This window comes from Topomyia yanbarensis, chromosome 3, assembly GCF_030247195.1.
Source record: "Topomyia yanbarensis strain Yona2022 chromosome 3, ASM3024719v1, whole genome shotgun sequence".
Taxonomy (NCBI): domain Eukaryota; kingdom Metazoa; phylum Arthropoda; class Insecta; order Diptera; family Culicidae; genus Topomyia; species Topomyia yanbarensis.
In genome coordinates, this window is record NC_080672.1 from 328,083,257 (window position 1) to 328,142,306 (window position 59,050).

General features: G+C 37.8%; 3 protein-coding genes across 15 annotated transcripts; 2 read left to right on the plus strand and 1 right to left on the minus strand.

The window, feature by feature from the left end:
* The first annotated feature begins 14,517 nt into the window (after positions 1-14,517).
* LOC131690035 (vitellogenin-1-like) lies at positions 14,518-26,734 on the plus strand. 13 transcript variants are annotated; one of them, XM_058975483.1, is made up of 5 exons: positions 14,602-14,643; positions 14,757-14,891; positions 25,419-25,664; positions 25,724-26,357; positions 26,422-26,734. In XM_058975483.1, the coding sequence occupies exons 3-5, from the start codon at positions 25,424-25,426 to the stop codon at positions 26,684-26,686; spliced, it is 1,140 nt and encodes a 379-aa protein (XP_058831466.1). In that variant the 5' UTR covers positions 14,602-14,643; positions 14,757-14,891; positions 25,419-25,423; the 3' UTR covers positions 26,687-26,734. The 13 variants fall into 13 exon arrangements, with proteins under 13 accessions (XP_058831474.1, XP_058831466.1, XP_058831472.1 ...); XM_058975489.1 differs by having other exon boundaries at positions 14,603-14,643; positions 14,757-14,871; XM_058975492.1 differs by having other exon boundaries at positions 14,615-14,646; positions 14,819-14,891.
* Positions 26,735-27,411: 677 nt separating this feature from the next.
* On the plus strand, positions 27,412-53,533 carry LOC131689996 (centrosomal protein cep290). The gene is made up of 13 exons (XM_058975427.1): positions 27,412-27,655; positions 27,729-27,792; positions 36,759-37,863; positions 37,921-38,076; positions 38,130-39,658; positions 39,720-39,873; positions 39,930-40,158; positions 40,212-40,428; positions 40,486-40,868; positions 40,929-41,594; positions 41,652-42,422; positions 52,511-52,683; positions 52,756-53,533. The coding sequence occupies exons 1-13, from the start codon at positions 27,485-27,487 to the stop codon at positions 53,387-53,389; spliced, it is 6,252 nt and encodes a 2,083-aa protein (XP_058831410.1). The 5' UTR covers positions 27,412-27,484; the 3' UTR covers positions 53,390-53,533.
* Positions 53,532-54,626, minus strand: LOC131689997 (charged multivesicular body protein 5). The gene is made up of 3 exons (XM_058975428.1): positions 54,473-54,626; positions 54,157-54,308; positions 53,532-54,101 (listed from the first exon to the last, which is right to left on the minus strand). The coding sequence occupies exons 1-3, from the start codon at positions 54,539-54,541 to the stop codon at positions 53,645-53,647; spliced, it is 678 nt and encodes a 225-aa protein (XP_058831411.1). The 5' UTR covers positions 54,542-54,626; the 3' UTR covers positions 53,532-53,644.
* Between the last annotated feature and the right edge of the window lie 4,424 nt (positions 54,627-59,050).

The window sequence follows — 59,050 nt, forward strand, 5'->3', positions numbered from 1 at the left end:
AACCAAGATATCTTATATGAATTATTAGAAATATCACATAGCTCAACTCTGATGGCAATCGTATTAATATTATGTGTACCCATTAAAAGTTATGTGCAAAACATATACACTTCATTATGACACACATATAATAATCTATCGTCAATACGATACATTGTATGTGAATGAAGGTTATTAGTGTTACCTGATTAATAACATATGATTTACAGATATGAAAATTTAAATTTCAAAATGGTGAAATTGAAATGTGATCAATTGCTAATCGACTTAGGTTACTTGGAGAAATACCTCAAACCAACAGAATGTAAGTTTGTCGTTTAATAATAAAATCATTCATTTAATATTAAAATTCCACTCATCTAGATTCACGATTACAAAAGTGGACTATTCTTCAAGCCTCTAACTTCTTCGACAAAAAGCAGTCTTTCCATATGACGTAGGGACTCCCTACTAGGGAGCACAGGATTGCATTTGTGGATACAGTTAAGTTAAGTAGACATTTTAAGTTTTGTTCCATGTTTGTTGTACCAATAAAGCTTTAACTTGTTCCATAAAACTAAAAGAAAAGCGTCTAAAAATATTGTAATATCACATGAAATCTATCATCACAATCAATAATTCTCATAAGAATTTCACTTAAAATGTATTACCTAAAGCCAATAGTTGTAAACGGCAATTCATATAAAATGTATGTGATTGTTCCAATGAATGTAATCAAAACCATCTCTCGAATATTTATGTGATTTGCATATAGAAGTTATGTGAAAAGCTGCATGGAAAATAATTATAAGTGTTTTCAGATAAATATTACAGGATTTTTGGGTTCAGTGTAAGTTGGCAAGGAATGTGTAGCTTGGAGGATTGCTACATCTCGAATGTCACCACAAGTTGGGTCTTGTACATAATCTCAGTTTTTTCAGTTTTAATCTCAGCTCTGTTGGAAACTACGATAGAGATTCTAACTAGCCTTTTTTAATATTATATGTGGAAGCTAGGGTTCGTCGCGGTTGCGGTAATTACCGCAACCGCGCGGTATTTTGCCGCATCCGCACCGCAAAATCTGCGGTGCGGTGAGACACTTTTTCCCGCAGATGCGGTGCGGGAAAGAGCTTTTACCGCGCGGTTTTACCGCACCGCAAAAAAAATTGATCATGTGATAATTTTGATTATTCTAAATTGATAAACAGACTGCTATTACGAAAGAAAATCTAGCTGTGTCCGAAATATTTTGACGCTATTATTTTTACGACATATTTTGGACTAGTTATTTTATACTTCTAAGTAAAACTTCACAAACTAACCAATTCAAATACATAAAATGCAAGATCCAAATTGAGACAAAATTATTAGATAAACAATAAATTCATACTCTTAAATCCAATTTAAAAGTGCATCACTTTTCCCGATTTCTGTTGGAAATCGTAGAATTATGAATCGTTTTCGATATCAATTTTTCAACTGTGAATTTTGACTAATTTAAAATAATTAGAGATGAACTAATTATGCTGAGACTTAAACATAACCCAAAGAATATAATTATCTTCATCAAGCATCCAAAATAAGGAGGGGTCCAAATTAGGATGATTATTCTATCATTCGTTCATCAACATCGTATTTCTATCTTCTTTGATTGCTGTGTAAATTCAATGTGAATTTTTCTGCAGTCAATTTTATTGGACTCTTTCTCAAAAATTATGTTAGATAACATTTTTTCGCGCACTTCCATTCAAATTTAATATAATTTTCTACCAAATTAAGTCCTAGTATTTTTCAGTTAAGACTATTTTGTAGCTTTTTTGAAGCTTTTTTACCAAATACCACATAGTTTGACTCCCGTTCACTTCAATTGAAGTTTTTGCCATTGGCTCTTTGGGAAAATATTAGAGGAAAATACATTAAATGCTAGAGCTTTCGAACTAGCCTTTAGAAAATTACACTTCATACATCTTTTAACGGAGCAATCTTAGTGTTTGAATGAGAATACATCTTTTTCTTGAAGAATGCGGAAGTTAGAGTTTTGGGATATTTTGTCCGTAAAACCCCCTATTTTAAAAATCATTTCTGCTGTATGCTACAAATCATACATTTTTTGCAGTTTTTCTAATGTTCAATAATTCTGTACCGGTTGAGACCGGACCCCTGATTAGATGTAATGTATAGAGCAATTTTTTTCCATCAAATATGGCGTCGTTCTTATTGATGAAATACAATATGTTTTTATTTCACTTTATTGGAATATATGCGCTACTATATAAAAGTACTGGTATTTCGACTATAATTTTTTTTTGGTGAAATTCCTTTAAGAATGAAAGGTCAATGTCCAAAACATTGAAAATATGAAAATTTAAAGAAAAAACTATGAAATTTCATTTCTTATTACATTTTTATTCCACTTGTTCAATTAACTGAAGGGTTGCTAAAATGAAAGATTTCCTATTACTGCAGTAGAACGTTTTTGAATGTATAATGTTTGCCTTAAAATGTACGGAATTTTAATAACAGAAAATGCAAAAGTTGATTTTTTCATAAACATTACATTCTGAGGAGTCTTTTAAAGTTAATTTTCGTGAGAATAAGAATAACATTTTATTATTTATGATTACACAAATGAACAATTTTTCAACACTGTTTTTAAAAATATAAAATTTTTACCGCATTACCGCGCGGTGCGGTGCGGTAAATAAAGTGCGGTTGCGGTAAGCGGTGCGTTTTTATTATTTTTTTGCGGTAGCGGTGCGGACAATCCATTTACCGCCCACATCCGCACCGCGACGAACCCTAGTGGAAGCTATTGTCTTGCGTCAGTTTAACTGATTTTGCTCATTATAAATGCAAACGAAAATAACATGTTTCGAATACAACGAAGAAGACTGAACCAAAGAGTGGAGTATCTTCAAACATGGTATAACAAAAAAGTGTCACATATTATGATTCATTTCATTCAGAAACAAAAATCCATATTGGCCGATGAGGGCGTGAGCTTGCCTTAATCCACGCCCGTGTAATGAATATCAAATTACAAATGCGCAGGGAATAATAAATGAGGCAAAGAATTTGTCGGCACGGTACCGGGTGCTTTTTCTTTTCCGATCATATTGCGATTTTTTCCGTAATCGATAACCTGATGTCTCATCAATGCGCAACTAGATTGTGCGCCTACATACGCGCTCATAAGATTTTCATCGATGTGAGTAGAACAGATTTTTTGCACGTACTTGAGTGTTTATAATAGATACATTAGGATTAAAAACATAATTGGTAGATAGTAGGTATGTCAAGTTTTAAAATACATGAAACTCCTACTGCGAATCTGAGTTGCTAGGAGTCCACAGAATACAGAATGATAGAAAACCTGGAGCATCAGCGCCATACATCAGTGTAACGCTTACTGAAACATTTTCTTCGGTAGAACGTTTGAATTATTTCAAATCAAAAACAAATTCGTTGGAGATCTCAAAACAGGGCTTCCTGCGTAATCAATACTGTTGTTTGGTAAATTATAATTTCTTCGGAAGCTTAACATACAATTTTTCAAGATACTGATCAACCTTTACATTTTCTTATTTATGCGTTTTTATCACAATGACGTCGATGAATGGAAACCTTCATGAATGCAAAAAATTTCCGCTATCCGTAACTCCTATGCTGAAAGGTGCTTCTCCGTAAGATTAAGTTATCAACCATTCTACGAGAAGATAATTCAAACTGGTTAACATTGGCGATCGCGACAAATTAAATGCTCGTGTGACAGCAAATGCATAACATGACAAACGTGGAACTGCTCCATTTGGAGACCTGTTTGTTTAATTGTAATCCCAGCACGTTGAGTTGCTGTATGGAAGTGACTTATGAATTCAATAGCAGTCGCTCTAAAATTCCTCTCTAGTGAGGCGTGCACATCGCAGTCTCATATGTTTATCGGGAACCGGATGCAGGGATGCTTCAGAATTCACAGAAACTTTGACATTAATATAAGAATGAAAACTTAGCGGGTATTAAAGCAAATTGACGGATATTTTCAAGAAAATAGAGAAACATCAAATCAATTATAGTTAATTCTACTTTCTGCTAGAGATTGCATCTCATGTTTCTCATCCAATTGTAAGCTCACAGTGTGGACATTAACTCAACATCACAAATTGCCAAGGTCGTTAGTCATTCCTCTTTAAAAACACTTTGGCAGATTAAAATTCCTTTGGGGACTTAAAACAACAATATTTATCGTGAATTATGGAAAATACAGCAATTTTTAGGTATATGCAACTTTGTCGAGTTTGGAAGAAAATTTGCATTTGAACACATTAACACATAATTGCTTTCGTTGACAATAATGATCTAGATTTGCTATAATCTAACAAATCTATGATTAAGAAAATTCAAGGATCCACATAGACCCTGGTAAAGTTTTTCAGAAATCCTATCACAACAACGCTCTTTGTGATCATACCCTTCATTAAGTGATGCCACAGTGCTTGGGAAGACCAACATTACGCAGCCCTATTAAGAAAACAAGCTCTACGGGTTCATCACCGACAAGAACGTCCATAGAATGACATCCAGGGATCCTTGCACCTTGCTCCAGTCGGGGAGGGAGATTGATCGGATCTGTACAGGTCTTGAACTACCGCCTTTGACCCGTCTGCACAGAGTCCACAATCGGGCCTGATTCAACAAATGTCTACATATTGACACTAGTCTCGTCTCGTGAACGGGAACACGCGCCCTCCCTAACGTAGTCCGAGTCAATTGTCAATAGTTAGTCATCGGCGACTATATGATTCACTTCCGTATCTACATGGATACCTCCAAACTAGATAACAGAGTGGTCGGCGGGGTGAACGGAATCGAGCTACGCCTCATACTTTCTCTCCCTCCAATATACTCGGTCTTTTCAACCGAAGCGACTAGAATCGCAGTTGCCATCTCTCACAAACCAGCCATTATGTTGTCCGACTCATCTGAAGTCACGGCCCTTGAAACTGGTGAATTCCGAATTAATTACACCAGTGTAATGGGTTCTCGGCCATTGTGCCGTCGAAGGAAACGAAAAGACCGATCAGTTTGCTGCACTCGGTCGGATTGATGATAATGATGCACTTATTAACAATTTCATTTGACTTCGTACATAGTATACAAGGATTACTCATTCCAATACGATCTCTCATACTGACCTTCCTGCCTATCAAACCCGCAATTCCCGCCTTACAGTGGAATACTTGTTCAGGAATCATATTTAGAAGATATCTCTAATCATTTTCAGTTTCATGCAACATGGTAATAAAATTTACATGAAATGTCCTGCTGCTAGCGACCAGTAATACAGTACAGTGAAGACTCAATTTTAGCGGCATCCGATTTTATCAGCCACCGATTTTGGCATCTTTTTGAGCCTCGTATGAAAATTGATAGTTGGTAGTTTGATGGACTCTAGCAGACGAATCAAGTTGAGTTCGAGTAAATCGTTTCTTGAGCATATTTTACTTATCCTAGAGATCCGAAATATGATCCGGCACTAGAAAGAATGTTTTAAGAGCTTCGGTTTATCAAAAAAAGAAAAGAAAAATATATGTCCAATATCACCGTTTTATCAGCTTAAAATTCACCAAGAGGCGGATAAGAACGGGTCTTCACTGTATTGGACAAAACATGTGCAACAAATACCGAATTTTATTAAAAAGCGTGTTTTGTCCAATATTGTAAATACGAGTAGTAGATATAAAAAAATATTGGGACCTCGAACATCGTTATCCATTTGATAAGATTCAGTGTGATGTCTGGACATAAAAACGAAAACTTCACTGAGTAAATATCAAATCATGTTCGTTATATAGTTCACAGAACAAGATACCGCAAATCAGTTTTTTATGATCCAGTTCATATTGTCACGTTACTCCGGGTAAAATAACTCATAGTAACCAAATAATAACAAATCGCGGTAAGGCAAAGAGATATTACGAATACCATCATAAAACAGCTGATATCATGAACATGAGTCACATTACTCCACGTGTTAAATTCTAATGTAAGCTCTAGAATAAAATAGCACGATAACGTGAACAGAAATTACGAAAATCGGTACTAAGATCCTGAAATCATGAACACAAATCACACTACTCTTGACAAAAATATCAAAAATCGTGGCTAAGATCCTGAAATCATGAACAGAAATCACTCTATTCGTGACTAAAATATGACGATAACGTGAATCGAAATTCCAAAAATCGTGACTGAGATCCTGAAATCATAAACATAAATCACACAACCCGTCAAAAAATTATCAAATATCGCGAAAAATCTCCTGAAATCATGAGCATCGTTTGACTGCCGGATGTGTATTCCCAGATTATGAACAAGAATCATAATAAAAACTAAACATGTTCAGGGAACAACAAAAATAACCCAACCAAGCATTCGAATGTAACGCCATGTATATAATCGGGGCGAACTAGTTTTTTGGAAACATAAATAGTTTCATGAATCACGGTTTTTGTAAATCGTTTAGTTCACGAAATTGTGATCATTTTTCACGAATTTATTAGTGGATTTTTTTTCGGTGTACTAAAGTGAATTATGTGAAAGGTTATTTAACGATGCACTGACGTATTAGTGAGAATGATTTCAATACCTCTCTGTAATGAAAGGAAGGAGCGTAATTTTTTTTTATCTCCAAGAGAATTACTCTCTGGACTCCCTAGAAATGGGTGGCATGTTTCTTCTCGCTCGGGTGCTGTCAGTTCAATCCAAGATGGCGTCGAAACAACAAGCACTCCGCGAGCGTGTTGTACGGTTTTACAAAAAGCATAGTATCGTGTAGAAAAGTTTACGGTAGACTACTTTCGAGACGAAAATGTGCCCGTGAGTACAGTTTACCGGATCATTTTGATTCACTTTAATACGTTGCAATTTGATTAACTGTACTCTTCAACGATATGAATTGATTGTATAAAATGCACAGATCTCTTCTATGCGAACAAAATTGGAGGCCATATACGTACAACAAATCGGTATAGTAGAACTATGTGATCTACGACGAATTTTGATCTCATCAGAAGCATTATACAATCATCTAGCTTATCATTTTGAGTTTATATCCCGATCAGAAAGACATAACAGAAAGCTATCAAATTTATATCTCATGTTGATATTTATTACTCACTGTGTTATCTTTGTGATATCCCAATCAGCAAGGCAAGCAAACATATATCAAGATTATATCTTCCGGTGATATCATTGGACTGCTAATATGATATTAAAGTACGCATATAACGATGATGTTATAATAAGTTATACATATGTTCTTTCACAATTATCTTTGAACGCTAACGGTAAACTGTAAAGCGGGCAAATGACCATATGGTTAAAGCTCCAATAAACAAATCAAACAATCAACTGTGAATGACTGTTACATTACACAAATAACCGTTCATTATTATAAGATTATGTACTTTCTGAGACACTCGTATGACACACAATTTCGAATATGGGGCTAATGATTTCAATGCCTTTATTCAATTTTTTTTGGAATCGTGAAGTTATCAACAAAATATTTTAAAGTTTATGATTTTCATACAAAGGTTATTTTGAAAAAGATGCAGGAAGTATCAAGCACTCCAGATGAAATAATAAAACGCGAATTGAAATAAAAAAGCATTTTAAAACTATTTGTTATGGTTTAGTCAAATGGTAATATGATTAATTTTCTTTTAATCGATTGTGCATATTACGAAAACGAATTTTCAGAGCTTAAAAACTTTCTGTATACTGATTTCTACAATATCGTTATGTATTTTGAGGATCTTCGAGGATCTTCAGTCCGATTTCTCCAAATTATGCGGGTTTTTCATGAACAATTAAAATTGACCAGTTTGTGCGTTCTCCGAACTACCAAAGCGTTTCATTTTTTTAAACTTCGCATAAAAATGTTTGAGTTATTTGATTGTTATATCTTTTCATTCCATGTAAGATAAGTTTGACATTTTACGGTTGAACTGACAATTGCTTTGAATGCGCAATGTTCTAATGTTTCTGCTGTATTCGATGGTTTTCGTTCGTCTTAAAAAAATCATCGAGCTAGCAAATTTTCGTAATAGTCAAGATACTTGATTCATTTTGTAGAAAGTTAAAACAAAATAAGGCGACCTGTTCAAATTGTTGAAATATTAATATTTGTTAGTATGCTGCATAAAGCTGGCCTAGAAATCTCTGATTATATACATATCCCAGCTAGTATTATCGTTCGCTGTTACAATTTAAATGAATTTTAAATAATGCTTGAAGTAGCTAAAAACTTTAATGTAAAATATTGAATAATTCCCCTTAAAATAAAATAAAATTTAGAATGGAAAATATATTTTAGAAAAACATGAAATATGCTAGAATTCGTCACACCGAAGAATCCTCAACAATTTCTCAAATTTTCTGATTATCTGTTATAATATCCGCAGTTGATAGATTGCATTTGTATTTCTGGGAATTATTAGGTTGCGATAATTGTACTGACTTCATCTTCCCCATATTAAAAGTGCTAATAACAAAACCTCTTGAAATTTCAAAAAGCAATCCTCAAAACTATGGTATTTGTTTATTTGAATCTATTCGGAATCATAAATAACATTTGCCGTATTCTCCGTTAAAAAATGTACGTAAATTATCCACTCAATGTTACCACATCGCGTCGACATTATTACTAGAAATCGTGTAAAACATGTTAACGTACAAGAGAAGCGCCGATGTGCACTATTCAGAATCTAAAAATAGCCACTTTCCTAATCTGCAAAGATACCATAAAGCTATTCAGTCTATCGTAATTTAGACAGCTGTAGTAGTGAGTAAAACTGCATGAAAACAAAGCGTATGACATAAGGAAAACAAACAGTCCTTAGGCTTTGGCAAAGTTCAATGTATGCGTTCTGGAAACAAGATGCATCTATAATCGTTTTGGTCTTGACGGATGCGAGGAATATTATGCTAAAATTAAACATCAGTCGAAAGCAACGTCTTTGGTTCATGCAGGAAACATCCACATAAAACTCAGAATACCCAGGTTCAAATCGCTATAATCCACAAATAACCATCAGCGTGTCATATATTTGTAATAACCAATCAGCCAGCAGGTATGCAATCATTTGACCAAACTATAAAAAGCTTTTGCTACATGAAGCTTTTTGCTGCCAAACGAAAACGCCTTAATGTATGCTGTATTTTTCTATTCTATTCTATTTTTAGATCTGCACGCTAAATTTGTTGATACTATATAATAGGTAATACAAGCCATATTGGCCGTGGGAGAACCTAACAAAATTTGTTATAATTCTGATAGAAGCCTATCACAGGTTGTCATATTTTTGATATAGACTAGAAGAATTTCTGTTATGTTTTCTGTTATTTTACCAACTAACGAGACCAGAGTTATTACACAACTTGTTATCATAACAAAGTAACACAGTCTGTAATAATTTTGCTATTTCTTTCTGATCGGGATATGATCAACTTTACAATCACACATGAAGGTTTATGCAGCTTAAGGTCCCAAATGTGGTAACAAGAAGTATTTAAAAAAAAATAATTTTATGAAAATAAAAAATCTGGATGAAATTTTCATAATTCTGTTATAAGACACAGTTATACGCCCACACTGGTAGATATGTTTTTCATGGGTGAGGTTGGAGTTACTGGAACATCAATTATTAAAATTACCTGCTACGATTTATCCAGTTTCGAACCTAAGATCGTCGTATTCATAGCATCGCCGCTATGTAGTCATCTATTTATACACTGTCAAGCAACGATTATATTTGGTCATTTTTATCGCTTTGTGATTACGATCTAAAATCTATAATCCAACCTAAATATGGCACTCCAATGATACCTTCTATACCTGTCAAATCATAACCTACATTCTGTACTCAAACCATTTTTTATTGCTGAAATTTTGAACTAGTCTGGCAGAGAATTTGCGAAGTGCTATAAGGAAGTGACTATTTACTTGAACGATTTTGCAGTTTAATCCAATTGCCAAATTAATTTCTATACAATGTTTCAAAATTGTCTTTATTATTCCGCATGTACGATTTTGTTTTAAGTTGTAGTGGACTAATAAATAACTTCAAGTCAACATTGTATTTCGATCACAGATTTGCATTTTATGAGAACTTTTTACAACAAAACATAATTTTTGCTTGCACTATCTGTAATTATGATTTAGTCTGTCATTATTTGTAATTTATTGTAAACTTTTATATACGATTGCTGGTTTGCTGGGGGCCGTCCGGTGAACATAATGCCGAAGAAGAAGGAAGCTGTTCGACGACAATGACGGACCGAGGTTGTGTGACATCGGCCGAAAATATCACTGCTCCCATACCTTGATTGCCGAACCCTCAAGATGGAGGACATCATCTGTCGGACGAAGACTCGGTCCCCCGAGTACACGGACGAGCAGATAGCGATCGTGAAATTACAGTGCCGGTAGATGACGAAGAACTACCGCGGGACATCGTTCGTGCAGGACGACAAAAGTTACTTTCCGCTCTCGAAGACCCACATTCCAAGAAATGACAGCTACTATTCCAGCGACAAGTCGGCCACACCCCCCGAAGTAAAATATAAGTTTAAGCATAAATTTAAAAAAAAAGTTATGCTGTACATCGCCATATCGGACAGAAGGATTTTAAATCCGTAGTTCAAGCCGAGTGGTCTAGCCATCAATCAACAATTGTACCAGGAGGAGCGTCTTGAGAAAATTCTTCTGCCGTTCATGCATCATGCGGATGGGAAGTACGTCTTCTGGCAGGACAAGGCGTCTTTCCATTACGCCAAGAAGACGCTTAAAAAATGATGAGCAGAAAAAGATACCGCACGTGCCGAAAGAAAGGAACCCGACCAACTTGCTCCAGTGCCGTCCCATTGAAAATTTTTCCGGCTTGGCGATTTGTTGAAGAATAAACATTATATTTTTAGTAAAAACACTCCATTCGTTGATTTTTATCTTTCTCAATAGAAAGGTATTGCAATTGCTCTGAAAACCGACTTTTTAACGGAGGCCCTGAGGGCTGAGTGACATATACCATTCGATTCAGTTCGTCGAGTTCGGCAAATGTCTGTGCGTGTGTATGTATGTATGTGTGTATGTGCGTCTGTGTGTGTATGTGACCAAAAATGTCACTCATTTTTCTCAGAGAGGGCTGAACCGATTTTGACAAACTTAGTCTCAAATGAAAGATACAACCTTCCCATAGGCCGCTATTGAATTTCTGATGGATCCGACTTCCGGTTCCTGAATTACATGGGGGTGAGCACGGTTATGCAGAAAATGTCGATTTTAATAAATTCTGCAATGAATGTATAAAGGTGACCACAACTGCTTTGATTTGTAGTATTAAGTCACTAACATCCATTCAAAGTCTTTTTCGCCACATTGGCCACCATCATCGGTTCTGGAAGCCCCGGCGGAAGTATCTAAATTCAGAATAACAGTCACATCGGTTTCTCGGAGATGGCTAGACCGATTCAACCAAACAAATGAAAGGTATTGTACCCCCGTAAATGGCTATTTAATTTCATCCCGATCCGACTTCCGGTTCCGGAGTTACAGGTTGTGGCGTGCGATCACTATGGCATTGCAAAAATAATTTTTTTTGAATTCTCAAAGGCCTCTCATATTGTGATAAATGTCAAAGTAAGCTCATATGCCAAATTTCACATCATTTGGACAATTGTAGACCCCCGCCCACTTCGCTTGAAATTTTTTGAAATTGGTGGTATGGGAAAATATGGAGGATAAATACATTAAATGCTATAACTTTTGAAGTAGCAATCATAAAATTACAATTTATACCTCTTTTGAAAGGAAATAATCTTAGCATTTGAATAGAGATATTTAACCCAACTTCTCGTATTTGGACAAAGGTCAAAAAGGCTCCGATCGATTTTTAAGATTTTTTCATATTAGAAAAACTACAAAATATGGATGATTTACATCACGGAGCAGAAAAATCGTTAAAAATATGGGATTTTGGGGCCAAAATGTCCCAGTACCCCACTTTCCCGTATTTTCCTAGAAACAATATCTCCATTCAAATACTAAGATTATTTCCTTTCAAAAGAGGTATAAATTGCATTTTTCTGATTGCTACTTCAAAAGTTATAGCATTTAATGTATTTTTTCTCTATATTTTCCCATACTACCAATTTCAAAAAATTTCAAACGAAGTGGGCGGGGGTCTAAAATTGTCCAAATGATGTGGAATTTGGCATCTGAGCTTACTTTGACATTTGTCACAATATGAGAGGGGGGGCCTTTGAGAATTCAAAAAAAATCACATCACATCACATAGCAAATTGAGATTCAAACCGATACTCCGATGAAAGCAAAAAAGGTAAAAATTTCGCTAAAATGTCTCTCAAACAACCTAAATTTGCAGTTCTAGGTCACCGACGGCCAAACAAACTTCCGTTGACTACATTGACCATTCCGGAAGTGCCCGGAAAAAGCGGCCATCTTTCAAAATTGACGAACTCACATCAGTTTTCCGGAAATGGTTGGGTCGATTTTCACAAACTTAGTCCCAAATGATAGCTATATTATCCCCACAGATGTCTATAAAATTTCGCACGGATCGCTGGTACCGGAAATATAGACTGAACCGTCCGATCACATATGAAATTTTAATGAAAATATAAGCCGGAATTCAAAATTTTTTTCAAAGAGGGGACCCCATGAAATTTCAGAATCGAATTCGTATTTTTGATGCCAAACATATTTAAAATGCATGAAACGTCGAGATTTTATGTTATCGTGAAAATTTTTTTTTATGAAAATCGACTTTTTGGGACTTTGCCGATTTCGCACCTTTTTCAGATCAATATTACCGTGGCTGTTTTTTCTTTTGCAAAATTCTAGAACTCGAATAATGATTTCTTTTCTTGTATATTTGTCATGTCATGTATAATAATAAAATATAATATATGCATTTGAAAGGTTTTAATGAATATAAACAATGCAAACATTCTTGTGTTCATGATTGAGAAAGGCACAATTGCACCGCTAGGTGGATTAAAGCAGGTTTTTTTTTGTTTTTTAACTACATGACTGACAATGACAATAAAATTCTCTTTTTTATTGAACACCTGTTATGTAATGAAAATATTCAATAGCCGTAAGTAAAAGAAAAGACGAGCTTATGCTAGATTCATCCTATGACCTCGAAAAAAGGTACAGATGTTTGAGTATTTTTTATTCCAATGTACGTGTACCGTTATATCGGGATTTTATTCATAAATTCTGAAATATGTGTTTTTAATGCAACCATGCCGAAGCTAGTAAAATTGCACCATTCGAATTAACAGTCTAAGTGTATTCTACTTCACTTCGGTTCTGACTGGGACATTACCAGCCCATCTTTTTTGAACACTAACAGTCGAAGTAAGCGTAATACATGGAAGGACTGAAGTAACTACAAGAAAATATCAAAATTTGACAGGAATTTGAAAAATCAAAGTGAAGCGATGAAATGCGATCGCACAAAATTGGGAAGATTGAAATTGATTATTTCGAAGTTGCTTGCAATTAATCGTCACAATATGCTTCGCAACGATGGAAACACTCGTAGAACAGGCTTTGGCCTATCTTACCTTACTAGGCTTTTGTACTCCGTCTTACACTATCAATATTAACGAACTATCGTTTCGCTAATTTTGATTACCCTATAAAGAACACTTGAATATCCGCTAATTTGTTTAAACAATAACTTTGAACACCCCTCCCGTGCCTGGGCATATATGAATAGAGTATCATTTATACGATCCGTCAGCCCTCTGTTACCGGTAGCACAGCAAGTCAACGGAACGTTAAAATTAGTTGCATGAAGTTTAATGGAGACGCTCACACACAACACCAACAGCGCGGAAAGATTTGACGTCGGGACGTGTGAATGCGAACTGCATTCAACTCTTTCCGATCGAACGGTAACGTGACGTTGACGTTCTGATTCGTTGGCGGAAGCTGATGCATCGTACTTAACCCATTACTGCTTTATTTTTCATGAGTAGCACAACTTGTGTTTTTCGGTGGGAACCGTTTCGTGTATAATTCAAGTTGTGTTCCGATCTTGATGAAATTTTGAGGGAAATATGCCCTTATGGAATATATAAAATTTATTCCTGCTGACAAAAACTTGTAACCGTTTTATGGATCAACATACATAAACATAAACACTGGTTTAACTACTCTAAACTGATGTAGATGTATTCAGCAAGAGTATACTCACAATATTAACTCATTGACAATGTCTGTTTTGCGTTATTACTTGAGTAATAGGAGTTATTCTAAATACCAACAATATATAGTATGTTGGGCATCAATGGGTTAAGTAATGCTCCCAGGTATCGCTAGCGCCAGCAACCGTTTAGAACTCTCTGGCATCTATTTATTTTTCCCGCGACGTATACAGCATCAGATAACGACATCGACGACGCGACGTCAGGAGTTGCATTCTATTCGAAGCGAGAATCAACCAAACTAAATCGAATGCACGGCAGGTACGAGTTTTAATTGTTGTAGAATAATGGGATAAGAAGTATATAAAATTTCATATTTTCCCAGGCGATAGATTAGTTCGATCTGAAGATTCAAATAGTCGACAGGTAGTGAGTGAGCCTAGTGCTACGCTAATGTGGTTTTCGTTTGAAGCGAAACTGAGTCAGTTCCTAACCCCAACTGCTGTCAAAATGTATGAACTGACAGCAGTTGGGGTTAGAACCTGACTCAGTTTCAGGTTCAAGCGAAATCGCCATAAGATTAACGTTTCCGAGAGTAAAGTGGCGGGAAATTAAAAGAAAGCTGCAAGTGGTGTACAGCTCATGTTGTAACGGGTACGACTTACGGATAATAGGTGTGCATGTCTGTCATTTTAAAATATTTCTTGCTCATATAGTGTAATGTGCAAACGTTCTCTTTGAATTTAGGTGATACTTAAAAAGGTGTATGTTCTAAATGTGAATCGGAATTTGTGAGTGCCGAAGTTGCCATTTAAACCTAATCATCATCGAGAAAAGCAATTAATAACATCTATACTCTATAGTCGTTCCTGTGTTGTTCCTAAAAATATTTGAATTGTGCGTTGAGTGCTCCATAAAATTACCGAAATATTTGAACTGAACTGAAAAAATTTCAATTCAGATTATGGAAGTGGTCATTGTTTCGGGTTAAAATTTAAAGCCATTTTACAGTTAGGAGATGCGGCTGGACCCACCAAAGCATAGCTTGAGTTATCTAAATGCCCACCGTGCTGATGAATCAAATAGTTAATATTCAACAGCTAGACAACTATTAAGTCTCAAAAAGACAAAGGGTCTTGGAAGTCCGACGGATTACAATTTTCTAGTTAAATGAAGCTTGTAAATAGACGTAATAACGGTCGCTAATATCAGGTTTTTCAATACTTTAAACGATAATAGGGATTTCGATTTCATCACCCGTCTGAGGCGGTACTTTTCAACGTCCAGATTATAGGACTTTCTATTATAAAGAATAAACCTAAATTTCTCTTGTGTGGTCATAGAAGGGTTGATCAAGGTTTTGAAATAAATGGATGAAAGATTTACATCCAGTTCATCCAAACTATCCCAAAAAAAAACAAAGTTCTTTTTAATAGTATATTAATTCAAGAAGCCGTTTTTGGTTGATAGTTCCGTATATTCGACCTTTGAGCGGGCAACCGTCGGTGTAGCAAATTTTGCATCAAAAGCTAGAAACCAATTTCTACTAAGGATGAAAACGGAATTAGAAGAATTCACTGTATCGATTTTGTTGGCTATTTTCGGCAAATTTGAGACTAAGAGAAACGAAAGCAATGAAAAGACGGATAGGTATTCTAGAGCGAATCAGTTATAAACTTAGAACGGAAACTAGAACTAGGCAGGCTCATATGGGCATGATCGAAAGGAAATGTGAAGAATTCTTTGTCTTCTGCAGAGTAGGAGTTGGGCGTTGCACCCAAGTCTACCGCATGGTCTATGGTAGAACATAACTCATCATCATGTTTTACCGCCGACGCCGGAAATTTTCCGTTCTAAGTTTATAACTGATTCGCTCTAGAATACCTATTCGTCTTTCAATTTCATTGCTTTCGTTTCTCTTAGTCTCAAATTTGCCGAAAAAAGCCAACAAAATCGATACAGTAGAACCTTGCGGCAATTAAAACATAGTAACATAACAATTAGAAGAATTCGAAGGTCCACTGTATTTGAGACGAAGATCACTAGGAGCAACAATATATTAGCAGCAAGTTCCATACTTATTATTACCATTTGTGTCTGGTTAGTTGGACGATCTATTGGCTACTGGTACAAGACAGTGCTTTTTCCTTATTGAATCAGCCAACACCAATAATGTGTTGGCACGAGCGAATAACGGGGAGCGAAATATGCAATGAATATTCGAGTGGTATTCATTCAAATCTTTACACAAGTATTTTATAGTTATTTTGTTGAGCAGCCTGTTTTCTGAAAATATTTAGGTTAATATTGGGTAAAATTTGCAGAGCGAATCACGATATACTTTGCGAGATATTTCAATGATAACCCGAGTAGAGTCTGATATCAGATTGAGAACTAAACTTGATGTTGTGATGAAGTAGGTAATGACTGGTAGGTTGTTATCGTTTTGGTTGTTTTAACGGTTAAAAGATCAAAATCTAAAGCAGAAAAATTGCCCTATGACATCAAATAGAAAACTATTTATGCTATCAGTGAAAGCAAATTGAAAACTTATTGAGATGTTACAATATTTCAATAACAACAAAATAAGTAATCAATTGAATGTTTGCCAAAAAAATAGAAAAATTAAAAAAACGCAAAGCATGTAAGCACATCAAAATGAGATCAAAATATGATGTCATCTCTAAAAAAGTTTAAACCGATATCAAAATAAGATTTCAATTTGATGGCTGATATCAAAATATGATGTCTACTTGCTGTAATTTTGATGTTTAACTTTGCTCGGGACCACAAAAAAGTTTCTCTCAAGCAGCTGGTAATGAAATGTCAGAGAAATTAATAAAATTCGTCGTTAATAGAAATTCGTTATGCTGTCCCATCGTTTGATTCATGAAGTACCTCAGGATTTGAAAGTTAATGATTTCAGAGCACGATACGTTGCTGTAAATTTGTAGAGTCAGTCACTAAATGGGACCTTGAACTGAGAGCAGAAATATACAAAAGGAGCATGGCCACTAACATTCTATTGAGTTGTAAATTGATTTAAATATTTACAAAGCTTCCGGCCCATGTCCATGTGGATAGTTTACGAAATTCTTTGTAGTAGTTATTAAAGTAACAGAAGCGGTATTACAATCCTTGGAGGAACTTGATTTTCTATTTCGGCAGACTTAATATACAATTGCAGGGCTAGGCCTACAATCCCACTGTTCACTAAGAATCTATCCTGGATGAGTTTCGACGAGTGGCTTATGAGCTCAACAGGTTACCGTCTGGATCATCAGACTACACACTTAAAAATATTGTAGTATTTGGTAATGGTTTATCGAACTTTCAACAGCTGAACGTTCGATACTTAGTATGAATTATAAAAATATGTTGAAAGTTGTTAGGAAAACTATTTTGTTGATACCATCTCTATGGCATAAGTGTTTGAAACAACAAACATGTTGATAGTTCATGGTGAAGAAACGCGAATAACTTATAAAAAGCCACTATTTAACGACATAATTGTTGTTGTTGAAACAAAATTCCAAATATCTCGAAAACTATCACATTTTGGAAGATTTTAGCTAAAAGCGTTTTATTGGAAAGGACATTCAGAATCATATTGTCTAATAAAATTATAATTTTGTCATCTAATTTATATGTAATTTAAAAACGTTTTTTATTCAGTGTACATTTTTTTAATCCAGCAGTTTTCATCACCTGTAACTCTTTCTCATATAGTTTTGATCTTTTTTGAAATTGCAAAAATATCTAAAAATTGATCTTGAGTCAAAATGATCTCACTGACTGTAGAAACTGTTTAGTCTTCAATGCCGCTGAAACGTGCAAAGTTTCTTCAAAATCGAAGATTTCATCATTTTTGGACGGACCTTCGTGGATGTCCTCTTTTGTAAATCATGCTTATCATGCATGATGCCTAACGTATTCATGCCCAACGTCGAGCATCCTTAAATTTTTGGTTGGTGTAGTGTCACTAGGATTGCAACACTAACCCTGTAATATCCTGTACACTAAGAATTCTATACATGAAGTCTGCCGTAAAAGAAGGACAAGTTTTGCTACGGAATGTAGTACCAATACTTTGCTTTGTTTTGGCGCTGGCTGTTAGTTTTGGGGTACTGGACGCAGTCCTTTCAGTATAACCTTCCAGCAGTCGCGTCAATTCATTGAGTGCACAACGTTCAATAAACTCTAGCACAATCGTCTAGAGTACCAGTAAAAATATAAGCTTAAAAAATTTTCTTTTCATTTCATTTTACATCTAAAACCTTTTGCACAGTGAGTGCGGTTGGACCCCGTCTTGATGTTATTTATAAAATAAGTCAAGATACGATACCTGTCAAGAAAAGCTCGCAAAGAAAATGAGATCAATATACAGTTATCCAGCCGCGTTAAGTACATATGCACTGTGCTATAGAAATACATACCAAAGCAGCGTTATTTTCGTTCTTAGGCAGAAGAGATTGTATCAATCGCAATTCGCCCGTGAATGATTATCATGAGTTTATTCTTCGGTGTATCTATGCGACCGTTGAGAACTTCAGAGGCGTAAAATTTCACCCTCCACTAGCGAAGTTAAGCAGCACTTGCTAATGGTTGAAATGTGTACCGGCGAATATAATGTTCATACATTTCAGTTGCAACATACACGAAATGTTGTACTGATAGGATTTGATGGTTACCCACGACACATATTTTATGCTACAACATGAAGTATGATCTGTTTCCGGGAACATTTGATGCTACCATTAAAAACCTATTTTAATCCATTTTAATGTTGATCAGAGATTTGTACCTTGCCATGATTTGATTTTTCATCATTTCCCTGATGGGAAGGATTGGGGAAGTGATTAGGTTAGGGGCAAGGAAAATAACGACAGAACAATTTAAACAGAGCATTCTGCACCCCCGGAAGAATGCTGAATAATCTGCCGGTGCTACAATAGCAGGAATATTGAGATAACAGAACGACAACATTCCGAAGAGATATTGTCACTCAAATATGGCTTAAACTATAACTCTTTACCACACTGGGTTAGGAACAATAGCATATCCTATATAGTTTTACAACTCTTTCTTACATAGGTTCATCTATGTATAGAGAACCAAAATCCGGATACGTAATTGCATTACTGCAGGGCAGTTACATATCAAATGACATGAACTTCCGTAATCGGCGTAACAAAAATCACACGAATAATACCCAGCACGTTGAATAGTAGCCATGTGATATTTAATTGAGTATGCAATGTCCAGTCAGTGATCTGACTAGAATACTGAAATTGTGCTTGGAAAAATGCAGCAAACTCTTTGACGTTTTCGGAATCCCATCCGGCAGAAAAGTCTTTGTTTGAACGCAAGTTTGCAAGCTACGCCAATGGTTGGCATGTTCGGGTGCAGCCCATGAGTGAATCTTGTGCTTTATCCAACTTATCGAAAGTGGTTAAACTGGTTCTGGACCAACGAAGTCAGTCGCAGTGCCCCCTCTAGTCAATTCATCGGCCCATTCATTTTCAGTAATACCAAAATGACCGGGTACCCATAGAAGCTAGACAGCATTTGAAATGCTATGTTCTTCGACTTGAGTTTGACATGCGATTAGGGGAATTGTGGGAAAAACCGACACTGTGGGTAAAACCGACACCCCACAACTTTTCCTAGAAATCAAACTTTTATTCATTTCATAATGATACAATATTATTAGTACGTTTATTTAGAGCATTTGAAGAAAAATTGGATTTACGTTAGTGCGCCGAATGTCATAAAAATTAACAAAACATTCGACAGCAGCGTTCATACTCGTCTGGATGTAAAATTTCGTTGGTAGATTTTAAGGTTTTAACCGAACGAAAGCTTTTCAAATCACCCCATTTTTCAGTACCTATTATTATCGGCCTGTCCTATGATCAACTAGGTGCATTGAAGACGAGTTTGAAAAATTCAATATTTTTAATTGCTTTTATAAAAAAATATGCGCTGTTGGGGTAAAACCGACACCCTATGGTTAGGGTAAAACCGACACCCTGTTAAGATGGTTGTGTATAGTTGCGATTCATTTCAAAATACTGGGGATCTTTGTGACACTTCAGTTAGCCTATTAGAACACTATAGTATTAGCAGAAATACACAGAAATACTTTTATTGTGTTTATTTCTTGTAAATCTCTTTAAAAATCAAAATTGGAATTTTTGCTTATCTGATTCTAACGAAGCTTTTGCTATTTCTGCAAAAAGGTCATCAAACCGAATTTCTAGTGTTCTCTTGGTTTGTCATAGACGAATTTTATCACAATGAGACAATGATATTATGTATACTCCAATAGATCGTTGATGATCAGAGTCCGAAAAATCAAATCTGAAAAAGAAGAAGTGTGTGTGTGTCACTTATAAGTGAATGAATCCAATTAGCAGAACGTAGAACGCTTGAAAATCTTCTCTTATGAAATAAAATGACACTGGAGGTTGCAATGATGTGCGCAAGGATTATTTGGAAATACTCATATCAATAAATAATCCTATAGCATAAAATACTCTTATTTATAGTACTACGCTTTCGAACTTTCTTCCCCTCACTACATGATGAAGCAATAAAAAGCACATATTTGCATCATACATACTCACACTTTATTAATCACGCATGTATCTCATTTTTAATAAAGATAAAGATTTTAATAAAGTGGAGAGAAAATAAATTAAAGGGGGTGTCGATCTTACCCCTATGGGGTGTCGGTTTTACCCGCAGTGCTTACAAAAAGTCACTTTGCTTTCCAAGTTTTACAACCAATATTTTTTAATGAAATTAATTTTTTGAAGCGCTGAAAAAATTAAGTCTTGTTAAGAATTTTCTGAAGAAGAATTGTGCATTAAAATTATAATTTTATTGGTTTTGTGGCAACTTAGAAAAAGTGTTAAGCTTAAGGTGTCGGTTTTAACCATAATTCCCCTACTGATTTCGATCTCGAATCTGTCAAACAAAGTGCTTTCGGGGCAGCCTGACTGTCAGAGCAAAAATAGATTCTTTAACCGTAAATTCCCTGTTGAAGAATCGGCACTTCGACATACAGAATCGCACAGATTTCTACTTGGAATACGGTACAGTATCTACCAAGCGAATGAGACTGGTTTAATTTAATTTCACGACAATAGACTCCAGCACCGGCTTAGCTTTCACGTTTTTCATATTTGGAACATTGTGCAGTACTCCGCATTGACTAATTTGACGTCTAGGACACCAAAACAGTTGCAATGTGTATAGACGCGATGTTTACGATTCGCCATCTGATTTCATTTGGCAAAAAAATTCACCCAATTTAACCTCAATCTCGCACTAACACAACAGCACATGGATTAGTCAATTGGCCCACATTCCTCTGATGTATGAAGCAATTCCCACATTACCACATTACACAACTCGGAATGATTTTGTGATCCATACGTTAAGAAAATAGAAGGAAGCCGTGTGGTGTTCGGCGGGCTAAATTTTTTTTTGCAATGGTTCAGCCAGGAATAGAACCACTGGGAATCTGTTCCCATGTCGTAAGAGGCGACTAACAACATACTAGACTTAACCTGGACGGACCTTAAGTTTTTGCATCATTACCTTTAACCGTTCTATATTGAGTAAATCCCGATTGTATAGCAATGTTACAGGTTTCTTCTGGCGGTTGTACAATAGTCGTGAAGGATAGAGTCTAATTCTACACTAAGTCACAGCATGTACTAATACACCGGCTCTTCCACGCCAAGGTATAACTTTCAAAGCTTTGGTTTAAAGACCGTATTTAAAAAAAACAAACTTTCAAGTAGAAATTTTTTTTGAATTGGCCTAAGGTGAAGCTGTCGATTTACACAAAAAGTTTTTTGTGCGGCAAACTATCTGTAGATGTTTCAAAATAAGCCAGTTTTTCAATTAAATCTGGAACCGTCTACCGACAAATCTACATTGACGAATACCTCCAAAAGTGACTTCTTGAGGTCTCATAAAGGTCTGACACTAGCTTTGTACTAGTTTTGCTTTCCTAAACAGTGGTAAGCATTTGAACACTACAGAACTTCACTCTGTCAGAAAACGTAGTATCATTGGAAGCTAAAGCTTCGTAAAATCATCTTGGTCCTTTCTTCAAAATCATCCAGTGCAGTACGCGAGTTTGACCCGCTCATGTGGTAGTCGGTCTTTGCCAGTATTGCTTTTCTTCCATTCATTCTTCTTTTGGACCGGCGATTTATCAAAAGCCCGTTGTGTTTATTATATTTATTACGCATGTTGTTTGTAATTTGGCATTGAACCCAATTATGGAAACGTGGCTGATAGGGAGAGTGGAGACGCCAACTTATCATTAACGTTTCGCAGTGAATTTTCACATTCATTTGGGATATCTTTTATACTTTTTGTACGCTTGCCTTGTACTGCACACTTTGGAAACAATCATTGAAGTGTTAATAAGAAGCAATATATTGGCCGGCTGTTCGAAGTTCGAATTGCTCGTTTCGAATTATCGAAAAATGATTGCGAGCGACTTTTGTACATATTGCTAAGATCATATTGTCTATAGACACATTCTTTCGTGACATTACAACGATTTGACGATTCTTCATTCATTTATCAAACGAACGCCTACATCAAAACTTATTACAGATTCGGAAAGTAGACACAATTTCACTAAAGATTCAATAAACATAAACTGAATATACTGGAAGAGGATTGTTTTATAGCTGATAATGTAACGTGACGTTACACCGCGTCACAAATTAGAACTTTCAACGTATTTCCATAAAAGTCAAAATATCTGCTCTATAAGATTTTTAACAAGAACAAATCTTCTATGATGTATTTCTAAATAGCAGACGCATAACTAGGTGTCACTAAATATATTTTTATTGTTTTTTTCTTATTAATCACCTTTTAACTTTCGTGACATTACAACGCTCCTTTCTCAGAAAAGCGATATCTCGTTGCGTTGTAACGTCACGACAATCTAACTTCAATAACTCTGTAAGTTACGCTGGTGCTATTGTTTTGAGTAAAATTTTAAATATTTATCCCATTTAGCCATTTTAATAAAAATTTACTCGAATAACAATATGGGGTTGTCGAAAAATAACGCTACAGTTTATTTTTTTTAATTGTAGCAGAAATAATTGATCAAACCAATTTTTTTTCATATCTGTTGTGGATAAATTTGAGTCATTTGACAAATATATTTATTTGACACGGCTCAATGTGGTAGTTTAACGGAGCCAGAGTAGCAGTTTTCATCACATATTTCACAAACAAAAATAAATTGGCAGTATTGCTTTGTTTAATTTGGTAAGGAATCAAGTTCCCCATACGACTTTATAGTATGATATTTGTATTGTTGGGCTTAAGCAGGTGGATTTATATGACAAAGCGAGCACAATTTAAGCGCCAGACAATCGCTAATGCTAAGTATACTAAAATATTGTATAAATTATAGTTGCAAAGATTCAGAGAAAAAGAACACGTCACATCGCCGTGATGTTGCGAAAGAATGTGGATGTAATCGTTCATTTCCCTACCTACTAACACCAATCCTATCCTGCGACACTTATGGATGATGCAGAGAATTCCTCGGTCATAATAGTCACAAGTGTTGAACTAACATTCCTTTCCATCTCAAAATTGATCTGCATGGGCGTGACCATTTACGTTATTGATCATACTATAATCTTTAGCGTGCACGTTGAGAATGATGTACTACTCCCAAGTATCATACAATTGGCTCAATATGCAATTTCAACAGGCTTTGATCAATCACGAGAAACTCACGGGCAGTCAACTAAGCTAAGCTAAGCTAAGCATACATTGAGAAAAAAGAAGGGTTCGAGAAAATTTCAAATAAAATTTTCACTTTTTGTGTTATATGTGTCAATAGCAGGCATTGCATTTATCGCTCATATGAGTAAATGCGCCCGGATAGTTTGCTACTGCGACAATAAAAACTCACATTTTCACACGAAAAGTTAACTCACACAACTTCTCCGGATAAATACAACGTGTTATTTTTCCGGATAAATAAAACAGCCGGAGAATGAGTGAATGAGTTTATCACGGTATCCTCTTTGCGTTCGCTGCTTTTCTGTCGTTATTCCAAAACACGAAAAAACAAGTCTGTCATACTTCTTTGCGCATTTCTTTGTATTTTTGAGTGAGTGAGAGAGAATTACAATACCTGGTCAATAGTATCCCAGTTTCAGTAAGGATTTTCCCACAAGTTGACAGAATTTCTAGAAAGGTTGTACTGGTTGAGCACATAGACCCTAATCAAAATGCACCAAATTCGTGCTTGAACATCTTGGATTTTTCGGCTTTCGTGCTTTCGACCCCAGTTTCTAGAGAGGCCAAAAATAGTATTCAACGCGAGTCCAGACTTACGCTAAAAAGTCTCTTCATATCTTTCCCAAGATTTGCTTTTTTCAAAAATGCGTGAACGACTGGCATACTAAAAATTTGAACAAGTATATAATCGGAGATTACAAATCAGCCTAAAAGTTATGTACCTGATCTTTTTTTTTTTCCAAAAATAGATTTAAGTAGCGATATTTTTTTTCTGAAAATAAATGAATTTTAGTTTAGTCATACCTAAAACAAGCTGAGATCAATTTTCTCTTACGCTGTGTCATCATTCCGATCACAAAGCAATGTTCTCTGAGTGAGAACTTTCGACCTGGCCGCGTGCCTGCTAGATTACACGCAGCGTCAATTCATCTCGAACATGAATCATCTCCAATTGCATTTGTAACTAGCGTAAACACCGTAGACGCACGTCATCCCGATCAAGAGAACATAACAAGATTACAACACAATTAAAAGAACGCTCCATTTTAAAAACAACGCATGTTATGTTATGTTCAAATATTGAAATTAGCCTGAGAAAAGTTTTACATTATGTCTGAATTAACCATAATCATTTATAATAATTAAATAGTTACAAATTGACAAAACTCAAGATGAAATAGAAATTAGATGTTTTTATTATGTTATGTTCCAAAATAATCTCAGTTGCTACAATTTTATTATGTCCTTTCGATCGGGATAATCTATACTTTTATTGTCTGGAACATGCTAGCCAATAATTTTCCACGACAACAGAATAGCTATCACAATAGCATTTTAATGTGCTGGCAGCATGTCTTGTAATCGGTAGTTACATCTAACTTGATTCCTCATTCCAGAAGCGATGGCTAAATTAGCACCTGCTTTGCTTCTCCTGCTATCGTGCGTCTGCTATCTGTCGGCGTTCGATTTGAGCGGTTTGGCCAGCAAAGCTGGCGACGCAGCAAAGGTAGCAGCTAAAACTACCAAGAGCCTGGTGGATGCAGCACCGCAGATCTTTTCACCGGAACAGCTGCTTGAGTTTGGCAAACAGTCCATCGCCGGTGTTCCGTTGGAGGCGCTGACCAGTGTAATCAATAAAATTTGTAAGTCTTTTTCGCACCAGAGATAGTTCGTTTTTTAATATGTAGTATATTTCTTGCAGGCTCCATTGCAGTAACGGCAAATGCGACTGAATCGGAAAATTCAGTTAACATCACGGAAATGAACTACATCTTGATGACTGGAAGTGAGAACGTTACTATTCCTCTGCTTGAATCTGATGATCTGTGGAGCCATTCGCTGTTCAATGATTCCTATGATACTGTTATTTTAGTAACCGGTTGGACGTCGAACATCAACGGTTCCAATCGGGCGATCGATACCATCTTCAATGCTTATCAAGCACGCGGAGGTTACAATTTTGTTGTTATCGACACCTCTGACTATGTGGATACTTTGTACACGTGGTCGGCTTTCAATACCAATGATCTGGGTGTAGGGTTATCCGAAGGTTTACAAGAATTAATCAACTACGTGCAGTTAGGTTCAATACATTTGATCGGTCACAGTTTGGGAGCACATATCGTAGGAACCGCTGGGCGAGATTTCCAGTACAAAACGAACCGGTCAATCCCACGAATAACAGGACTTGATCCAGCGAATCCTTGTTTTAACGAAGGAGAATCGTTAAGTGGTATCTCCCGTGGTGATGCTGATTTCGTTGATATTATCCACAGTAACGCCAAAGTGCTCGGCAAGCGTGACCCGCTTGGGGATGTGGATTTCTATCCTAATGGGTAATTTTGTATTTGATTATTGATATCAGCCGACTACTATTGTATTTATTTTATATATTTCCAGAGTTGTATCTGTCCAACCAGGATGTTTGAATCCTGCTTGCTCCCACGCACGTGCATGGGAACTATACGCGGAAACCGTTTATCCCGGAAACGAGAACAATCTTCTGGCCACCAAGTGCAATTCAATTCTATCACTAGACACTGGCGCTTGCCCTGGAAAGCCTATTCCGCTAGGCTTTGCATGTCCGAGGACAGCTAAGGGAAACTATTTTCTCAAAACAAACGAAAAAGTGCCTTTCGGTAAAAGTTTAGAAAATAAAGAATAGTTGCTTAGCAATATGTTACATAAAAATTTGGTTGATTCTATAATACGATATGAATTTGTTTACGATATATCACGAGACTTCCATTCCAGCGAATTTGGTCAGATTTTTTTTTGAGTTCACGTGGGGCATTGTTGAATAAAAAAAGAAAAAAACGAATTTGGCATAATTTTTATTGCTTCAGCCTATTTGTCTTTCATTTTACTGGAGAGTAAACTAATTTCTTGAAAGGAGACTTATAAAAACTTACAAGAAATCGGTTGGAAATAATAGCAAACACAACGGTAAACTATTTTTTAATGATTGCTCTGCTGGTTATTATTCAGTTTTATTTCGTACGCCTACGTGCTATTAGACTGTAAAGAATTCATTAATAATTGATTTGGGTTTTGACAGATTAAAGTCACATTAGTAACGAATTGATTAAGCACCATGCAAAAACGAAAATGCCATTATTTTCATTAAAAATTAAACACCCTTATTTTGATTGAAAATACGTAAAAAAGTCAAAATAGATAAATCAATGTATTCGTAAAAACATGTTTAAAGTTGCACCATCGAACGGTATAACCATTCTTGGATCACCAGTCAGGTGATAGGCTCTCGAACATAACATTTCCTTTCACGCGCCTTTCACCCCACCGAGAAGAATGCAAGGACGCTTAGCAACGTTGCCCGCCTTAGCAACGTCCTAATAATAACAAAAAAGGCCAAAAAGTGTTCATAGTTTGATATACAGTTGGTGTTTTTCACTGAAATCTTCATTTGATATTTTAAAGTATTTATAATTATTTTTCAACAATGGACTGGCGTTACATGTTATCCGTGTCACCACACAATGTGACCCACGATAGAACCGACGAATTGGCGGCGAATTTATCTGCTATTCCAACAGATCAAAAAATGGATAGCAAAGGTTGCAAAAAACTGTTTAGGCTTGCCCAGGTGGTACTACGCTTCCGTAATGAGCAGGTGCGTTGAATGAATGGTTTGGGTATTTACATTTTGTCAGCCTTAAACTTGGCCTGGTTTTCCCGGTCTACAGGTTACACAGTTGAAGGTGGAAGTCGACCGGTTGACGCGGCAGAACGAGCAAAGAGAAATGCGAGGTAAGGGTGGTACACATTCGTAAACTTTATCTGTAGTATTAGAGCTCCTCCAAGTATTTACTTTTGGGTCAAGTTGAAAACTTACGGAAATATGCCACCTGAAGTGACCGCTGCTGCGAAAAGTTCACGTGTCCTGAATGATTAAGCAGTCTCCGCTAAGGTGAATATACCTTTAAGAAAATATAATGATATGTTGTCCCGCAAATGTTGTAGAGCATTGTTTTGCAAACAGTTCTGCTAAAGACGCCATAAAGATTTTCAATACTTTCATGATAATAGTTTGTTGTACATGGATAATATCTAATAAATTATTTGAGTGAACGTTGTTTTTCAAATGGGGCGGGTATAGCGTAGTTGGTAAATCGATTGCCTTGTAATTAGCTCACCCGGGTTCGATTACCAACCCAGCACGCAAGGTTAGAAATTTTTCAAAAAGAGGTTTCTCTAACCCGAAAAGAGGAGAATAATCTTAAGATTAAAACCTCTATAATCAAAATAAAAAAAAAATTGTTTCAAATATTATTCATATACAGTAAAGACCTGAGTTTATCTGCACCCGATTTTATCAGCCCCCGATTTTATCTTCCCCCAATTTTATCAGCTTTTCGACCCGATTTTATCAGCTTCATATGAAAATTGATAGTTGATTGTTTGATGGGCTCTAGCAGACAAACCAAGTTGAATTCGAGTATATCCTTATTTGAGCTTACTTTTCTTATCTTAGAGATCCCAAACATGCAAAAAAAGCTTACTTTTCTTATCTTAGAGATCCCAAACATGCAAAAAAAAACATGCAATCCTAAAAATAAATCGGAAGGAAAACGTTCAACGCTTGCTACCGATTCGTTGTTTGCTATATAAAATTTGTTTAAATAGTTCAAAAACTACTTTAAATGAGAATCAACATTAATGATAAAACCTATAAATAGGGGCGTCGCACCTTTTCTTAAAGCCAGATGTGTGTAAGACGCAGTGCATAACAGACGTGCGTGGTCGTGAGAAGCTGCATCGGACGACCAATCAAATCGGCTACCACCGGAGAGAAGAAGAAAAACGTTGGTGGAGGTGCACAGAGGTCGGAAACGCCAAAAACTTCACTAGAGGCCAAACCATCGAACATATTCACAGGGTGTCTTTGAAGGAATTGTTCGTATGCATATTCCCCACAATCTGATAACGATTGAAATTATGCATGGCTTACTATGATCGAACGAAAGTTTTAGGAATGCTCATAGTGAAGAATTTCGTTGAAGAACTTGAGCTTGTAGGAGTAAAGGTTATCGATTTATAAGACGTTTTCTATGACAACCCCCTTAAATCTAGTTTTTTTCAATACAACTTTTTTCATTGTGACTTTTCGTGCAAACTATGTACAACACAAATGTGTAGGTATCAAAACTACATAATATTGTCGAAGACTGTATGTAAAAATACTCATTTCTTTCAAAGTTATTGAAGATGTTTACATTTTTTACACCAACTTCAACTACGTATAAGAAAGAAAGGTGCAAACACAAAATTCACAAACAGTCACTTTTTTAACTCTCTAAACGATGCACAATAAAGGTAAGAAGGTTTGGTGCGTGGCACTCTAGAACCCTATGAATAGGGTAAGCTTACTTTATCATGTTTTCTGACTTTTTCCATACAAAAATCAGCAAAAAAAATTTTTTTCGATTTTTTCCGTAAAATTTAATAAATAATGGTATGACATTCTTTTGTAAGCATTAAATTCATTATGACATGTCTATTTGAGTATATATTAGTTTGGAATCTCCAATGATATTAAAAACTTTACATTTTTGCTCCCACGTTTATAAAATCTGAAATATTCAGGTATAAGTGAAAATAATACTTGTAATTGAACATTGAACCAAGAATTTCAAAAATAGGGACAAAAAACATATTTTTTTGCTGATTTTTGTATGAAAAAAGTAAAAAAACATGATAAAGTAAGATAACGCTATTCATAGGGTTCTAGAGTGCCACGCACCAAACCTTCTTAGCTTTATTTTATATAGTTTAGAGAGTTAAAAAAGTGCCTGTTCGTGAATTTTGGTTTGCACCTTTCTTTCTTATACGTTATTGAAGTTGGTGTAAAAAATGTAAAAATCTTCAATAACTTTGAAACAAAGGAGTATTTTTACATACATTCTTCGACAATATTATGTAGTTTTGTTACCTACACATTTGTCTAGAACATAGTTTGCACGAAAAGTCACAACGAAAAACGTTTTATTAAGAAAACTAGATTTAAGGGAGTTGCCATAGAAAACACCTTATAAATCGATAACCTTTACTCCTACAAGCTCAAGTTCTTCAACAAAATTCTTCACTATAAGCATTCCTAAAACTTTGTCGAAGACACCAACTTTCTATTTCGTCAGTATAAAAAGTTAATTTTTTTAGTTCGATCATAGTAAGCCATGCCTAATTTCAATTATTTTCAGATTGCGGGGAATATTCATACGAACAATTCCTCCAAAGACATCTTGTGAATATATTCTATGGTTTGGCCTCTAGTGAATTAAGTTCACGTTTTTGGCGTTTCCGACCAATGTAAGGTGGTGGCGGTGAGAAGGCCAAAAAGCCAAAGGCTAAGACGCGCAAAAGGCGGTAGCAACTGCCACTAAAAATGCCACCAAAACATCGAAGGCTGCAGCGAACAAGCCAAAGACGCCAAAGCCAAAGAAGGCCGCCAAACCTGCCAAGAAAGCTGCCCGAAGAAAATAAGTAAATTCACGCGTCTCTAATGTTGCCAACAGTCCTTTTCAGGACTAACAAAATACTTGTAAAGAATTAGTGGTGCTTATTTTCCGTTAGTGCTGTTAATTGTAGATGGATTTTTGTCATAGTTGTATACAAACCGTCCTTAGGATGAATATATAATGGAAAAAGAATTTTATTAGGCAGTTCCTTTTATTAATTTCTATAATTAAAAATAATTATATAAGAAAATATTTTTCAAATTAATCTACAAAACCGAAGATTTTTGCAATTCCTTCCAAGATAATCAGTGAATGTGGCAACTCTACCACTAAGCGAAAGCTACACCGAAACGAATGATGAAAATATTTTCATTTATCGCACAAATGGATGGCCTTCCATCTGCAAAGAAAAGTTAATAAATAGGAACGCCTTGATGCAAAGCGCACTCATTCGGTATGAGCTGCGAAAGGGGAATGTTCATTTGTGTGTACGCAGTCAAACCATCTTCGGCAAGGTTTGAATCGTTTCAAAAGATTCTCGTCTTGTATCAACATAGTTATCTACAAACCGTCCTTATTAGGACGAATGAAAAATGGAAAAAGATGGGTTGGTAATGTATATGACATAACAGGGGTGTCGTGATCACACTTCGAAGTTATTTCAAATCTTGCAAAGCATAAATTGACATAATTTCAATGATTGTTCCTATATGAATAAAACGACAAATTTTCAGATTAACACGGCAATAACTTTGCAATTTATAGAAAAATTTTATATTTTTAGTTATCATATAATAACTGTCATCTCTTCTAAACAACTTAACCCTCTGCTGCCAACCAGTGGTTTTGCGGGGTTAAGGAGAATCACTGTAAAATGTCCAATACACGATTTTATGTTGTTACCTCCACTAAAACCACTTCTAAACACTCCCACCTGTCATAATGTAGATTGTCTGCTTGTTGAAATCATATGAAATTATTGACCTGTATTCAATGCGGAGAACGCGGTAATAAAATTGTTTTACTGAATAGATTAACGAACTGGAAAATTTAGCTGAGCCCGGTTAATCGAACCTAATGCGTAAAATTTAGCCATTTGAAAGAGATACAAGCAGAATTTTAAGAATATGATCATCGCGGTTATGTCCCGGACATTACCCGCCCCTAGGGTGACCATATCGAGCGAGTGAAAACCCAGGACAGTCCAAAAGGGACTACCACCCTCCATCCCTTTTAATCGATTGTGCCTTCTCCCCACGTGTTCGGCAGCTAAAACGTTCTATTCGGCAGTAAAACAGTTCTGGGGTCTTACAGGCATAGCTCAGCCAAAAAGTCTTGCATGAGAATTCGATCACTGAGCTCTTTTTTCGGATTTACACACACGCAGTTCCTGTTACATTACCATCAGCAAAAATCATCAATTTAGCGGATGATATGAAATATTCTGAAATCATCTGTGCAGCACCGGCGAGGGGTCATTCAAGTAAAGTAGAAACATCAACGGTCCAAAGTAACTTCCCTACACCATTCTTGATTTTAAGTTAAGTAGCTGGCAATCTCCAATGACAATCATTATATCTCGATCTGAGAACTATGATCGAAACAGCTACAAAAACTACCATTGATTACAAATTCCTCGAGTTTATCAATTGTTATATGAAAAATAGCGGATTGGTTGGTGTAAATAATATCAGTTTGAGCGCGACCTTCATACTCCCTGTTATGTAGGATGCTAGATTCGGCAGGATAGTAGCTGTTCAGCGTCCAGTGAAGCCATGTCAATTGTGGCTTAGGTACTGCTAACATTCACCCTGAAGTGGTTCCATAATCACCAGCTAGAGAAAGCACTCAATAAAATTATCCCACTATAGTTATTGATGTTTTGTCATTTCCCTTTTCATGGATTGGAAAAATGTTCGCGAATTTCCAGTAAGACGAAAAAATGCCACTGGAAAGAGAACCCAATTTAAGCCAGGAAGAAACTCTAGTTATCATTGTTTCATTGGCCAGAGATTGCTCCACAACTGGAACCATTTCGATTTGTTCGGCTGCCAAATTTCCTTGAAAACGGATCACACTGCCGTGATACACATAAGAGTCCCATTTACTATCGATTTTCTATACATATGGGGCTGTTATGCTTATCACGGTAGTACAGTTGTATGTACGAACGCCTCATGCTTTTTCTTTTCATTTTCCACGTAAGAGAAGAAAGTTGAGAGATTAAAAAAGACATCGGATTGTACAATTGAGGGATACGAGTATTTAAAATTTTGTTTGTCGTATTTTGCTTGAGGGTGAATTTACGTTGCAATTATGGTTGCGATCGGTCATAACAGCGATCTGAGGCAGAGAAAATAAAGTGAAGACTCAGTAAAGAAAAATATTTTAGGCTTACAGGACAAAAACCAGGACAAATCAAGCGTTTTCCTTGACTTCCCAGGACACCAGGACAGTCAGTGAAAAAACAGGACATGTCTTGGGAAACCAGGACGTATGGTCACCCTAGCGGCCCGTCCCTAGTTTTTCGCTAAGCGTGATTCATTTCTGTACGCTAGGAAAAAGATTCCGATAGTTGTTTCGAGAGATTTTAACATTGATATTTCAAAGCAAGAAAATATGACATTTGTTCATTTCATGAATCAATGTCTCAACGAGCTTAGAATCCAGCGCATCCCCTATCAACGCAGACGCCAACAACAAAGGTTCTTTTCAGAACCACCATTATTATTATAAAGAATAACTTGAAACATTCCCACACATTTCATTTAGTATCATTCGATTTGAATTAGAAGTTAAACGAGTAATCACGACACTCCGTTTATGTCCTAGACATTACCCACTCCTTTTTTTTAAATAAATGCATATTATATGCATTGTTTCGCACTGTATAAGTAGGTGTGTTTTAAGTATTTGTAAAATATAACGCTGTTTTTTCCATTTCATATAGATTAATCCACGTATGATTGTATATATCCAAACACATAAAATATGTGCGAGTTTTGTTGGCATCAAATAACTCAATTGATGTTTGACAACCCGGTTGTCAACGACTACTCGACAAAATTAATACTTTGACCGACCATACCCGTGAAGAGAGTAAACGTATTCGAGTGCGAATCAGTTGTAAACTTAGAACGGAAAACTGGGACTAGGCAGGCTCATATGGCCATGATCGAAAGGAAATGTGAAGAATCCATTGCCTTCTGCTGATAGGAGTTGGACTTTTCACCCAAGTTTACCTTATGGTCGTTGATAGAATATAACTCATCATCATGTTTACCGCCGACGCCACGAATTATATTGCACACTACATTTTCAATGTTACCGTGGTCGTGTCCTGCACACAACCCCTTACTTTTTTTGAAAGGGGTCCACGGCTGGAAGTTTATCTCCCGTAAGTTTTGACCTAGAGCCAAAAACTAAAATTTTTCTGATTCCTCATGTCAAAAGTAAGCGACGTACGGTATTTGATTTTTTACGCGAAATGTTGTACTTTTGAGTGAAAAAAGGCCGAAAATGTCATGAAAATCGACACAAAATTGTTGATTAAAAAAGTCAAGCAATAAAATAATAAAATCCTGCGCACGTCGCTGGAGAAATCAAAAATCATTTGTTTGAGTTATATTTCCGGCCAGCTCAAAAAAGTGATTTCGAGAAAAATGCGGTTAAAGTTTTCAGTACACACGAGATATACATAAGAGGCGTTGCGGCAGAATTGAAAATTTGAACATTAACGTATTGTTTTCGTATTCCATGTTTTGGGATATCATTTTTAGCTTCCTAAAGCACATTTTATAGTCTAAATAGAAAATCGATTTTTTTAAATTCTACGGTGGTGTAACCCCTTAAATAAATAAAAAAGTTAATTCCTCAAGCAGTTGCAATTTTTGTTTAAATTTTGTGCGACGGTTGAAAAATTTCGCGTCTTACGCGTTAGACTGCTGCGTTCACTTTCTCATATAACAATGGTGGAAGATCGTTCGCAATGCTCCCACAGCCGGCTATTTGCAAATTACCTTTGTTTAGAAAACATAGGTTACTCTCGCTAGCCGGCTGCCCAGAGTTCAACAAATACTCAAAAACTAAACAAGATCTTCTCTTCTTCGAAAAACCGTGTTCTCCCGTTGTTGCTGTTGAGATTTTAGTATGGTTTGGATTGGTAAGAATTCCAGCTTATCGTTTCCTAAGCAACACTTATTGAATACTTTACGGTGACGTCACAAATGAACTCCAGTGTTCATTTTTGACCGTTCGATTGTACTGTTTACATGGACTTCTTTGCGTTTTCCTTCGAGCGAATCTAGTCGTTCACAAAATTTTCTAAGTCCATGTAAACAGTACAAGTGAATTTTCAAGAAAAGTGAGGTTAACTGTATCAGTAAAGAACCTAATTAGATAATCAGCAGTGAAACATGATGATGTCAGTGGGCAATCCGTCAAAATCATCATCACAACGCAACACGGCGCAACGTGTAATCCAATTGTGTATCCGAAGTTTTGGTATTCCATACATGCAGGAAGCGACAACTCAATGATATGCTGTTTTTTCTATACCAGAGTGGTAAAAAGGTATAAGCTTTATCAGGAGGATGCATTATCCCTCGGGAGTAAAGAATACAGGCTAGTTAATGTTTTGTGTGGTCATTTTCCATTCATACCTTTTTCTTATACCTCCCTTTTCCTCTTCATCAGGAAAATTGTAAGACGGCATGGCCAGGTCAAAATCTCCGATTAATAGGGGGAACATGCCAATCGAGCCAATATTTCTAATTCCTTATTCTGAATGCACCAGACTGACGCTAGTCCAAAATAGGAAAAACTGCTTGGTAACACCTCAAAGCCACTTCTACTTTGGGATATCCCGTCTCCCGTTGTGTCTATCAACTCTAGGCATTACATGAATTAATTTTATACACGCACGGAAAACATCCGTTCATAAATTCATGAACAAAAGGTCACGATTTCGTGAACTGAACGATTTACGAAAACCGTGACCAAGTTCCTGAAATTATGAATAATAAACCTCGTATACAAGAAACTATTTGTGTTTTCTGAAAACCAGTTCGCCCCGAATATATATACATGGCGTTACATTAGAAAATTTGGTTGGGTTACTGTTGTTGTTCCCTGGACATGTTTAGTTTTTGTTGTGATTATTGTTCATGATTTAGGAATACACAGTCGACAGTCAAACGTTGTTATTGATTTCAGGATCTTAGTCGCGATGTTCGTAATTTCTTTTCACTTTATCGTGATATTTAGTCATGAGTAGAGTGATTCATGATTTCAGGATGTTTGTCAAGATTTTAAATATTTTTGTCACGATTGTGTGATTTGTGTTCATGACTTCAGGATTTCGGTCGCGATTTTTGTAACTTCTGGTCATGTTATCGTGATATTTTAGTCATGAATAGAGCAATTCATGTTCATGATTTCAGGATCTTAGTCAAGATTTTAGATATTTTCGTCACCAGTCGTGTGATTTGTGTTCATGATTTCAGGATTTTTCAGGATCTCTCAGGATTGTTATCATGATATTTTGTTTTAGAGCTTACTTTCAAAAAGTAATATAACTAATGTTCATGATATCAGTAGTTTTTTCATGGAATTCGTAAATTCTCTTCGCCTTATCGTGATCTATTATTTTTTGGTTATTTACGGTTTTTTTACTCGGTATAACGTGACAATATGAACTGGATAATAAAAATAAGACTCATTCGCGATATCTGGTTTTGAACTCTTTCACGGATATTGGATTGTGACTAATATAATAGGGATCATGAATTAGTTCACGAGGATTGAGAGGATTCATGAATAAAATTCCGAATTTCGTGAAATAGTTCACGAAAAAAAAGCCAGAATATTTTGATTTTGTGAACTATATCTATGAAAAAATCACGAGTCAATCTTTGGTTTTATGAATAATGTTCATAAAGTTGTGAACTAGTTCGCGTACACAATACAAAAACAAATATTTCCACTAATGAAAGTGTTATACGAACGTTACTGAAGGTAAATTGAACATAATTATAAAAGCTTTGATTTTTGTTCATGGTCCTGTTTTCGTAACGTAAAAACGTGATTGTTCCAGAATTCATGGCACTTTATTCACGATTTTGAGAACAATTTTTTTGCGTGCGTTGAACTAAACTGACTACGAAAAACATTGTCGCATATTTTCCAGCTATGTTCATAGATGTTAATTAAGAAATGTGAACATATTTTACCACTCTCGATTACCCCAAACCATTTCAGACTCTTCGGCAGAGGAACTGTTCCGCGAACAGATAAATGAACTGAAGCGCACCGTCGAAAAGCTGGAAGTGGAGAAACACGCAAACCGTGCGAAAATTAAGGATATGACGGAAGAAATCGTTTCACTGCAGCGAAAACTTGCCGAAAGTAGTCATTTCGGCAGCGAGGGTGAGGATTCGCCAGATGCTCTATCGGAGATTGATCGACAGCAGGAGCTGTACAACAATATCAGTATGAAAAACAAGCACATTAAGCGCCTACTGCGGGACATAGAGGATCTGGACAGACGGAACAACTTTCAGATTGATACGATCAACAGTTTGCAGATCAGTTTGAACGATGCGACGAAGAATTTGACCGCATTGACGCATCAGTACGAGGAGTCGAAGATAGTGATAAGAGACCAAGGAAATAGGTTGGAAGAAGCAAGCGAAAAAATAAAGAAGCTAGATGAGGAGGTTAGCATGTTGGCAGAGGAAAAAACTAGATGCGAAGATGACTTGGAAGATTTTGCAAAGCGGTTGGAGGCAAAGACTACACAATGGAAAGCGGTATTGGCTACGAAACAAGGTGAAATAGAGGAGCTGCAATCAAAGTACTCGGCCTTACTGGAACAGTTTCCGGGTTATGACATCGAAAGAGAGCGAAAAGAATTCAAACAGATGGTATCGAGGCTCAGTGAAAAGGACCAGATTATAGAACAGTTAGAACAGAAGATAACAATGCTTTCGCAGGAAATTATTGCATCAACGGAGTTGATGAATAGAATATCACAGGAAAAAGAAAGCACAGGTAAAGAAGCGGCCAAGGTAAGTCAGTGTTGTGAGGAGAGTCGCGTTTCATTGGATAAGGCCCACAAACGATGCGAGGAGATGCAGGAGATACTCACGAGTGTGGAGGAAGACAACATGTTGAAGTCAAAGCAGGCTGTGGAAGCAATTGAGGCGTTAAGAAGATACGAAAGTGGAGAGGATGGACTGTCGAGCTCGTTGAAGAAAATCAATAGGCTTCATGAGAAGGTCAACGTCAGAGATAAGCAGATACGGGAGCTGATCGCAGAAATAAATTTGGCAAATGAAATAGCATTGGAGAATGCTGTGCTTAGGTGAGCTTGCAGATACTGATCGTTTTTAACGATAAGTAAGCACGTTTTACTTTGTAGGAAACGATTAGGAATTAGCGAAGATGAACCGATCCCTACTCATTCCGTTCTGTCCAAACAGAGAAAAATTGAGAAAGTGAACGAAAGGCTTGCACTTAAACTGCGTGCTTCGGAGGAAATGCGTCTTCAGTTAAAGCTAGAGAAGAATGATTTGAAGTAAGTTTCTTTTTTAATTTGAACAAATTCGAAATTCATAATTTATGATTTAGGAGAAAACTGTTTCAAATGTCACAATCTCTGGGTAGTCAGAGAGGATCGGACAAAGAGAAAAGTGATGAACTGGTTTTGGAAAATGGAGAAACTGTCAAAGACAGCGAGCTGGTATCGGTCGATGTTGAGGATGAGTCTAAAATTAGTGATCTTGGGGCCGTAAAGTTTTGCGAGAAGTGTATGAAGCAGTACAATATTGTCGATAGCATGAAATATTGCAAAGCGTGCATCTTCCGACAAAATTTCAACTATTGCGATGGGTGTATAAAAAAACTGAAGGTCAACTTCAACGAAGATGAAGCTTCCAACAGTAGAGGTGATCAACGTATGGAGGAGCTAGAGAAGAAATACACAGCAGTCGAAGAGGAGAATGAAAACTTAAGAATAGGAATGCATGAGATACTACAAAAGCTGCGAGATTACGATGCTATGTCCAACCATCTAACGATTGACACGACAACCCTAGAGAAGCTAATTAAGGCCTTGAATGCAAGAAGTTCCAGTGAGTGGTTTCAATCGGAGCTGCAATTACGAAAGGAACTTTTGGAGAGCAGAGAACGATTCAATCTGAAAAGTAAGCAAAGCACACTTTCGTTGACCAGTCGAGACGATTCCGGAAACGTGTGTGACGATGAAGACAATATCGTGGATATCGATCAGGGAATAGCTGCACAACCAGATTTCAGTGAGCAAATTCTGCTGAAATCGGTGGAAATTGACCGACTTAATGAACAGTTGGAACTATTGAAAGAAGAAAGGGATAATTTGCTTAAATCGAACGATGAATTGCAAGTCACAAAAAATCTGTATGATGAATTGCTACAATTTACCAGAGCAACAGATAACGAAAAAGATACACTACTGGTGAACACTCTGGATCGATTGAAACAGATTGAGTCGAACATCTTCATATTCCAACGGAAGATCGATTTCCTAAAAGCGGAAAACGATAATATGTATAATACGATGCGATCGCTTAAATTGGATCACCTGAATGTTTTGCACGGACTAAAGTTCGAGCTGGCTCAAAAGACTGGAGCTCTTAAAAGGTTAGAGCAATCAACACACAATACTGAAACGCACAGTAGTAGTCAGGACTCGGAATCCGTTGAACGATTAGAGAAGGAAATAGAACGGATGAAGCAAGAAACGACAAACTTTTACACTATTTTTTTGAAAAACATTCCCGAGGTTGACAGGGAGCATCTGCTAGACTTCGAGTACGATAGCTTGTCCCGGTTTGGCTTGGTTGAATCTAATTTGACCGTAGACTTTATGCCAAAAGATGAGTTTAAAAGAATCAAGCATCGACTGGCAGCAGCCGAAGAGGACTTGAAAAGGCAACATATCAAGGCTGGACATTTGGGAGACCTTTTAAGAATATCACAAGAACAGATTCAATCGCAGCAATCTTTAATATCGAAATACTCGGATGAAGAGATTAGCTTAAGGCATTTAGTAGCAGATCTGCAGAGTTCGTCTAATGAGAAGTACTTGCTGGTTAAAACCCAGAAGGAGTTGGATGCTGGTAAGTAAAGCGGAGATAAAAAAAAACATCAAAATTTTTTCTTTTAATTCCGAGTTTTTAGCTAGGGAGCAAGAAGAACTACTCAAATTGGACAATGCTAGAATGAAACAATCCCTATTAGGCGAAACGGCAAAAATAGACAAATTGAAGCAACAACTAGTGGAGCAGGAGTTAGACTTCATAAACCAACAGAAGGATAATAACATTAAAATAAAGTAAGTTTACTTGTGGGATTCATCGAAGAGCAATTTTATGAAGTTCCAATTTTAAGGTTTCTGACACAAAGTGTAAAAATTTTACACGAGAATTATAACTCGTTTACACCAACCTATGCCGTGACGGATTTTGTACAACAATACACAAAACTGTTGGAACAGAAAAGAGAACTGTACCAGGAAAAAATCCGCACTCAGAGTCAAAGTCGAGACGAAGAATATGAGCGGTTGTTTGCAAGGCTACGGGACAACCTAGAGAATAGCCAAATTCAGGATAAAATTAACGTAATCAACTTAATCATTTTAATGACACCATTAACAACTTGATCCTATTTTAGTTGATAAAGTTCGAAAGTCAGTGCGAATACTTAACGAAACAGTTAATCCTGTCACAAGAGCAAATAGAGCAATTCCAACAGGAAAATTTAGCTCTTAAACTCAGGGAAGTAGAAACTACAAGACACTGGGATACAATCGAGCTAATATTCAATGGCGAAGCGAAGGCAAACAAGCGGAATGATATGTTCTTCGATAAAGAAATACAAGTATCCGTCGGTAAGTACATGCAGATTGGTACAGTAATCATCGCTCAACTTATCATTGTCCACACAGAAATCAGCCACAAATGTATCAACACAATACCGATCATTGATGGCAGTCTGGCGGAAATACCTCGACAAGGTACGCCTCCATCGAAACCGGCAGCCAAACAAGCCGTGAAAGAAACTGGTCAGATGACGGATCACGTAGAAGAATCGACAGGAACCAGTAGCGTAGCACAGAAATCACTTGAATCACAGCTAAAACAAGCAATGATGTTGGCTTCGACCAGAAGTGCACTGCTGCTGGAAACGGAAAGCCGTCTAACCGAATGCCACGGTAGGATCAAACTACTCGAGAAGACTTTGGAAGATAAGGAGGTGCAGTTGAAAAAGGAAAAATCCAGTCATACTGAAGCCAGTGGAGGCGATACAATGGGAGACGGTGTCCTTAGTGTAAGATCCCCGAGGTCACCGGCAATTCGGCATGTTTAACTGAGACCATTTTCTTTTCAGTCTACGATAGGATCCTTGCAGAACCTTCTCCTGCAAAAAGATACTACATTATCCAAGTATCAGGAACTATTGAGGAATGAACGAGAGGAACACTCAAAATCGTACGACGAGAACATCTCTCAGATCAGATCACTGAAGAAGACGGTCGATGAATTGGAACAGAAGCAGTACGATAAGCAGAAAGAGGTAGACAATCTGACTACTCAGTTAAGAGATTTGAATGAGAAGCGAGCACAGCAGGAGGCGGATGCAGCACAAGTTACCAAAACTGTTGGAGCAAGTTCCAACAAAACGGAACTTGTTTATACGGACAACATAATAGAGAACATTTATGAGCTAGATCAGAAGAAAGAGGATGAAATTGAAGCACTTAGAATCCAATTGAAGGTTATGGAAAATAAACTCCTCAATGCGACTGGAGAAACCAAATCGTTGCAAGGCCAACTGAAAGAGAGCACTGCCAAGGAAAAGAGAATTGAGATGACATTACGAGAAAAAGAAGCAGATATTAGAATGTTGAATGAAAAACTTACCAGGGAGTATGACGATCTAAAAGAGTTCACTGATAATGTGGCTACTGCGCAGGAAGTAGAGCAATTGAAAGAAATGCTGGAGGATAAGGATCGACACATACAGGATCTCACGGAGACGCTTAGTCAATTCCATGTAAGTTGTAATGAATTTACTCTCTCTAGCAAATTTAACTCAAATACGTGTTCTCAGGATGATCAACAACGGTTTATGACCGATACTTCCCTACACTCGGCAGAACAAGTTTCGCAGTTGAGCGCAGACCTGAATCGCAGCGAGGCATCTAACCGTGTTCTCAAAACACAAATCGATGCTTTGAAACGACAAATAATCAGTATCCAGCAACGCGAAAAACAGTCTCGGGACCTTGTGAAAACCCTGAAGAACCAGCTGATCAAGCGACCGGTGATAGCGATGAAGCAAGAACGAATACCCACCCCAAGAGAGGACCAGCTAGTTCGAAAGGTTCAGCAACTGGAAACGGAACTGTTGGACACAAAAGACGAACTGCGCAAACAGGTCAGTATCAATGAAAATCGCCGGGCGAAGAATGCGGCGGAGCTGGATCTGTGGAACAAACAAAAGCGTTGGCAACAGATAGCTGACAAACTGAAAATTCAGCTGAAGGATCGTGAGACTGAACTGGAGAAGTTGAAGGTTCACTTTAATTCAGCAAAAGCTGCCATTGTTCGCATGGAGCGCGAGAAAGCAATGGTTGAGGGCCGAAGCCTTCGAGGAATTAGTGCGGGATCAGGTGCAAGCGGTAAATTTGGTTCTGCGAGTGATAACAAGTACACTACAGCAGAGTCGCCAGACTGTTGCACGAGTGAAAGCACAGGTTCAGACGGAGCAAGCCCAGAGCTAAATACGTTTGCCCAGAATAGTAAAGAGATCATTGATGCGTTGAAGAACCGGATCGAATCACAGCAGCGAAGGATCATCGCAATGGAGCTGGAGCGGAAGGTAAATGTTGATCCTTTCTCTTCGACTAATATCAATTTGTAACATTTAATTTTTTTAAGTAGAATAGTACCTATTCAAAAATTTCGACTGAGATATTTTCCCAGTTTTCAAAAGCGAGTTCGATCAGTACAAACTTCCGTTGTACTGATCGAAATCGCTATATTTTTTCACTATCTGATCGGAAATATGTGCACGTATATTGTATTTGATTCCGTAAAATGTACGTCTATTATAGACAACGAAAATAATGTATTTTGTAAAGATGGTAATTATCTGCGCTGATTGGTCCGTACAATTCAACCAAGCAGCGAGCGTTGCTAGGATTGCCTCTTTGTTATCCAATGAACTTCGCCAGGTATAAAAACGGCACATAAGAAAAAAATCGTCAGTTTGATTTCTGACCTGTAGCTGTAACAACGTAGTAGCTGTTACGTTTTGTGTCAGCTCAAACTCTTCGGTTGGAATATGTGCAATGACTGCCGCCAGGCATTATTCCATCCAATGATACACAGGCGTGCCAATTTCATGCATACGATGATCGGCACACATCACAGAAAAAGCAGAACGCTCTTTTTTCGGAGTTGAATAAACTTGCTCTTTAAATTACTCGATGGGGGGCTCAGATAAATTCATCATTTGGTTAATTTTCTTTTGGCAAGCGGTAGCGCGATTGACCATTTGATTAGCATTGGTTGTTGTGTTGTGTGAAGGAGATGATTTTGGCTTATTGGATACTGATATATGTTTCTGTCGTTGATTTGATACTCAAGGTAAACTGGTACAACTTTTTACATATCATCTATGTATATGCTGCTATAAGCACAGTTTAATTGTATAACTGCTGCATGTATGACGGGATTTGTACATCCACATTAAGACCGGTTTTTTATGTTCAGCTAAATGATTTTACTTATTTCGTAGTTTAACTAGTGAAATACTCCATTAAAAGTAATGTCCTGGCACGACATTCGTTGTTGGTTATTATCATACGTAACAGTTGCAGGGTTATTGCGAAAACTTCACGCTAAGAAACCTGCTTGGTGAAGGTTTGAACATATTCGGCCCTATTCTGCGCGGCGTGTGACGTAAGACGACTAATCTCACCTCACTCTAAGTGACTTTTCTCACCCAATTCTGAAGAGTCACTTCGGGTGACGTGAGACGCCCATTTAACCGCAATGGAGAATCTCACCTCACTCGAGTCGACTCTCAGAATAGGGTGAAAAAAGTCACGTAAAGTGAGGTGAGTTTAGTCACCTCACGTCACACGCCGCGCAGAATAAGGCCGATTATGTATAGGGCATTCGGCTTAACTCTAATGCTGACATTCCACGCGCAAATGCCCTTCTGCTTGCTCTTAACAGTGAGATCAATTTACAGTAAGTCAAAAAACTATTTGTTAACGTATTTGTCCCTTAATTTACTTGATTTGTACTTGTCATGCTTTAAAGTGGTGTATTTCTAATAAAAAAATATTCAGCAAGACGAATGCATTTTGTTCCCACTATACATATGTGTAATGAAATATTCAATAATCAGGGCCGGTGGGTAATGTGGGTAGTAATGGTAGTACTATCCACTTAAAATAATCGAGTTGGTAATTACCCAGTCGAAACTTTGGAACAAACCTAACATTAGAATTTTGCCCCGCATGTGTCTCGCATGCACTTTTGAAATTTTCGAGGTATGACCAAGAATCCATTTACACAAACGCGTCGCAAGTGATTTATGTGAATGTTTTGCAAACTTATGTAGGGGTAGACGGGGTAAAATACACCACTAAGAAAATATAATCATAACTTAGCTATAGTCCATCAATTGGGAGAATTTCATTAATGATATCATCAACATTTTACTCTGAAATCACAATCGCTTTGCAAAATATTCAGGAACATGAAAAATATTCAATTTTTCAAAACAACAACAAAACGCACCTGGGCCCCCCTAAAATGCACCACAACAACGGGGCACAACATATATCACCACAACAACGGGGCACAACATATAGCAAAAATTGCAGCATTCGAATTAACAGTATTCTACTTCACTTCTCACTTTTTTTTGATTCTAACGACATTCAGTTGGCTAGAGATTACAAAATAGTGACATATACATTTATGTGCAGTACTCGTCGAATTTTCACGCGTTCATGTGTGCAACTTTCCGTACATTTTTTACGAGTTTCCCGCTGTTCCAGTATATTATGTAATAGTGGACTGCGCACCGCCACACTGGAGTCGATAGCTGTTCCGTGGTCAACAGCATCTGTTTGAGATCTCGAATGCGAACTTTGCATTTTCGGCGGCTTTGACAGATGTACACTGCAATGCAGTCAGTGCAGGGGTTCGGTTGGAACCTTGTCCTTAAGGTTGCACAAGAGGCCTTTCAGCGTGTTACCACTTTGGTTTTCATTTTCAAAACCATTTGGCTGTATCCTGTTTCAACATTGTTTATGTTTATGTTTATTACCTTCACCAACAGGCCCCTTGGCACCAATGGTGGTTGCTTAAACTAATTACATTTCAAAATTGCCAATATTTTCGCTTTTTTCGAATTTCGCGTCCGGTTGAAGTCAAAGGCCATCGCCACACTGTTGAAAATTCGCTGGAGTCCGGTAACAGCGCTCTGGCAGTTGGTTCTCCTGAACGGAACTCACAGGAGAGAGTTATTAAAGGGCGAACACGAAATTATTGCGACACCGAAAATGTCATGCCAATTTTCTTATATTGTTCAAAATCAAACCAAAATTTTAGGGTAGTTTTATACATATATTTACTTCAAAAATTAAAAGAAAAGTTAATCGATGGAGCCTTCAGTGTAAAATTGAACGCATTTTCGCTTGATGCCCTCCATCAAAGTCTTTACAGTGTCATCCGGTACCAGTTTCTCAGTTTTTTTTCCATTTTCTTAACATGTCCTTCTCGTCTTTGACTGTCTTCTTGCTCTTCCGAAGTTCCCGCTTCATCATTGCCCAGTACTGCTCCACCGGGCGCAGCTCCGGACAGTTTGGCGGATTCATGTCCTCATACCACTCCAGGACACTTTTAGAATAGTGGCATGATGCCAAATCTGGCCAAAATAGCGGAGCTTTGTCGTGCTGCTGCAAGAACGGCAACAGGCGCTTCTCGAGGCACTCAGATTTGTAGATCTCGCCATTTACTGTGCCCTTTGTCACGGCTCACTACTCAGTCCGCAAGAGCAGATGGCCTGCCAAATGAGATATTTGGAGGCGAACTTCGACATTTTCTTCTTCTTAAATTTGTCGTCCACATAGAACTTGCTCTTGCCGGTGAAAAACTCCAACCCCGGAATTTGCTTAAAATCGGCTTTTATATACGTTTCGTCGTCCATCACACAGCAGCCATATTGTGTCAGGATCTTCTCGTAGAGCTTCCGTGCCCGAGTTTTAGCCGTCGATTGTTGCCGCTGATCGCGGTTTGGGAAGTTCTGTACCTTGTATGTATGTAGTCCAGCTCTCTTCTTTGCATTCTGGACGTAGCTCTGCGACATGCCGATCTTTTTAGCCAAATCACGGCTTGAGACGTTGGGATTTGCTTCAATCATCCGCTTCACCTTTCCCTCCGTCTTTTTGTTCTCCGGTCCCGGTTTTCTTCCAGCTCCTTTGCCGTGGTCCAACGTCAACCGCTCCTGGAACCGCTTCAGCACTCTGGATACGGTTGAATGGTGAATGTTCAACATTTTTCCCAACTGCCGGCGCGACAGGTCAGGAAATTCCAGGCGTTTGGAAAGAATTTGTTCTCTCGACTCGCGTTGGTTCACCTCAATTTTCGTTGAATCGAAAAACACGACTTCGAGTTTGACAGCATGTAAACAATGCACATCAATGAGAAAGTGTGCAAAATTTGGTTGATTTTTACCCAATGGTAAAAAAGTTATGCCCTGTTGAATGTGTCGCAATAATTTCGTGTTCACCCTTTACGTAGAGTTCGAACGCGGGCTTGAAGATCCAGACGTCCGAGGGTTGTAGGGCAATCCACTCCGGCAGAGAGTAAGTCCGAGACGAACAGGGCTCGAGAGCATCCCTCAGAATGCTAAGTGTATCGAGATGTATCAACTGGCAACGGTTTTCATAGCTCGGCAGTTCGAATCTGTTTCGCCATGGGAGATGTCGAAGGGCGAAGCGTATGAACCGGCGTTGGACAGCCTCGATTCTGTCAATCCCGTTCTGGTAGTACGGATTCCAAACAGCAGAACAATATTCCAACGTTGAGCGGACCAACGCGCAATAAAGCGATTTAAGACAGTATACGTCCCTGATGTTTTTCGCTAGTCGGAAGATGAACCCAAGCTGTCTTGATGCCTTAGCTACGATGTATGAAGTGTGTGGTTTGAACATTAGTGCCGAATCCATAATGACTCCGAGATCCTTGATGTGAGAGTGTCTTGGAATGGTCGTGTCGAAGAAATGGTAGTTAAACTGAGTCGGATGGCGTTTCCACGTGAACGTAACGATTGAGCATTTACTCGGGTTTAAAACCATTCTGTTTAGATCATACCACGTACTAAAGCTCTCCAGTTCCCTCTGAAGTAGCTCGGCATCGGTTTTATCCCGTATTTGTCGAAAATTTTCATGTCGTCGGCGAAAGAAAGGCGGGATCCTTCCATCGTGGTATTGACGTCTTTAAAGTAGAGCAGGAATATTACTGGACCGATATGGCTTCCTTGTGGTATGCTGGATGTAGCGAGGAATGATGCAGATAGACAGTCCCTAATGCTGATTTGGGGTTGGCTTCCATCAAGGTAGGAACGAAACCAGCGCAGAAGTTGTCCGTGAATGCCGAGTTTGGCCAGTTTCGCTAATGCGATATCATGGTTGATTTTGTTGAAGGTCGCAGATAGGTAAATGTAAATAGCATCGGTTTGCAATCCGTCAGCGAATCCATTGAGTACATATGATGTGAAGGAGAGCAGGTTGATCGTTGTTGATCGTTTAGGCATAAAACCGTGTTGGTCGTCTGTAATGTAGTGCTTGCAATGGAAGAAAATAGGGTCTAAAACAACCAGCTCGAATACTTTCGATACGGCATTTAAACACGAGATTTCCCGATAGTTATCAATGCTCGATTTGTTTCCTTTTTTATGAACTGGAAATATGTGAGCTGCTTTCCAGCGGGAAGGGAATGTTCCAGTAGTGAGGGATAGCTCGAAGACTCGCCGAAGTGGTTCAAGAAACCTGCTGATGAACTCTTTGGGTAAAATCGAGGGAACGCCATCTGGCCCCAGGGAACTAGATGCTTTCAGTTTGGAATTTGCTACAATAATGGTAGCATTATCGACACAAATTTGGTTAATAGTTAGTCCTAGAGAAGGAGTTGAATTGGCGGGTACAGCGACTTGTTGTGGTGGAAGGCGCTCGAAAAACTCCGCCATTTTTCAGCCGATTTTGATAGATAAATACAATTCTGAAACGCCATTTAGTGCCATTTTAGATATTTGTCGATTTACACTAAAAGAACGTGCTTGGAATATGAAAATGCTGTGGTAAGAATGATTGATACAGAGCCCGATAGCCTTTGCTCGAGCGATTTACCTACTCGTAGAATTTTCGTAACTCTACAGATGCTCCATCGCTTCGGTATCCGATCTTTCTGAAGGGATTCTGAATCTATATTCGAACTGTGGAAGGTGCGAACATTGGTGATGTCGGAGAAGAAACTTCCGTTCTTTAGAACGAGGTCGATGTAGATCTCAGTTTGTTAACCAGGTGAACTCAAGAGTGGCGTTCACGTCGCTGATGAGGAGCTTTACATTCTGCCGCGGGCTCCAAATGCGTGTAAAATCCTTCTTTCTCGTTCCCGAATCACGCTAAGCGAGGGCAATGCACGTTGACGATGCTGTAGTTGTAGAAATGGCCGTTGATCCACACACATCCTTTTGCTGATCGTCCGCTACTTGATTACGCGTTGGCGCATCTTGCCCAGCCTACAAAGCGAATTCCCAACTCGTTTGTTGTGCCGTCGTTCTAATAGAATGTAACCGCTCGATGCCCGCTTTTAAACACATTCCGGCCCGCCAAGCAAAGTTCCTACAATGTTACGGCTTTCAAGTTGTGAATTTTCAGCTCATCTTGTAGGATTCGTTGGAACCCAGAGAAGCAAAGTGACTTGCAGTTCGATGTGCCAAATTTTCAATCATAGTCCTTTTTTCGTTACGTAAACTTTGGCCGATTGTTCCAATCCGCCTTTTTTCCTGATTCTTCGTAATATGGTGTTTTCTGGGCAGCTTGTTGGGTTTGGCCCAACCTCCTGTCTCGTCGAAGGACAGCTATGCGGGGTTTCTTTGCCACCTCACGTATTCAGTTCTGTCTACGGTAAGGCTATAGCGTCCATACCCACTCGCACCTTATCATTTCGCTTCTACTGCAGAAGACGGTAGTACCCAGTCGATGCCGGCCTACAGATTAAAAGTCATCAATAGACGCACAGGGAAGCATAAGATAGGAGCTTGGAAACACTGGGAAGTAGTCACCATTTGACGACCAACCTTCGAAGTTGGTTTCGAAATTATGTGACCGTAAGAAAAGTTTTCGAACATATATTCCACTTTAAAAGTGTTTTATCTTTGATTTTATAACATTTAATAAAAGAAAGTTATCTATGAAGATATAAAAGGTATTGTTTATTATTTTTTCTCAGTTGTAGAATGGAACGGTAACTGATGAGCTGCTTTTGTTTCTGAACTTTCAATTTTTTTCAAGGGTATAACCTCAAACTTTGAAGATTTTTTTTGCTGGGCCTGAGAGTCTAGTCTTTTCTACCAATTGACTCAGCTCAGCAAAGTGGGACAATGCCTATTTATTATCGAGAAGGAATATTCAACACACGCAACTGCCTGCTGGCTCGTGGTAGTGTACGATTTTTCCTGCAGAAGTTTTCAGTAAACCTACCGACTAAACCTAAACCGCTTGTTCCTCCCAACCCTCATCCTTCCGGGGCCAGCGTTACGTATTATTTCAGGAGGAATTGTGCTCTTGTTCTTTTTGTTTTGTGTTATTCGTTCGTGTTTTTTCCATTGCAGCTATTTCTTACTTGCTGACCAATCTTCGTGGTATAACTAACCTGTTCAAATATCGTCATCAGCCGTGACGCGGACCCACTCGGAGGTGTAGACCATAACTACTTACATCTCTTTACTACTCGCTTTGCAGGATTTCTTATCGTTCTTGGCGCTACTCGTTCCTATTTATCTGTTAGCTGCAGCTGAGAGTTCTTCGATGGCAGAATTTCTCTCGATACAGATACTCGTCTTCGAGAGCCATTTAGCTTTCAGCCAATCCGACAATGAGATGATCGGTGGTCAAATATCTCTAAGCAGCGCTAACCCGATTGTTTACGATTTCGTGTTGTTCGTTTGCTGTTTTTCCTCCGTAACTGCTGTTGCTAGCTCGTTATCCGACCTTTGCTGTGTAACTGGTCTACTCACAACTGTTGCTAATATCGATACTAGTCGACAAGTGAACCGATCCGGAGACGCCGACTAACTTGACTTACATCCTTTCACAGCCGCCCTCGTCGGGTTTCTTCATCGACTTGTTTCTAGGGTGATCGAACTCAAGTGACATTTTAGTGTCAAAACAGCTGGCTGCATATTTTTTTCTGATCAGGGGAACCGTTTGAAACCCCAACAACCCCCCTCTTGCAAACGCGTCTATCCTCTAGTATATGTATTCCTAGCTTTAAGATAGTTGTAAAATTTTCCATCCTAAAAAAGTAAAACTAACAAACACGACGTCCTGAAAGATGAATTCCATGAGCAAGACCTACGGAGAATTCTCAAAACATGACCAAGTAAAACAGATCGGGAGGTAGGAACTCTTTCGTCCGGTTACTGGCATGAAAAGCTTCCACTTAACCACCCACGACAACAGCCTTAAGATGATAAATCTCACTGCAGCCAGAGGCAGCAGGGAATGAGGGTGTTGTAGAGGATTATGCCCGAATTCTCGACAAACAAGGCGAAGATCAACCCACTAGAGAAAATTAATTTTACGCATCGTGTCAACAGGTACAACAGCCACGTAAGTGTTGAACATCACACGTGGAAACCATCGGAATGGCTGCTTTGATGCTGAGTGCCACAGAACGACGAACGAGAAAAGCCAGACTATAAGCTGAATGCTTGCAGCGACTACACGTCAGAACAGGGAACGATATGCTGAGGGTAGTCGACAAAAAAACTTCATCGGCGTAAGAAACGTGGACACGAAGAAAAGAGGCACGGATTGATAGAATTTCCATCAAAACGTCAATCCCAATTGAATTGTCAATCCAAGTTTTTTTTTCCATTACACCATCAATACTTTGTCAATACTTTCCATGGCCGCTATTGAGGCAGCTTGCTAGTATAATGACCCATACCCTTAAGTTTAAATCTTCTTACCCTTTTGTAATTCCGGCCGATGGAAGTAGGCCAGCTGGAAACTGTCCAAGGCGGAATCCCGGCTGACGGAAGTAGACGAGCTGGAAACTGTCCAAGGCGGGGACGTAGAGAGGAGGAGATACGCTGGCTACACATCTTCTGCTTCAAGATGTTTCGGCTTCTCCTCTAGACATTTATTCGACAGCTCAGCTAGTTAGCCGACTATGTGCAGTAAGGTTTAATCGATTAATTTGACACATGTAAAAGGTTAAGTCGAGTGTACATTTATAGATTGTAATAAATTTAGCTATTCGAAAGAATTGCTATCAAATATTACAATCGTATACACGACAGCTGAGAATGATGCGTGGAAGTTTTACAAAACGAACAAAAACATGAGGGGGAAAGGCACCCCGACGCCGTTCATGATTAACGATCGGTACAGGAATCTATTGACAAGTCGATATTTTGAATGGACAAACGAGTAGAGAAAGCACGAACAGAATAAGGATTGGAGATGATGGACAAGCTGTGGATCCATCCACACTAGACGAAGTGTGAAAGGCTATTCGGAAGCTGAAAAACGATAAGGCCGTTGCATGGAATCCCGCCAACACTTCTAAATGTCGCGATTGATCGCCCTTCAGATTGGTTGGATACTCTTATATGCCTTATCTCCAAAAAGGATCACAAGCTCCAGTGTAATAACTATCGATGTAAAATGGTCGGTAATGCCGCCTAGAAGCTACTCTCTCGTATTCTGTTTATCACCAAAGTGAGCTTCAAAAAGGACGATCGACGACGAACCAAATGTTTAACCTGTGACAAATTCTGAATACATTGGAATACAACTTGGGGATTCATCATCTATTTGGGGATTTCAGGACGGCGTACGATTCAATGAAACTGCCTGTAAACTCTGACAAGACAAAGTATATGATAGCTAATAGAAAACGAATCAGTCCGAACGATGTGGGTTTCGAGATGTAAATCGATGGAGATTGTCGACGAATTTATATATCTTGGAACACGAGAGACACATGGTAACGATGCTACCCGCGAGGTAAAACATCGTGTTGCGGCTACGAACAGACTTTCTACGGTTTACGTGGTCAGCTAAAGTCCCGTAGCCTACAGACGCTAATAAAACTTGCTCTGAAAAATCGCTGATGCTCCCTGTTGCTATGTACGGCAATGAGGCATAACCGTTAAATGAACTGTATAATTGGCGGTACAGTAGAAAACGGAGGAGCATAATACAGCAACATAGACAACGAGTTGTATCAAGTATACAAATATGCTGACATTGGAACGCCACACTTTAGTGGACTGGACATGTAGTGCGAATGTCGGAAGAGATACCAGCTAAAATTATGCCCAGAGAACCTGGAAGAGTGGTAGGTAGACGTGTCTATCTTTACCGTGACACGTCTACCTTTATCAGGACACATGTTAGTGAACTCGGGTGATTCGTAGTTATTCTGCCTAAGCTCGACCCTCATTAACAGAAGACAAAGATTAAGCCCGTACGATATTAAGCCTGTTCTAATGACCCTGCAACTTCTAGTTATCCGATCTGTTTACTTCACATCCTTGCTCTCACTTGAGTACTATGGCTCTAATTTTCATAACTTTCCCTACCCAGTATTCTCTAGCTAATTGAATGTCGTTAAAATGTAAAAAACTAAAATTAACTTTCTTTATACCAGGGATCCAATTCAATGACCCATGAATTGGAAAGAATGCAGGAAAAAATATCCAGCTTGGAAGCTCAAAATATTCGCCTGGAGGCAAAATCACTTCAGCTACAACTGGACAACGACATGTTGCGACAAAGTAACGAATCTGACCGGTTGAGAAGTCAAACTAAGCACTTGGAAGAGTAAGTAATGCTTTTTAAATATCATTTAATTAATGCCATCTTTTGATCCCCTGCTTTTCTTTGACCAATAAGCTACATCATCGTTCTGAAGGAAGAACTAACGAAGGCAACTACTGGATGTCCAGAAACGATCAATTTCGACAACTTGTGCCAACGGTGCGCTCGTTCCAACGTTGGAGGCACAGCTACCACCAGTGAGCTAGCAAGTTACAACGCTAAATTGGAGCAAACCGTTATAGCACTGCGAAGAGTTGTTGAAAAGCTCAAAGTCGACAATAAACAACTCAAGGAGGTGAAACCTAGCTCGGCAACTAGCTTAAATGGCAAAATGTCGATAGAAGCTGTTAAAGAAAATTACGATCGTTTAAAAAGAGAGCATGACAAACTTCAGCAGAATTACAACGAAGCTCTGAATCGAGTTGCAGCACTTCAGGTTGAGGTCGAGTTGCTTTCGAGTGCCAATTGCCCACGTTGCTATCCTCGGGAAGAGAAACAGGATTTACCCGAGGAAACTGAAGAGGGTAAAGCAAAAAGTGAAGAATTGAAGGAAAATCTCGAGAAGAAAACACAACTGTTAGAAAAGGCAAAACTACTGCTTACTAGAGCAGCTGCTAAAGAGCGATACTTGAAGGAGCAAATTTCATTACTAAGACGAAAATGTTCAGATTTGCAGAACGTACCTGTTATCGACGAGATCAGCGAGTAGAATAATTTCTTCAGCAATGGCAAGCTGATGGTTTTCTTCATTTGGTTGATATTTCGTGGTTTGTTCACTCATTCCAACAATCACTATTATATCGTACGAATGTCACTTTCACTGAACGTGATTTTAATAAAACATAAATGACTGAATTTCGTGCAGCTAATTATTTCACATATCGTTAAACCTTACTTCTAAAGCATACAAAACAGAACAAAATAATGTTTTGGATTGACAAAAACATGGCTTAGTGAACACTGTTTACGAGGTTTTCACTTGTGCCGGAATCTGCGGCAAACCGAACTCATCCACTAAGATACCGTCCTTATTGGTGACACTGTCCGCACCTGGTTCCTTGTCTGGTGCAGCCGGAGCTTTCACCACATCGTCCAAATAGCTAGTGTCATCGTCTAGCGCAATCTCATCACCCAGTGCATCAAGTTCCGCTTGCAACTCATCATCGTCTATCTCCGGCATTCCGTAGGCACGTCCCATTGCTTCCTGAACCTCATCTGCCTGTTCTAACATATCAGCCATGTCATCCTGTATGTCTTCGATCTCTTCAATGTTGATCTTTTTGAATTCTTTCTTCATCGACTTCATGCCATCCTTCATAGCAGCCACTGTATGATGAGTGTCTTTAAGCGTTTGGGCTGCAAAATTTGCCTGTTCCATGTTGAATGACTGATTGCGAAGGTTCTCCACCTGATTTTCATATCTGAAATGGCGATGCACATCATAAAACGAATATAAATATTTCGGCAAACACTTACTGCTTACGCTGCTTCAGCACACGCATCGCTTTTTGCTTGACGGCATTTTTGGCCGGCCCCTCACGCATTTTCGCCATTTGATCCTTATATTTCCGCAGTTCGACATCGAGGGTTTTAATTTTCTGGTCAACCGTGTCCGCCCTGGCGTCGACCTGTTTAAAAATATCGGAATATTAGTTAACAGTACAATTTTAAATCTTGGAAGCGGAATTGAATTTCTCAGCTGAACATGGAATTTGCCAGATGAGTCATGCTGGAACGCTATGTAAAATCGATCCATTGTTCAACATAATGGCAGATTTACAAACATGCTTACCCCTTGTATGCAATCATTGATGCTTGGTCCGGGTTCCTTGGGTTTGGATTTTCCGAAAAGTCGATTCATTTTTAGTAAAAACTACAATTCCTTGCGCTCACGAAAAATTTATTAAAACTTTGTTTTTCTAGCGTCTTCAACTAAATAAATAAAATATTACTGTCAGAAAGAAACGTCTAATTCAGACGTCTATAGACAGGGATGCCGACTTTCCTGATTTATGATTTTTAAACATCGATGATATTTTTAAACATCGCATAGAGGAGTAACTGGGGTCAAATCCTGGCCAAAATTATTAAATAATTTTGTTGCTGCTATTCGAGGGGAACGACACTCCTTGATTTGTTGATGAAATGAACATAAAATTTATATTTCTGAACGGATTGATAAAGATTTACATTAGTTAGTTCGAAATGGATTCGCATTTTCAACATTGCCAAAAAAAGTTTCAAATGGCCGAAGATGATTTGAAATGTGTCATGAAAAACAAAATGAAATGCTCGAAATTCACGTTTTGACAGCTTCAGTGCTCGATGAAACCAAAACGAAACATTACCAGCAGCATAACTGCATGACCAAATCAAAACAAAAACATAAATTTTGTTGCCAGAATTGTTGAAAGATTCAAACATTGAGTATACAGAGTTGCCAGTTCCATCAAAATCGTCGAATTTCGAGCAAAATTTGCTTGAGATTGAATAGATTTTTTGTAATTTCTTCGATTTTTCTTAACAATGCTCGATTTGTTAGAACATTGTCCAAATTTTCTAAAATTACCGGAAAAAGTACGAATTCGTGTAAAACTGAACGGAATAAAACAATCATTCTGAAGTGACGTTCCCCTCGCTGCTATTGCTTTTATTATGCCTTAATATGAACAAAAAATAGAAAATAATTAGTTTTTGGAACAATTTGGCATCTGTTCACCTACCAGGGCAAAGGTAAATTTTCTATATCCTTTCGAATACTAGTAATTTCGAGGTGATCTTTGCGGATACATTTGTTTTTTCCAGTTGCACAAACAGTTCTCGCCAAACATATGATTACGGCTTAAAAGCCAACTGTCAAAATTCTCTTTGAAAGGAAATTCCGGACAAACCGTTACTCGCCAATCACAGATATTGGTAGTAAACAAAACAAAAGAAAAAAGTTTTCTCTTTCATTAACTGCTATGAACTATGTTTAGCCAGTAACGGTTTGTCCGGAATTTCCTTTTAAAGAGAATTTTGACAGATGGCTTTTAAGCCGTAATCATATGTTTGGCGAGAGTTGCTCAGTAGAAAAGGGGGAAGAAAATAGACGCCTGTGCATATTTTCATAGAGATTCATTTAAAAAAAAACATAGTATTTGGCCCTACAGCATTTCGGCGTACCACAAATTACTAAAAATTTCAATATTTTCAAATCGCTTGCAATTTGTAGATCAGACAAGATCGGAAGAGTTCGAATGTTTTTTGGATAGCTGGAATCTGGTTTTGCATTACTGCTTCAGCAACTTTGGCGGATATCGCCGTATAATGAAACTTTTTTATCATTCAAGTTTGGAATAAAATGTTTAAAAAGCGTATATTTTAAAGTTGGTGCAATGCACAGCAACACTACTATTTTCAGTCGGTTATCCTAAAGTTATACAAATGGCTGTGTTCAACTACATTTGTAATAATATTGTCTTACTTAATACAGAAGGCGGTATTGCTGGATATATAATTAAAACGATAAAAAAATCTTAAAATATCACTATTTTTCATGCATGCAAAAAATCTTTAACAATTTTTGACATACTCCTGATTTTGCCACGTTATTCGACAGCATGTAAAAAAATATAACGAACGAGAAAATCGAAAGAAAAAAATATTTTGGTTATTGGCCAGGAATTTGTTCTAGTTACTCCTCTGTGCATCGTCCAGACATTTTTGCATTTTTAACTTATCCAGATTTCAGAAAAGTTGTCCAGACATATCAAGGCAATAAGAAAATTAACAAAATAAGTAACAACAAAGGTTACAATAGTGCTTCGTTGATTCTTTAACCACTATTTGAGAATGGCTGAAAAAAAATTATAAGCTATCTTAGCTGAAATTTGACCACATTTTGCCGAATATTCTTCAGCGGGAAGTTCTAGCAATTCCAAGCTCAGACATTCACATTCAATCAATTTGACAGATTCTCTATACTGAAAATTAATCATTTGAATCTGAGTTGGCACAATTGGGTCAATAAATGAAGAAAAAAAATTCCCTTTTATTCGAGGGGAACGTCACTTCAGAATGATTGTTTTATTCCGTTCAGTTTTACACGAATTCGTACTTTTTCCGGTAATTTTAGAAAATTTGGACAATGTTCTAACAAATCGAGCATTGTTAAGAAAAATCGAAGAAATTACAAAAAATCTATTCAATCTCAAGCAAATTTTGCTCGAAATTCGACGATTTTGATGGAACTGGCAACTCTGTATACTCAATGTTTGAATCTTTCAACAATTCTGGCAACAAAATTTATGTTTTTGTTTTGATTTGGTCATGCAGTTATGCTGCTGGTAATGTTTCGTTTTGGTTTCATCGAGCACTGAAGCTGTCAAAACGTGAATTTCGAGCATTTCATTTTGTTTTTCATGACACATTTCAAATCATCTTCGGCCATTTGAAACTTTTTTTGGCAATGTTGAAAATGCGAATCCATTTCGAACTAACTAATGTAAATCTTTATCAATCCGTTCAGAAATATAAATTTTATGTTCATTTCATCAACAAATCAAGGAGTGTCGTTCCCCTCGCTTTTATTACATAAACCGATAGACGGTGAAATTTTAATATTATTCTGAAAATGGTGTTACATTATAGTAATTGAACCTCTTGCAGATATTTCACCGCAATAGGTAGGAACCATGACAAAGAGGCTCAATCAGAACGGCTGTTTGAAAATAAAATGTGGGAGATGAATAAAAAAAAAACAGGTTGTAGTAAAGCAATATGAACCATCTTGCGACTCCAAGTACCAAGCCTCAAAATTAGTCGAAACGCTTTATCTTCACTGTTTTCCAACAGATCCTAAAAGTTTAATCACCCATGGATAACCCCAAGTTTATACATGTTTTTCGATGCCACAGGGTTGTAAATTGGTGAATATTACGTCATGAAAATTCAATTTTTCTGTCAAGTTTTTTTGCCTGCAAGAGACTCTGTGTGTAAGCAATGCTCATGATACGCTGGGACATCCGAATTGCTCGGAAAATACTTTCCAACGCTAAACATTGTATACATACGGAACATTTTTGCAGGTCACTAGGTGTTTATTTTACCACTACCATATCACAGACTAACAGACATAACATTTTAACGACATTCAATTAGCTAGAGATTAATGGCTAGGGAAAGTTATGAAAATTAGAGCCATAGTACTCAAGTGAGAGCAAGGATTGGAACAGATTGGAAAACTAGAAGTGGCAGGGTCATTAGAACAGGCTTAATATCGTATGGGCTTAACTTTTGTCTTCTGCTGATGAGGGTCGAGCTTAGGCAGCATAACTACGAATCACCCGAGTTCACCAGCATGTGTCTTGGTATAGACAGACTTGTCCATCTTTACCGTGACAACCGATAAAAGAAAAGCCACGCAAGATCACCACTGGAAACCTGTCGATCATTAGCATCAATCAATGATGATTGCTGCTGTTCATCTCTGTTTGCCTTTCTAATGTCGGGATAGATTTTTATTAGACTATTGTCACTGCCGTCGAGAGCCGCATCAGGCACCAAGGCTTGTATTACTGCCGGGCCCTTTTAAACCTAAGCCCTCTAGTTCAGTATGAGTTAGTACCTCTTCAGTCATGAGAAACTCGTGAGTCCGTGGTTTGTATTAGTCTCCGGTTGACTCATATTGCCACATCCACAGATATCGTGCCAGACAGGTGAATTTCGACAGCTTCCTATTCCTATTAGCTACGAGTTTTTCAATTTGCGCGTTCTCAGAAATCAGTAGCCTCTAGCTCAAATGGAACGTTCCCCATGTTGATCGGAGATTTGTGCCTTGCCATGAATCGTCTTTTCATGATTTTCCTGATGGGAAGGATTGGAGAAGTGGTAAAGTTAGGGGTAAGGAATATACCCAAAAGACCACGAAGCATTATTTAATGGCTTTATATATGTTCTATATTCGCATGCAAAACATATTCTTTACGGCTTCATAGTTCTATAGAGATCATTAAAGCACACTTAGTGTCGGAAAAGACGAAATAATGTGCCAGAATAGAGCTAGTTCAGCAGTACCTGTGTTTTTTAAAAATATCTTCTCTTCTTTATCGACACAGCAAAAGAAAAAATTACCTTTCGGTAACGTACCCACCCTTTTTCTCTTCTTTTGTTTGACATGCCGACTGTTTAAATTGACGATTTAGTGCCTGGGATGGGATTCCATCTGCAGTCGAAAACCTCGTCTCAATGTGGTATACGCGTTTGATCATCCAAGTAACCATAAGCACTAATTTAAAGCTCTAGATTTACTCTAAGTTAGAATTCCTATTGCTAACTAGCCGTATACAAGTATTTTTAATGCTTCAATGCACCCAAAATTCGAAGCATT

Coding starts and splice junctions, on each gene's coding strand:
- LOC131689996 (XM_058975427.1), top strand. CDS start 27,485: ATGGACTGGCGTTACATGTTATCCGTGTCACCACACAATGTGACCCAC. Junction 27,656..27,728: donor TACGCTTCCGTAATGAGCAG/GTGCGTTGAATG, acceptor CCCGGTCTACAG/GTTACACAGTTGAAGGTGGA. Junction 40,429..40,485: donor AGAAATACAAGTATCCGTCG/GTAAGTACATGC, acceptor TTGTCCACACAG/AAATCAGCCACAAATGTATC.
- LOC131690035 (XM_058975491.1), top strand. CDS start 25,424: ATGGCTAAATTAGCACCTGCTTTGCTTCTCCTGCTATCGTGCGTCTGC. Junction 25,665..25,723: donor CAGTGTAATCAATAAAATTT/GTAAGTCTTTTT, acceptor TATTTCTTGCAG/GCTCCATTGCAGTAACGGCA. Junction 26,358..26,421: donor GTGGATTTCTATCCTAATGG/GTAATTTTGTAT, acceptor ATATATTTCCAG/AGTTGTATCTGTCCAACCAG.
- LOC131689997 (XM_058975428.1), bottom strand. CDS start 54,541: ATGAATCGACTTTTCGGAAAATCCAAACCCAAGGAACCCGGACCAAGC. Junction 54,309..54,472: donor TCAATGATTGCATACAAGGG/GTAAGCATGTTT, acceptor ATTTTTAAACAG/GTCGACGCCAGGGCGGACAC. Junction 54,102..54,156: donor GTGCTGAAGCAGCGTAAGCA/GTAAGTGTTTGC, acceptor TCGCCATTTCAG/ATATGAAAATCAGGTGGAGA.